This window comes from Ochotona curzoniae, unplaced genomic scaffold (genome assembly GCF_017591425.1).
Source record: "Ochotona curzoniae isolate NIBS_2020 unplaced genomic scaffold, NIBS_Ocur_1.0 contig_43, whole genome shotgun sequence".
In the NCBI taxonomy this organism is placed as follows: Eukaryota; Metazoa; Chordata; class Mammalia; order Lagomorpha; family Ochotonidae; genus Ochotona; species Ochotona curzoniae.
This window is the reverse complement of record NW_024466218.1, coordinates 29,431,375-29,503,211: the sequence shown is the minus strand read 5'-3', so window position 1 is coordinate 29,503,211 and position 71,837 is coordinate 29,431,375. Positions and strand designations below refer to the sequence as shown.

The 71,837-nt window shown below is 46.2% G+C and overlaps 1 long non-coding RNA gene across 2 annotated transcripts; it reads left to right on the top strand.

The window, feature by feature from the left end:
* The first annotated feature begins 20,011 nt into the window (after window positions 1-20,011).
* On the top strand, window positions 20,012-64,471 carry LOC121159576. 2 transcript variants are annotated; one of them, XR_005884393.1, is made up of 5 exons: window positions 20,012-20,170; window positions 24,251-24,411; window positions 25,192-25,241; window positions 39,595-39,680; window positions 64,304-64,471. It is a non-coding gene; the product is annotated as an uncharacterized LOC121159576 (long non-coding RNA). The 2 variants fall into 2 exon arrangements; XR_005884394.1 differs by lacking the exon at window positions 64,304-64,471 and adding an exon at window positions 63,961-64,241.
* The last annotated feature ends 7,366 nt before the right edge of the window (window positions 64,472-71,837 follow it).

Genomic DNA, 71,837 nt, shown 5'->3' with positions numbered 1-71,837 from the left:
TATATGTGCTAATGTTGATTTTATGACTACTGTTAAAACACATTTGCTATGATTAAAATTCATAAAATGATTTCAAATAGACTCATGTATTCCTTTTTTCCTCCTACCGCAGAAAAGAAAAAAAAAAGGCTTGGAAATGCCCTCATTAGTTATTCAGAATTTTAATGGACTTGGGTAATAAAGCCACCAGGTGCTCCCAGGCCAAGGATTCTGCGCTTAGGTGGCTGAAGTGGCTGCTCCAAGAAGCCAGGGCTCATTGTTTTGCTTTTGCAAGTCAAGTTTTCTTAGCTTTTGTGGCTCTTCCTTTATTCCTCTGCTGTCCAGAAATGATGTGATAAGCTTCCAGCCCAAGTGAAATGTGGGCAGAGTTTCATGCAGCCCCTGAGTGCCCCTGGGCACCTGGATCCTTGGCCGAGTCTGGAAAGGAATCCTGCAGTGTGGGTGTCAGTCAGCAGGACCAAAGGTGTTTGGGAAGTGCCTTTTCTGACCCTCAGCATCCTGCCTTCCAATAACTGCACAGCACCAAAGAGTTTCAATTCTGCGTGGCAGGTGGCCTCGGCAGTGCTCTGGATGCGTGGATGCTGATGTAAGTGTGCTCTAGCACTCCGGGTAATTTCAGGCAGCCCCCAGACCTCTCCAAGTGCAGCATTTCTGTTACTCTCCCTTCCGTAGCAAAAGAGCAAGCTTTGGATTGCAAAGTCTAGGTATTTGCAAGTGAAGTCAATTTAGCGTGTTTTCCAGTTGCTACTGTGAGTTGCGCTGATCACAGAGATGAAGAAGCAAGGAGGATAACACTTCGCCAGGAGAGCCACAGGCTCGCGTGGGGCTTTTCCATCAGCTGGAAGGAGGCAGAGAGATGTCTAAATTGCCTAGACTTTTCCAGACCGAGTGAGCTCTTCCATCCAGGAATTAGCCGTGTTTTGGGCCTTACCTCGCTGCTGAGACTCCATGGAGACTGCCAGGCAGGGAAGCGATTATAGGAGAGTCCCACACTGACAACCTCCTTAGGTGATGCTCCGGTGGCACAGGTTTGCCAGGATGTACCAACAGCCCCCTCCCTCTGGAGAAGTGGTTGGGGGGGGCTGTCGCGGTCCCCAGGGAGCCACCAGGTCAGCATCTTGCATGCCACGCTGGCCCTCAGTCCTTCCACACAAACCCCCCTCCAGCGAGCTAAATTTCTTGAACCAAATGCCTGTTCATCTGCCAATGTGTTCGTTTTCTTCCTGATGCTCTATTTCTAGCAGTAAGTCTTGGGAGAGAAGCCCCTCCCGCATGCCCAGGTTCTGCACTGGGCTGGACAAATGGCAAATGGGGAGAAGGAACTAATTCTAGCGTTAAGATCCAGCCTTTGCTTCTCTTTTTATAGGTCTGAAAACTTGCACATTTCAACTTGACCCAGAAAATAATACAGCTGTAATGAGTTGAGCACTTGCTGTCCCCACACCTGCTGGAACCTGTGCCCCCATTACTTCACACTGCGGTGCTTGCTTCCTGTTTGCTGTCATTTGCAAGAGCAACTGAATGTTCAGATGCATGAGTGTTCTTCAGGAAATTTGTGGAAAATGGAATTTAAAAGATAATGTATATTTTTCATGAGCCTTTGGAGGTCTTATGTGTGTATGCATAAATCTGTGAGTTTGTGTATGTACACACACGAACATTTCATTAACTCTTTAAAAAAAAAAAACAAATTTAGTTATTTTTTGTAAAGTCATATATACAGAGAGGAAGAAAGACAGAGAGGAAGATCTTCCGTCCGATGGTTCACTCCCCAAGTGACCGCAGCAGCCAAAGCTGAGCCAATCTGAAGCCAGGAGCCAGGAACTTCTTCCGGGTCTCCCACACACAGTGCAGAATCCCAAGGCTTTGGACCATCCTTGACTGCTTTCCCAGGCCATAGGGAGCAGGGTTTCTGGGATTAGAACCAGCACCCATATGGGATCCCGGCGTGTTCAAGATCAGGACTTTAGCTACTAGGCTACCGCACTGGGCCCTATTTAATGAACTCTTAGAAACAGATCCATTTGCTTATTTGAAAGAATCAGAGAGGGAGCAGAATGTATTGAGGATCTTGCATGTGCAGGTTCATTCCCAGGTAGCTGCAGTGACCTGGGGTAGATCAGGTCCAACCAAAGCTGATTCTCCCACTGGAGACGCAGTGGCCCAAGTCGGCTTCCGCTGCTTTCCTAGGCACATTAATGGGGAGTTAGATTGGAAGTGGAACAGCTGGGTCTCCAACCTGCATCCACATAGGATGTGATATCACAGGTAGCAGCTTAACTCACTGTGCCACAACACCAGCCCCTACTGCATGGACTCTTGGCATAGTTGCTTTTTTCTTTTTTGTTTGTGAGTTTGAAAGGTGAAGATCTTTACAGATGAGAGAGGAGAAGCGCTCGAATTTTGCTACCAAGGATCATCTGTAAGGGTCCCGAGGACGGAGAGGAGGAAGCGGCCCTCTCCATCAGCCCTTTGCCCTCACGTGGTGTGTCATCGGTCACCAGGGACCAGGGCTGCTGGCACGAACAGGATGGAAATGGCCACTTTGAGGGAGAGACCATGCCAGTTCTTCCTGGCCTTTCCCAAGGTTCCAGCTGAGACCCCCATAACAAAAAACAGATCCACAAGAGAAAAGCGTAACTCGCTGGTTTAATGTATATTTTACATGATATGGGAGCTTTCAGAAAATGAAGGCGCCAAAACCTGGAGAAATCTGTTGTAGGGAGCAGTTGTGTAGAATTCTGATCAGAGGCCGGGGCTGTGACGTAACAGACTAGCCGACAATCCCAGCTGGCTCCTTCTCTAAGCCCCTGGGGGACATTTTCTCCATGTGGCATTTGAGGGTGTTCAGGGGAGGGAGGAGGGCGAAGGTCAGGGGGCGCGGGGAGGTTAGAGAACTTTAGGCTTTCACAATTTCCTTCAGCTTAAAATAGAATCTGCCACCACAGGCCAATGATGCTGGGGGAATTTGATTTTGTTTTATTTTATTTATTTATTTATTTTTAAGGCAAAATTAGAGGAGAAAGAGACAGGATCTTCAGTCTGTTGGTTCATTCCCCAAATGGGCACAACAAGCCAGAGCTGGGTTGGTCAGAAGCCAGGAGCTTCCTCTGGGTCTCCCACATGGGTGCAGGGGCTCAAACACTTGGGCTATCCTCTACTGCTTCCCCAGGCCATTACAAGGGAGTTGAATCAGAAGCGGAGCAGCCAAGACTCCAAGTTGTACCCATATAGCATGCTGGCACTGCAGACAGAGGGTTAGCCTGCTGCACACCAGTGCCAGCCCCCAAGGGAGTGCTATTTTCTGAGTCGTGCCACTCACATAGCCCTCACAGCATCTTGGAAAAGTCGGGCATTGAGTAGCAGCAGTGTGTAAGATCAGCCCGGGCACAGGGTGTGGGAGTGCAAAGAGTGAGGAGGAGGGCACACCCCCTCATGGGGTTTGGGATACAGCACAGGGGCTTTTTGGAGGTACCAGCTCCAGAAGGAAGAGTTGCGTGTGTGTGTGTGTGTGGAGGCGGGGGGTGGGGAGAGGGCCGTTTATGGAAACATTCCAGAAGGAATGACACACAGGCATGGCTCTGGGGACATCTGCTCGGCTGCCTCGGCCCCTACCGTGCGTACACCGTCCTGTGCGCGTTGCACTACAGCTGACGGTGTCTCCCTGTGCCATCCCTCCCCATCACCCCCAGCACCCAAGTCTAGCTGCCGCTGTGGTCTGCATGTTTGTGAGCCCTGAGATCCAAGATGGAATGAGATGGAAGAAGGTGAGGTATTTCTTGGCTAGGGAATGGGATTGGTGTGCTTGTAAGACAGGCCCAAGGAGAACATCCTCCATAACCAGTCAATGCGTGCTGGCAAGGTGCAGGCTCTGTTCACTTCCTGATCTTGGTGTTTCACTGACATAGCCCCGACAGGCTAAAACATCCATGCCAGAGCATGTTTATTCCTTAAGCATAGTCTGGGCCTGTTTTACAGTAAAAGGCAGCAGCTCTGTCCTCCCAAACATCATCGCGTGTGTTTTGAGCCCCTGACATGGCGCTCCTGATGCCAGAGGCAGAAGGAAGCTGCGAGTCTTGAGTCCAAGTCCCAGCGCTGTCCATTTCTGTGTCAGGTTGACTCAGAGTGCCACGTTGCTGACATCAGCCACAGAGAAGCCCTGCTAAGTAAGGCACAGGCTCGGGAAAGGCATGCGTGTGTATGCACGAATGAGGTCTGGGAGGGAAGTGAGAAACACAGCCAGACATCAGCTTGAGGGATTTTGTGGAGATGGCAAATCTGAAATCTGCAGCTTTGACCGGCAGGCTGGAGACAAGGGGACAGTCTGAGTCCAGTGGCATTTGGCAACAAGTCCCTCTGCTTGGAGAGCTCACACTTTATTCTCTCAGTGCCTTCAACTGATCAGGTGAGGTCCACCCAGTTCCTGGAAGGTGATCTGTTTTACTCAAGCTCTATTGATTAAAATGTTAATGTCATCTGAATGATACCTCTACATCCAGCAACACTCAGGCCAGTGTCTGGCCAACTTCTTGGCTATTATGGCCTAGCTAAATGGACACATAAAATCTTGATGTGCTAAAGGGCCTTTTTCTTCTGATTCATTGGAGTAAACAAGGTATCGTTTAAAAAGCATCCAGTGTGGTAGAACATAGTTGGAGAAATCTTGAATAGTGAGTTACAGTTCTGACTTGATCCACTCATTTCTGTGTTGAAGTGATAAAGTCTGACCCAAATCAGATAAATATGTTATATGTTTATTGCTTATGTAATAAGATAATATCTTTGTCTCGTGTTTCCTTTTTATTTTAAAGTAACATCATCCAAACACAAAATAAGTCGATCATTGTATTAGCTAATTATTTGATGATATCTTGCAAGTCACTAAACTCATGTGGGGCACACATTATCAATGAAATGTTCTCACATGAACCAAGTCTGAGGGGAAATGTTCATTTATCTGTTGTAGCCAGAAGAGGATGGCTGATTCATGCCTGAAAATGTATCGCATACATATCGGAGTCTAATTTGGGAAAATTATAGTCTAAAATTCATAAATATTCATTACTGCATATTGTGGGGTTAAAAACACCCACAACAGACTAAACTGATAATGATGAGTACGACTAACAGTAATTTGCTATTGCGAACAAGAAGAGCAGCAATTTAAAAGACGTGATCATTTCAAGTCGGTACTAATAAGTATCCTTTTTCCGAATTGTAGGCATTTCAACTATTTGCATATGCACTGGTGTATTAGAAGCTTTGCAATGTCAGCAAAATTCTGAATTAGTAAAATACTCAGAACCATCTCTTTACTGTCTCGAGGCACAAAAAAAACCCCACAAAACAACATTCCATCTTAGTTTTAAAATATCAACTTAAGGAATAAATAAGGAAGTAACTAGTCATAAGTTGATTTATTCAGGCATTTAAGAAAAGGTGGGCAGCCTAAAGACATGTTGGCACTGATCAGAAAGAAATTTATAAATATGGGAAAGACACATAAATTAAAAACAAAGCAATTTTCCGTCTCACAGAACATCATTTTAATACAAATATAAATTTCATAGAATAAAAATTGTAATATTTATTTTCTAGTATGTTCTATCTATAGGCACTGGAAGTTTCTGTTCATCTTTTAAAAAAGACATTGTTTTATTGGAAAGGTAGATTTACAGAGAGAAAAAGATACATGGAGAAAGATCTTTGGTCTGCTGGTTCACTCCACCACCACCTCCTGCTCCACCTCCACCACCTCCACCACTACCACCGCCTGACCTCTACCACCTCCACTACCACCCCATCCTCCACCACCTCCTTCACCTCTACCACTTCCTCCACCACTACCACCGCCTGACCTCTACCACCTCCACTACCACCCCATCCTCCACCACCTCCTCCACCACCTACACTACCTCCAACACCTCCTCTACCACCACCACCTCCACCACCACCACCACCACCACCACCACCTCCACCACCACCTCCACCACCACCATGACCACCACCACCATGGGTAGCAGACCACACCTCCTGCTTAGCTTTAAGTCAGACGATCAAGAAATAGCCCCACCATTTTTCTCATACTGTTCTTCCTCATATCACAGCCTTCAGGAAGGAAAAATGTGCACATCTCTGTAATTGGCAACTGAACTCTTCTAGCCTTTTACAAACAGGAGAGCTGGGCGATCGGATGCCGATGGAGATAGCTATTAATTTCAGAATGACTTCTATTTACAAAAAGGAGAAAATGGTGTTTGACTATTAAAAAATAGCGTAGACTAGTGATGAGATGCTGATCGGGAGTGTGGTGGTAGGTGGGGAAGTTTTTAAAGAGATTTTACAAGGAGGGTCCGTCCTGCTGGGAACCTGTCCCAGAGAAGCCGTGTTTGTGCCTTGCACCCACCATTGCGTCCCCAGTACTTGGGAGAGTAATTGAAGCCAGTAACTATTTGCTGAATGAGTGAGAGTGCGTCATCTTGTCTGCTGAGAGAATTCAGGCACTGACAGTTCCGGAATATACCACATGCTTCGGATGCTCTTCTTTGCAGAGCCCGTCACTGTCTCACTTCAAGTCTCTCTTTTGCTTTGGGGAATAGTTTGCTTTCTCCTTCCTGCCCATCAAACCCCTTTTAATGAGCTGTTCCTGTTCAGCTGTCTTCCTGCAATAAAGTCATTTCCTCTTGCTGGAGAATGTCCGTGCTGAAGGCTGGCAGGCTTAGCAGCTTCACTTGTTAATCAGAATTAGCTGCTGTCCAGATCCACTGACCCTCTCATCCTGACCGCCTGCAGATGCCATGCATGCTCCCTCTGGTGCTTTAGCTTGAATCCATCATCACACTCCATTCTGGTGAACTTCCATCAGGACAGGCAGTGTGGGGGTAGGCAGGAGGGATGGGGCTGCCAGGGAGAGCGACCACAGCACCTGTGACTGAGCATTCAGGCAATCGTCTCATGTGCGTGGCCCCATTTCCTTCCCATTGTCCCAGGTGTTGCAGGGAAAGGAAGAGTAGGAGTGTGTGTGTGTGTGTGTGTGTGTGTGTGTGTGTGTGTGTTTGTCTTGCCTGGGGCAGGATTGAAGGTAAACTCAAGACACACCCAGCAGGTGCCACAGCCACCTTCCATACTAATAGGGGCTCAGTAAATACTACAAAAGCCACAATCTAAAATGATCCCAACCACAGAGTGACACCCACTTTACTTTCACAGCTACAAGGTTTGCAAAAGTAAACTGCCATTTAGGACAACTCGGAATACAAACCACCACAGACAAAGATGCCAAATATCGACTGGATGTTGGCACTGTGGCTCAACAGGCCAATCCTTCATTTCAAGCACCAGCATTCTGTATGGGCACCTGGAAAAGCAGTGGAAGATGCCCCAAGTCCTTGGGACCCTATGCGCCCATGTAGGAATCCTGGAAGAGGCTCCTGGCTTTGGATCAGCTCATTTAGGATGTGTGTGTTCGTGTGTGTGTGTTTAGCTATTTGCATCTTTGCAAATATCCTGTGACCTATGTGACATTCTAAAATCATTAGTGTCCTCATGTTACACTGGAGATAATGGTTTGGGACATGGGGGTCTTGTGAGGATTCAAGCAGTAAAAGCAAAGAATTTGGAGCAAGTTCTCCAAAAAGTCCCTTCTTGTTGGCATGTGCAGTACTGTCACGACACAAACTCACCTCGTCCTCCTGGAAAGACCTGCATGCAAAACTCAATGTAAATTTCTAAGGATGTAAGCTGAATTGAAACTACAGAAAAAGTTGGGAAATAAATGTGCAAGAATAACAGCAATCAGTTCTCTCTGCAAATATCTGTTTTGTTTGTTTCATGTCTTTGGAGTGAACCTTTTTTTCCTTCTTCTTGCTTTTCCTCAAGTAAAAAGCCTGTTTCTCATTTCCTTGCTGTCTACTTTCCTCTTCAAGACTGAGTGGCATGAGCTATGTCCAATTTAACTGAATTTATTTGAGAAGTTCAGGAGCTAGTTTATTTATTCCATTTATTTTTACAGCATGCCCATTACTCAGGGATTCTGGGCACAGATAAATGATCTGCTTGGGATTGGCAAACAAAACTGCTGATAGATGAACAGTGAGCGAACAGTCCACAAACATTAGTCAAGACTTCCCCTCTAGAAATGCTTGGTTAAGCAAATTGGTCTTGCAGTTTTCTTGAATCTTGGCTTTTAGGTTCACACTACTCCCTTTCTGTTGAGACCCATGAGAGCATGTCAGAAGAAGTTCATAGAAAACAATTAAAAGATTTATTGTGGTGCCAAAAAAAAAATAATTGGAAATCCTTGCATAGAAGGAGTCTTCAAAATGTAGATGTGAAAAAGCCATGCATAAGGTTCAGAAAGGTTTGTGCCGGGCAAACTTTTAATTCTCCTTTCCCAAGAAGTTTTTGAAATTTCTCTGTACAAAAGAAGAGTGGCTAAGTAGTCAAAGGAGGGGAGCCTGTGCAGGGTGGTTGGGGGGACGAGAAGGAGGGGGTGACCTGCTTCCTCTCTGCCAAAGTTTGGGCTCCTACCCTGCAGCCCATTGGCCTGGCAAGGTCCTGGGCTGATGATGGCATGTTCTGAGAAGGTTTCCAGGCTGAGTCCAGGAGACCCGAAGGGAAAGAGGCCAGTCTCCACTGAGAGGAGGACAGGGAGGAGTGAATCAGGGAAGACTCAGATTTGAAGGAGGACCTGAAGGTTCCCACTTTGGAGGAAAGCAGCAATGCAGACACCATCTGCTGGAGCCAGGATGCTGCCACCATTCCTTCTTTGAAGTCCCTGCTCGAGTGAGGAGACACACCGGGTCATCACACCCGCTCCATCCTTGCTGCAGGCCTCTGAACAAGTCGCCTGACAACTCTGCTTCTCCATTTCCTTAGCTAAAAATTGAGGAGGTTGGTGGGCGGTGGAAGTTTTCAAAGAATGCTCTCGGGGAGCCTTAGGGGAGCCTGGGGAGGCCAAAGGCAAGGCAGGTCTACTCCAACCCAGCCGACATTTATTAGGTGCGTGTGCAAGACTTCCACTGGGAGAAAAGTGAACGTCACTTCTCTTGTGGTTGTGAATGCAGCTTCTAGGCCTAGGCTCTTGCTCCAGCCATTTTTCCTCACTTTTTTGGTTGACTCTAATTTGGGTCCCAAGGTGAGGTTGTGGAAGCCCCTCTCCTGGGGCCTCAGGGAACAGCTGACCAACCTAGCCTTCCTTAAGGCTTGATCCCTCCATCAGAGCTGTTCTTTGTGTTCAATGGGATAAAATGGCCGATTATTAAAAGGCAGCTTCAAAACAGGGTGGCTTTGAATAGACCTCAGCCCTCAATGCTTTCAAAAATGAAAATGCTATTACAGTTGTACTAATCTCTTTTTAAGGCCAGAAAGTGCAGGTCCAGTCATATCAATACATTAGCAGAATCAACTGGATTTATCCGCTAATAGAATTTTTTTTTTCACCGAGTAGATCTGGAAACAACAACTAAGTGATTTACTTAGCAAGAGCTGCAAGATGTGACCTTGGCTTTGCAGAAGGCGCTTGTGTCTCAGACACTGGGGAATGGAGACACCAAACAAAATTAGTGTACAATCACGGGCAGGCTTCTTAGCTCACGGGCAGCAGAAAAGCCTAAAAGCAAATGAAGCCTACATGGGTCATCAAATGCTTTCAGGTTTTTCCTCGGGATGGAAGCAGCTCATTCGGCGGGGTCTGTTAGCCTCTCTGCTTAATGCAGACTGCACCCAGGCAGCAGGAGCAGGTGAACTCATCCTGTCAAGCCCCTGCAGTTTCTCCTTATTCACCCTTTCACAGTCACGCGCATGTGCAAGCAATTCACTGTCTACAGAAAAACAAACCAGAAACAGCCCTGCATTCCTTCCCATCTGCCAGGCCACTCTGCACCCAGGGCAATAACAGAGTTCTGTAATCTGCTGAGTTTCCACTGCTTTTGAAATGTGTCATTCTTGTGACTGATGGCCCATTGTGGAGTCAATTTTCATTTCCTGGAGATGCGTAAATAGGGAAATGGTAAGAGCTTTGGATGGAGGTGGAGGGTGCACCTGGAATGGATGCATAAAAAGAACGAGGCTAACTCTGGCTTTGCAGCTCTCTTCTTGTAGAAGCTTGGGGTAAGTACATTCCCCTCCAGTCTCATCTATAAGACGGGAGTTAGCAAAATCTGCTCTTGCTGCCTCACATGGCTACTCTGGGAATCAAGTGCCTCCGACCTTAAGAATATGGCGTGTGTTACTAGAAGGTTTTAGTTATCTGCATTAGCTACCTTTTACATTACACACCTCTTAAGTGAATGACCATAAAGACTAATAAAGGAAACAACTTATTTGTGTTTTTCTTTTGTGGTTTTATGGTCACTGCCCTGGTATACATATTCATCAGGATGTTGCAATCACTTCTTGACTAAATTCTCTGTCTCCCTCTCCACCTCTACTGCCTACTTTTTTTCCCCCTTAGATATTTATTCCTGGACCCAGAGCAGTGGCTTAGTGGCTGTAAGTCCTCGCCTTGCATGTGCTGGGATCTCATTCAGGCGCCGGTTCGTATCTCTGTTGCTCCATTTCCCATGCAGCTCCCTGTGGCCTGGGAAAGCAGTTGAGGACAGCCCAAGGCCTTGGGACTCTGCACCCATGTGGGAGATGCAGAAAAAGCTCCTGGCTCCTGGCTTTAGATTGGCTCAGCTCCAGCTGTTGTGTCTGCTTGGAGAGTGAACCAGTAGACAGAAGTTCTTTCTCTCTGTCTCACCTTCTCTATGTAAAATTTGCCGTTCCAATATAAATAAATCTTTAAAAAATTTATTCTTACCTGGAAGTTGGCATTATAGAAGGAGAGAAACAGAGATAGAGATCTTCCATCTGCTGGCTCACTCTCCAAGTGGCCACAACAGCCAAAACTGGGCAGTTCGAAGTGGAAGCCAGGAACTTCTTCTGGGTCTCCCATGTGGTGCAGGGGACCCAGGGCCTGGACCATCTTCCACTGACTTCCCAGGCCATTAGCAGAGAGTTGGATAGGATGTAGAGCAGTTGGAAGTAGAACTGACACTCATATGGGGATGCTGTTGCTGCAGGTGGAGGGTTAGTGTGATGCACAGCCACACCCGCTTCTCTATTGCCTACTCTTCATCACAGCTAGTGTGGTCCTTTCAATAACACAGGACTCTGAATGTGCCTCTTCCTAATCCAACCATGTTCTGGTTCCTGCTCATCAGCAGCAAGGCCCAGGTAGCTTTAATGTGACACCCAGGAAATTCTCCTGGACACTGCTGCAGTCTATTTTAAGCTCCCGCAGTGTTAAACCATTTTAGATGTTCTCTGGATGATGTGTCCATATGTTTCTCTCATTCCCCATTAGGTTGGTCTGAATGGGCAATTCCCACGTACTTTTCCAAATTCAGTGCAAACATAAACTCCGCCAGAAAACTTTCTTACCCTGGGGAGAGAGCTCGGCCATCCCTCCTCCTGAGAACCGCCATACTTTAAAACAGTTATTTGAATAAATGAGGGCTGTAAAGTTTATGTCTTGCCTGTTACATATAACACTGTATACAGGTATACTCAGATTACTGTCTGATAGAACAACAGATATAATGGTGTATACTGGTAACACTGGTTACCAGTGGTATACCACTGGTATACTGGTTATTGTCCGGTTAATAATAGATATTGTATCAGATGGGGTATTAGATATCTATTAGAATCCATCAGATTGTAATTGTCCTTTATTTTCAGATGAGGATGCTGACAAAGGAAAGTTTTCTAGGGCCACCAAGTAGCTGATGGTGGCAGCCTTCCAATTGAAGCTGTCTGAAACTATACTTTTGGAGAAATCAAGATCCTTTCAAGAAAACAAAAGCTTCAAGGGGTGTGAAACTAGGCAATTTTGATGCCAGAATTCTATCCTTTTCATTTACATGTACAATTAAACTAACATGAGGATTGAGAAAACAGGAGGGAAAGGAACCAAACAAAAATGAAAGGATTACCTGTTGCAACCTGGGTGACCTTGGAAACATCATCCGGAACAAAATGGCCAGACACAGAAATGATGCCAAGTGTATAAGGGTTCTGGAGTTGACAAATCCTCAGAGGCCTCCAGGAGGACAGAGGTTACGGGGTTGAGAAGGGGAGGAGGAGGGGTGAAGTGCAGTTACTCTGTGTTGGGTACCGCCTTCCCAGGAGTGATGAAACAGCGCTGGCGATAGCAGCTTAGCCCTGTGTGTGTGCTTAGTGCTACTACACTGTACATTCAAGCATGGCTGCAGGGGAAATGTTATGTCTGCTTTTCCACAGGAGGAATGAAATGGGAAGTAGTGGGCAAGACTGCTTTTTCATGAAAGTGGTTTTGAAATCCCAGACCAGAGCTTTCTCCTGAAGAGGGATGAACACTGATGGAGGGCTGTGCCATTTGCTCTCAGCAAACATAGTTTAATTAATCAGGGCTAAACTCTGCTTAACAGCTCTTGCAGCATGCCAGCAGCCCAGCTCGGTTAGTGCAGACAGCGAAATCAGGTGGAGGCAGGGGAAACTTCCTCTTCAAACGTAGGGAATTATGTGGCCCACACATGGAACCTTCTCTTCAGTGTAGCCAGAATTCCGTGCTGTTTCACAGGCAGTAAGCCTAGGGTCATCTGAAATGCAAAGATTTGAGCAAGTGGAAAAAAGGGAGCTTTTCCCAAGTGCCCACCTGGCCGATCTAGGCCCTTGGGTACGAAGAGGTAATCCAAACTAGCCAGAAACTAGTTGGATTTGAGCAGCAATAACTTTTGTCCTCGTTGCCAACACAACTTGAAAAGTCGGACAGTCTGTCACCAGTGGCGCGAACGTGTTGCTGCAGTACAGCAGGTGGCTTGAAGTTGGTACACGCCTCACCTGCCCTGGTCATGGAGAACTGGTGTTCCTGTCCTAAGTGTTGCCCGGCTCATAGGCCTACCCTGCTTGACTCTGTGGATTTCTTTGCTGACTCTGCCTGCCTGTCAGGGAGAAGACAGACTTCGTCCTCGTGGGCGCCCCAGCACTGGAGCATACCAGGTACAGTTAAGCCTTGGAAGGCAGCATTGCTTGTTTTTAACAACATTCTGAGTCTCTTTGACTGGTAACAGATACATTGGTGAATTTGCTAATTGTTTCCTATAAACCCAGGAATAGGCCATGAATGTTATCGTTTTGTTTAGAAATTGCTATGGTCTAAGTGTTTCCCCAAACCAAGGGTGTTGATACATATCACCAGTGGTGGTTAAGTGCTGAAGCCTCAGGCCTTGTGAATGGGATGAGAGCCCTTTATAAAGAGACTCAATGGGACCAGCATGGTGGCATAACACACTAATCCTCTGCCTGGGAGGAGGAAGATGCTCCCAGCTTCAAACTGTTCCAGCTCTGGCCACTGCAGCCATTTGGGATGTGAACCAGTGGATGGCAGATCTCTCTCTGTCTCTCCCCTATTCCCTCTCTCAAAATAATTCTGACTTTCGAGCAAAATAGATGCATCTTTAGAAAATAAATGAAGAGGGGCATCACAAGACAACAGTCCTCGTTGCACTTCCATGACAATGATGAACTAAACTGTTTGCTGTCTTAGGAGTGATGCTTCATCAGTGTGTGTGCTTCATGCCTTCATCTTGGGTTTTCTGGCCTGCAGGGTAATGAGAAAGAAATTTCTGGAGTTTATTAAATTATCCAGGGCTACCCTCCACCTCCAAGCACTGGGATCCTGTATGGATGTTGGTTCATGTCTCTGCTGCTCTGCCTCCCTTCTAGCTCTCTGCTTGTGGCCTGGAAGAGCAGTAGAGGATGACTCAAAGCCTTGGGACCCTGAACCTGCATGGGAGACTTGGAACAAACTGTTCTTTCCCAGCTTCGGATGGGCCCAGCTCCAGCTGTTGCAGCCACTTGGGGAGTGAACCAGCGGATAGAAGAGCTTTCTCTCTGTCTCTCTGTAAATCTGTCTTTTCAATAAAAATAAATCTTAAAAAAAAAGTTACCCAACCAGTGGCATTTTGTCATAACAGCCTGAACAGAGGAAGGTAGCGATGCAACTCAGGGGAGAAAAAAAAAAGAAAAAGAGCAGGTTCTCATTCATCCAGTATTCGTTGAGTACCCCTCGGCACAAGGACAGAAATGTGGCATTAATCAAAACACACAAAAGAGTCCCTGTGTTCCCAAGTGTGGACTTAGTGGAAAAGATACACAGTAAAGCACATTGTTCAACCAAGGGTATATTGGCACTTCAGGTGATCATGAACTATCAGTGAGCAGCTCAGGGTGGGATGGGGTCTTCTTGGGGAAAGTGCTCAGCGAAGGCCACGATGAGTGCGATTTTCTAATAGAAGCTTTTGTTTTTTCATTCAGAGTATTCTTGAGTACTCATCCATGGAGGAGAGAAGAGGAAGGGGAACAGGTGGGACTAGAGAATTCTACTTGCAAAGCTTTCACAATGGGGAAAGGAGAGTGAGAAAATATAAACGGCCCTACACCACCAGGGGAGTGTGTGATTTTCTTAAAACAAAGTAATATCAATATTTACTGATTATCAGCCATGTGCCAGGCTGTGAGCTAAGCACTTCCCCTGATTTAACTTATTTAACTTTCGCAACCACTGAGAACCTTATTCTTTACTTTCCAAAGCAGACACAAGCTGTGACTCTGAAAGCATATGACATTCATCCAGGAAAACACGGCTAATTCAATAACAGCTGGGGCTAAAACCCAGTTCCCTTCCTCCAAAGCTGTGCTTTTATGGTTTGTTCCAATATAAGACTTTAATTCATTTTGGGCCTGATATGGAAGCCTAGTGGCTAAATTATTGCCGTGTACATGTTGGGACCCCATAAGATCACTGGTTTGATTCCCAGCTGCTCCATTTCCCACCGAGTTCCCTGCTTGTGGCCTGGGAAGGCAGTGGAGGATGACCCAAAACCTTGGGATCCTGCACCCATGTGGGAGACCTGGAAGAAGCTCCTGCTTTGTATCAACTCAGCTCCTACTGTTGCAGCCACTTGAAGAATGAACTACAGATGGAAGACCTTTCTCTCTGTAAATCTGATTTTCCAAAAATAAATAAATGAATAAATAAATCTTCAAAGAAACAAAAGATTTTACTTCATTTTTATTTGAAAGTCAGAATTATACAGAGAGAGAGCTTATATCCACTGGTTCACTCCCATCATGGCTGCAACAGCCAGAGCTGAACCGATCTGAAGGCAGGAACCAGGAGCTTCTTCTGTATTTCCCATGTGGGTTCAAGGGCCCAAGAACCTGGACCATCCTTTGCTGCTTTCTCAGGCCATAGGCAGAGCTGGATCAGAAGTGGAGCAATCAGGACATGAACTGGAGCCCATGTGAGATGCTGGTGCAGAGGTTTAGCTTGCTACGCTACTCTGTTGGCTCCCAAAGCTTTGATGGTGACCACTGTGCCCCGTTGTCTTCTCTAAATGTGATCTATGTCAAAGCAGAGGTTTAACAGAAATATGCACATCTCCTTCTGCTCAGATGGAGAGAATCCGACCAAGGAAGGCTTCTTGAATTACTGGGTCTTAGACCCTGGCCTAGGACTTAAGTTGGGAACATTCAAAGGGGCTCAAGTATAAATAGAACATGGAATGAGCAAAAACTTCAGGCATGTTTGGGGAGGACAAGACATTTGTGCATGACTGGGATTGATGGGTAGATAAATGGAAATAAGCTTGGCCAGAGTTTGTGGTCGACCGGTCATGAAACCTTAAATGCCCAGTAAGGGAGTTTGCACAGCTGCTGTTGAAACTTGTGCTTGGGGAAGAATGACATCAGACAGGGTCTCACCAGGAATAAATAAGTGGACAACTGGGCGAAGGGTGGGTTTATATGGACAATCAAACAGGCCAATTAGGAACCCTGAAAAGGGCAGCAGTGGCAGTGGAGTGGAGAAGCGTGAGATGAAGAGGCCTTTTTGAAGCAGAATTGCTGATGCATCAGAGGGCTGGGTCCACACAGAGAGAGGAAGGAGGGACAGAGAAATCAACCTGGTGGAAGCTTTGGGGATTTTCTATTTCCCTACAATTTACACTTTGTCTCTGCTTTAACATTTATCTTTGATCCCCAGGCGAAAGTCAAATAGGAATTTTATTACAGACTCCTTTGTGAAATTCAGCGAATGCCAGTGGGAGAAGGCTATTTATGAGATGTGAAGCTTCAAAACTCAGCTCCCAATGAAGATCTCATTAGCCTACCATTTGAAAGGTGGCACATTCCAATCAGACTCTGTATGGTTTGATCCCTTTAAAATGGTAGTATTTCAAGAGTGTGGCAGGAAGCCTGAAATTTCAATTAGAAAAACCCGAGATTTTCCTGTTGGAGTAGAGCAGGTGTGAGCTCCCTGTTGCTAGGCAATGGGCCTCTAAAGCACCAGTTTAGTCCTTTTAAATTTTTTCAAAGATTTATTTATTTATTTGAAAAGTGAGACACAGAGAGAATGATCTTTCATTTGCTGATGCACTCCCCAAATGTCTGCAATGGTTATTGCTAAGTCAGTTGTATATAGAGAGGAGGAGGAGAGACAGGAAGATCATCTGTCTGATGATTCACTTGGCAACTGACTGCAGTGGTCAGAGATGTGCCGATCCAAACCCAGGAGCCAGGAGTTCTTCCAGGTCTTCCATGTGTGTGCAGGATCCCAAGGCTTTGGGCTGTCTTTGACTGCCCTCCCTGGCCACAAGGAGGGAGCTGGATGGTTGGTGGAGCTGATGGGATTAGAACCTACATCCATATGGGATCCCAGTGCGTTCAAGGTGAGGACCTTAGCTGATAGGGCGTTTGTGCCGGGCCTGTCTTTTCTATCTTGGTGAAATGCACCATTGCTCAACATCTGCAGTTTGTAAAGTATTTCTCATGTCTTTTTTGTTCTAAAGACTCTTATTTTATTTATTTTAAAAATTTATTTATTTTATTGGAAAGGCAGATGTACAGAGAGGAGAGACAGAGAGGAAGATCTTCTGTCCAATGATTCACTCCCCAAGTAACCGCAACGGCTGGTGCTGTGCCACAAGCAGGGAGCTGGATGGAAAGTGGAGCTGCTGGGATTAGAACCAGCGCCCATATGGAATCCTAGAGCGTTCAAGGGGAGGACCTTAACCTCCAAGGTGAAGACATTACGCTATTGTGCCGGGCCCAACTCTTATTTTTAAAATTTTATTTTATTTAGTTGAAAGGCAGAGTGACAGAGAGTGAGGAAAAATTTCCATCCTTGGTTAATTTCCAAATCCCACAATAGGTGGACCACACTGAAACCACGAGCATGGAGCACCCCTTGCGTCTCCTATACCAAAGGCAGGCACCCAAGTACTTGGACCATGTTTCCACTGTCTTCCTAGGTACATTTGCAGTGAACTGGATTAGAAATAGAACAGCTGGGACTCAAACTCGTGCCCTTTATTGGCATGCCAGCACTGCAAGTGGCCATTTGACCTCCTTCCCACAACACTGGCTCCACTATTTCATGTTTATAAAAATACACAGCTGCTGTTCAACACTGGTGCATCTTAAGGGAGCATGCGTGCACTCTAACGTGCTCAGGATGGAAGCTCTGCAGAAACAACACTACAGCTTGTTGAGTTCCTGGTCCATCCTCGACATCTAGAGTTTGGAACAGAATAGGTGCTTACTGAATATTTGTTTGGTGAGTAAATGAATGATATGGATCCTTAGGGATCACTTATCCTTTTTAAGGTACTGAAAAAATACTTTTTACATATTTTCTACTCTCCACAAATGGATTGCTCCCTCTACTCTATTTATCTTTCCAGTGTGCTTAATACATTTAAAATGACTCCTTTGTTAAATTTAAGTTCTGTGAACTCTCCAGACTGCCACTCCCTGTATTATTATGTCTATTTATATTCCCTTTAATCTAACCAGGAAGAGAGCCCTCCAAAATCTATAATAACCGATAAGACTGTTCACGAAGCAATCTAAAGGCACAAACCATGATGCTGAGCAGTCATCTTTGAATGAATGAATGCCAGTCCTGGGCTGTGACACCTGAGGAAAGTGTTGAGAAAAATCTAGAAGAATCAAGCCTGTAGTTTTATCTGAGATTATCTTTTAAAAGACTGCTGGGTGGGTGGCAACTGCGATAAAACTGAGTTCTCTTGCCTGCAAGAAGTTAAAATTACTCAAGAAATTATAAAAACGATTTTATATAGTTTTAGTTCCATTTTTCTTTAGGCATAACGAATTAAAAGGAATAAAGTGTTGTGATTAAAAGAAAGTGTGTCAACACACACACGGGTACACAAACACTGATGCTGCCTGATCCTCAGACTAATCGTTACTCCTGAGGCCGGGACTTGCACAGATGCTTTTTAATGCTACCTAAAGGCTGTTAAGGTGCGCGCAGGCTCGAGAAGGATTGCTTTGAAGGTACTGAAGCTTCTCTGGGCAACCGAAGTAGCCTCTGGGTGACCGATGGATAAAGGAGCTTGATTTTGCTTTGAACTGTCTGTTAGATGTTGAGGGGAAATGATGTATGGACGTGTCCCGGGTCCAGAGTTGTGCTTACGGATGAAAACAGGGAGGCATTATGAAGCAATGCCTTCATCATGGCTGCATTTCCATGGGAGTCATTTGAGGAACAGCACTGTTGAACTCAGCGCTTGCTTATTTTATTAACGCCTGAGCTGCCTGTCTGTGCAAGATAATGGGTTTGCATTCAGCCACTCTAGGCACAGTGGGTTCCAGGAGACAATCCCCTCCTCCAACATATTTACATTGAGATAGTGAAGGCCTGGCTTGGGGTCCTAATTACAGTAATAAGCGAGCATCCTTCACAGTAAACTGCAGGCTGGATCATAATTAATGAGCTAAATTCCTTTCCAGCAGAGTCTGCCTGCCATGGCAGAGGGACGCCTATCCATCAAGCTTGTTCAAGATGGAGGGGCCTGCAGAATGTGCGCTCTTAACGCCATTTGAGGTCTTTTATCAGTGGCTCTCAGAGCACTTTATAAACATTCGCTCTTGCTGCACTTTCAGGAAAGTTCCTGATAACAGGCTGCAGGTAGGTAAGCCAGGTTGAGCCTCGCATCATCCAGAGGGATCCGGCTCAGCTGCAGCTGGCAGAGGAGCCCCAGACCCCTCAGGCTCTGCTCCTAGGCTGGCTGAAGGAAGCCGCTGTGGGCAGGGTAGTGTTTCCAGTCTCCTTTCTGACTGTGTTGGGACTGGAGGCAAGTCTAAGACTCTAGCATCTTGCCTGAGAAACAAGGAGGAGTTCTTATTCCAGTTGCAGGCCAGTGGGTGCCTTTGGGGGGCTCCTCCTACTCCTTCTAGCCCTGACCTGTGGTTCCCCACCAGGCAATGCGGCGAGGCCTGTGGAGCTGCCACACCTGGGCTTCAAGTCCAGCTGCGCAGCCTGATGGATGGATCAGCTTCCCTATTGTGCTCTCCCCAGGTCCACACCTGATGCCTGTCATCCTACTGATCCCACTGAGTTGAGGCAAAGGTTAAAAGGTAAAGGAAGCTTAGTCCTCCTTGCACCTGACACACTGTGCTATCAGCTTTGGAAAGCGTCCAGACATACTTCTGAGTGTTACTGTTAAGTAATAGGCCCCTTTGGTGCCTATTTCTGTCTAGGAACCCCTCATTGTCCTTAGTCTCTTAGGGCCGTGCTAACAAGGTAACGCAGACTGGGTGGCTTCCAAGAACTTCAGTTGCTTGTCCCACAATTTTGGAAGTCAAAAGTATGAAATCAGATCTTCTGATGTTTCCCACAAGAATCCATCCCATGTTTCTCTTCCAGCTTCTGGGAGCTTTTGGCAAGCCTCCATTTTCCCTGCCTTATAGACTTCTACCTTTTAAAAAAGAAAATTTTAAATTTATTCATCTGAGAGGCAGAGAAAATGAGCATTTTCATCTGCTGATTCACTCCCCACGTTCCTGCAGTGGCTGGGTCTGGGCTGGAGCCTGCAGAGGCTGGGTCTGGGCCGGAGCCTGCAGTGGCTGGGTCTGGGCCAGAGCCTGCAGTGGCTGGGTCTGGGCTGGAGCCAGAAAGTCAGTTGACATCTCGCTGTAGCTATCAGGAGCCATGCTACTTGCGCCACCACTGCTGCCTTCCACACAGAGTCTGTGTTAGCAGGAAGCTGGAGCCAGGAACTAGAGCCGAGTCTTGGATCTGAGTGTCTCGTTGAGGGATGGCTCTATCTCAGCCACTAGGGTAAGTGCCTGCTCCTTTGCTTTCATCTTCGCATGGCCTGCATGGGCTGTTTTCCTGGTGTGTCTCTGGTTCTAAGTGTTTCTTATCTTACAACACCAGTCACTGTATTGGGACACCCCTTACCCCACTCTTCATGTCAACTTGGTTACAGCTGCAAAGACCCTCTATTCAAATAAGATCACATTCACAGGAATCCAGGGCTGGAGCAGTATTCTGGAGGAGCGTAATTCAACCCCTAGCACCCTTAGGAGCCTTCAGTTATAGCAAAGCCAATTTAACAGCCTATATTGTGGGTTTGCTTCTGTGAATTTTATTGCCATCAACCCTAGTTGGCTGGGAAGGATGATGCAGCTTTCATCCGTATGCTCTGGGGAAACCAAGTGTGTGTGCGTGGAAAGGGCTCTGAACGCCCGGCTCAGCCTTGAACAGGCTCTGGAGGGAGCAACAGGAGACTTCCTTTATTAGCCTCTGCTGGCCAGCCCTGGCAGACTGCCTCACTGCTCCTTCGTCGGTGCTTTGGGCATTAAAATCGATGCCTTATCACTTAACAACAGATGCTGTTCTTGGGGCTTCTTGGAGGTAACTTATCATTTGCTGATATTAAATAGACATTTTTATAGCAAACACAATTCAAATGCTTCAAAAGCAAACTTGCAAGAACATACTCAGCATGAAGTTTCCACATACTCCTGAAATAGTTTTATTACCAGTGGATATCAATTCACTTGAATATTCACATACTTTTTTTCTAACACACAGATGAGGTCATCCTGGAACTATTTCCTTTTTTTTTTTAAACAAATTATTAAGCTTATCAATGGCCTTCCAGATAGGAAGAACATTATGAAGTTTTCTAATGGCCTGAGAAAGTTCTAATTGATAGGCCTATAACTGATGGGAAGTGAGCCGAGAGAGGGAGATGTGTGAACATTCTGATTTGAGTATTGGATGGTCACTTTTGTCATTTCAACAATGCCAAATTAGAAAGGGGAATGGTGTGTGTGTGTGTGTGTGTGTGTGTGTGTGTGTGTGTGTGAGATAGGGAGGCACCAAAGTAAACTTTTACCTTCCAGCACATCCACCCTTTTAGATGGAGGCAGCTAAGAGGCCAGTGGTGATGCTTCTAACACTGTAGAGAGCTCTCCCGAAATGTTGACTTAGGCCTCAACAGCATGCCATCAGGTGCCAGAGGACCAAGAATGGCTACAGACCCTCAAAGTGCACAGAGGAGGGCTAAATCTGAGTCCAGCAGGGAATTGTTGGTAGTTTGAGCCACAAAACCTTACTACACACCCGGAACACACGCAGGAGATTTATTGTCAGAGCCATGAATCATCTGGCAAGGCCACCTCTCAGAGAACAAAAAGGGTAGTGGCTCATTAAAAGATGGGAGGTGCTTTTATCTCCTAAGCAGAGAACAGCGAAGTGGGTACAATGAGGGGACTCAACAGGAGTGGTACCAGAGGGAAAGTTGCCCTTTTTCTTTGAAGAGACCCTGTCTCACTGAATGTATACCTAAAATTTTTGTGTGGTGATGAGGGAAAGCGATCTGAACTCCATTGCAAGGGGCAGGGGCAGTGAGACTCAGGTCCTCAGATGGCAGTACAAAATGGTTTGACCAGGACAACTACTCTGGGCATGTCCCATTAGGGATGAGGGAGTGAGTGCAGACATGGGCACTCATTCGCAGAAGATGAGCAGCTGCAAAGAAACTTGGAAGGATGGATGGGGAAAGGCGAGATGGACAGGTGGGAGCGGGTCAGGAGCCAACTGTGCAGGACAGGGACCCTGTTTCGTGGAAGGAGCCGATACTTACCAGGACACTACAGCCGGGTAAGATCTCAAATGCAATCCTTGAATTGCAGAAGAGGAGTGGTTGGTGGGGTGGAGGGGATGAAAGTCTGAAGGAAGTGATTTTTCTTTTGATTTTTAAAAACATGTCTTTATTTGAAAGGCAGAGTTGCAGGCGGGGGGGGGGGGAGGGGAGAGACAAAGCCCTTCCACCTGCTGTTTCATTCCCAATTGATCACGAGGCCAGAGCTGGGCCAGGCGGATGCCAGGAGTGAGGGACTGCATCTGGGTCTCTGTTGCTGCTCTCCCAGGTGCATTAGCAGGGAGCTGGATTGGAAGCAGAGCAGCTGGGACTCAAACTGGTACAGGTATGGGACTTCTGAAGGTAGAGATTGAACAATGAAAAAATAATAATACACAGTATGGTAAATTCTTGGGGAAAGCATGTCTGGAAAGGACACAGAGGGAGAGGTGTAGCTGGAAGCAGATGTGGAATTTTCCCTCACATGGTGAGGTTGAAGCATTTTCTTGCACAGCTGGGAAGGAAGAGGGGCTCAAAGGAGGGGAGAGGCGGGATGGTGAGTGGAGTATAGTCCCTGACAAGGTACAGCTGATGCACTCCAGAGCCTTGCACTAAAAAAGGCAATTTCCTGGTTTTAGCAAAAGACATCTTCCTGTTGAGCGTCAGCCTGCCAACTCTCCTGCTCCCCAGCCTCACTTCTGGAGTCACCTGTGTCTGAGAAGAGGCCTCTCCTCCCCATATTTCCATTCTTCCATTCTCAACCTGTTACAGTCTATTGCCTCCCTTCCCATGCACAGGTAACTCCAGTTAACAAAGGGATACCTGAGCTGCTGTGCCACTAGCCAGGTCTTTACTAAACACTGCCCCCTACCCAGAAATCCCCCATGTGTCTCTGCTTCCCATGCTAAATATGATCTCTGCAGGTCCTTTTTTTTTTCTTTTTTAAAGATTTATTTATTTTTATTTAAAGGTCAGATTTAGAGCCTGGTGGGATGGAGCAGTGGCTAAATCCTTACATGCACTGGGATCCCATATGGGCACTGGTTTGTGTCCTGATTTCTCCATTCCCCATCCAGCTCTCTGCCTGTGGCCTGGGAAAGCAGCTGAGGACAGCCCAAAGCCTTGGGATGCTGTACCCACATGGGAGACCCAAAAGAAGCTGCTGGCTTCAGATCAGCTCAGCTCTGGCTGTTGTGTACACTTGGGGAGTGAACTAATGGATGTAAGATCTTTCTGTCTCTCCTTCTTGCTGTAAATCTGATTTTTCCAAAATAAATAGAATAAAATAAAAACATACATTTTTTAAAAGGTAGATTTACAGAGGGAAGGAGAGCTAGAAAGAGATGGTCTTCTATCTGCTGGTTCACTCCCAAATCTGATCAGATCAGCTGATCTGATCTGAAGCCAAGAGTTGGGAGACTCTTCCTGGTCTCGTTTGGGGCTCTAGGACAAAGAGGTCACTGGGTCACATGAGGTGAACAAGATGGCAACCAGACCAAGGGAAGAGCCCTGAGCATGAGCCGGGGAGGGGATCAAGTTGTTTTAAAGAGGACTGTTTGGCCAGGGGCCATTTCTGTGCTCGTGAACGCTGCATGCTCACCTGCCCCTGGCCTATGGGAGGTGGCTTCCGCAGTAATGCTGATGATGTATAGAATGCATGCACTCCTGACCCTAGTTACAATGTGTCCTTAGTACTGCTCCTTTCCTGGAATACCCAGCCTGAGGCTGCTCGCTTTTCCTACATAAGAGTGTGTGTTTCCCAAATAAATCAGAACTGCTCGGACAAAACCCCTGCCACATCTGTTTGTCTCTTGCATGCCAGAAAGCTGGATGGCGGGCAGTCGGCTCACCCCCTCCAACAATGGGGCAATAGAGGATCGAATCTGTGGAGGGGATCCCCACAGTCTCCCACTTGGGTTCAGGGGCCCAAAGACTTGGGCTATCCTTTGCTGCTTTTCCAGGCCATAAGCGAAGAAGGGGATTAGAAGTGGAACAGCCAAGACATGAGTTGGTGTCCATATGGAATGCTGGTGCCACAGGGTGGAGGATTAGCCTGTTGAGCCATGATGCCAACCCTGCAGGTTACTTTTCAATGTCCTTGTGATTAGATTCGTGGTTAGCCTTCCAGCCAGTCTTTGGGTCTGGTGTTTACCTTTCTTTCCCTGTGAGTATACTCAGTTCTTTCCAGAAGCCGTGCTTATCCTTCCCTTCCTTGGTTCCATTCGTGCTGCACTCCTACATTGAGATAACCTGCCTTGTGTCTCCAGCCTGAACAAGCCCTGTACATACTAAATGGAGCAACAGGTGAAATCCACACCCTGCTTCATTCCGACTTTGATGGAGTTGTCTCCGCTGCTTGCACCACCTTCTCCTCTCTGGTTTTCTGTTCTACTCGGCACCGTGCAAGTGAATTCTTGGTTTCCTATTGGTGAGCGCCTCTGCTCTGTCTGTGGGTTAGAGCATGGGCATCCTGGAGTGCATGTCCCCACGACTGATGCCTTCTCTGCATTCTTTGCCTAGAAGAGGGATGTCTTCACTCTTAGAAAAACTGAGGGAGCGGTGAGCCCCGATGCAGGCAGATGTCTCCTGGAAACATGGAAACAGGTTGCTTTATCCTAAGCAGACCTGCAATTGGCAGGAGACTGGGGCTGGAGAGGGTTGTTCAGGCCTATGTCAGCCCAGAGAGGAGACTAGGTTTGCTTAAGATCATGCGGAGTGAAGTTTTGGACTCTGTGCTCGCAACTTTGGGCCCGATCCTTCTCTCCTTTATCACACGGGTGACTACTTTGTGATGTCAGCAGGTTCAGTGTGCCTTTGCTTTGATTTGAAGTGGCAATGCACACCTTTGATTTTTGTTTTTTCTCTAGCCATGTGACCCTCCCCAGTCCTAGCTATTGTCCCCTTTCTTCAGGGATTGGACAGCATAGGTCAGAAGGGGCTCCTGGCATTCCCAGGTCCTTCTTGAATGCTGCTATGATTGGGCAGCTCAGACATCAAAGAGGAAGCTGACCCTACATTATCACTTTATTAATACTGCCAAGTAAGTTATCGACTTGTTTTCAGTTAGAGGAATATGGTGAGCAGTGATAATATAAGTCAAGGATCATTAGCTAATCAGAATGTATTTGAATAAAATGTTGAGATGAATACCTGTTGCTCATGTTACAAGATTAAGCTTATCACTCTTTGGAACCTGGTTGCTTTACAGAGAGAGAACATAGCTCATCCACAGCCACCTGCCTTGGGAGATGCTGCCTGGTAAGTTTGTGGTTGACTACACAAACCTCAGTTACTCCCATAGCTCACAATGTTTGCTCAATGATTTGGCAACATAGAAGGGTGACAGAAGTTTCCATTGTGGTTACAATGAAAGACACAAAAGCAGACACAAACCTCTGGAAGTATGCAAAGCTAAGTCAAATTTGACTAATTCCTTTGAACAAATGAGGATATCCTTATTTTCATACTGTTTCATTTTCCATGAAACTCATGTTTTAGATTTTGCAACATTCTCAATCACTGGAGTGTCATCGCTACTTTAAAACAGATCCACATCTGAATCATTATAATTTGTTTTCTAAAGTAACCTTGCAAATCGTTTAAGTAAGCAAAATTCTCCAGTCATCCTGTGAAAAAGAAGTTACCCCTAGGAGACAGACATCTTGCTGTGAAATAACTAATTCAGGTTTCTCTTCTGGTTGGATGACATCACTGTATATGGCATTAGTTAATAAATGTGCAAATTCTTAAGTGCTTTACTTCCAATCCTCTCTTTTTCGTTATCATAAAATCCTGGTTTCCCCATAGAAAATTGTCAAAAATTCTATTGCTATTGACAACATTCCCTCAAATTATAACTCATAAACCACACCTTCTCATCCCATCACCAATAAATTTGATGCTGCAAATTATATGTAAGCTATAATTCATTCTAGAAATTATCATCACAAAGTGGCTGGCATAAAGCTAGCTGTATTTTCCCGTGGGCACCGTGCCCTCATTGGGAGCGGTATTTGTGATCCAGAATGCATGCAACAACAGATAAATAATGCAGATGTGAAATATGTGCCATAAAATCAAATACACAAAGGCGATCCATCCCTTCAATTAATTGAAACAGTTATGCCTGTAAATTGGGCATAAGGGCACCATGCACGTTGTCCTAAGGAGTCTCGGTAGGCTCTTCAAGTGCGTGAATAGCTTATAAAAATTACGAGTGGCCACATCACACGTGACCTAAAATAAGACCTGAAATTCACTTTATAGCATAAGTTAGCAATAGCCTTGTGCATCTTTTGTGGTCTCATTTCGCGCTTTTTAAAAAAAATTTATTTATTTTTATTGCAAAGTCAGATATACAGAGTGGAGGAGAGACAGAGAGGAAGATCTTCCGTCTGATGATTCACTCCCCAAGTGACTGCAACGGCCAGAGCTGAGATGATCCAAAGCCAGGAGCCCGGAGCATCTTCTGGGTCTCCCATGTGGGTGCATGTTCCCAACGCTTTGGGTTATCCTTGACTTCTTTCCCACAAGCTGGGAACTGGATGAGAGCAGGGATGCCGGGATTAGAACTGGCACCTATATGGGATCCTGGTGCATTCAAGACGAGGACTTTAGCAGCTAGGCCACTGCACCGGGCCTTTGCTTTCTTTCTTTCTTTCTTTTTTTTTTTTTTAATCATTGGCATATATGCACCAAAAGTCCTGTTCATGGTAGCACTAATCATTAAAACTGGAATTTCCCAAATGTCGATGAACAGTAGAATAGGGTGAATAAGCTGTAACACAGTCACACAAGAATAGTAATTAGACAGTGATTAGAATGACTCAGCTACAACTTCATAGAAAAACATGGGAATCTCACAAATGGAACATTAAGCAAAGAAGGTGAGGCTCTAATATTCAATGCCCTGTCATTCCATTTATGTAAATTTCAAAAAAAAACCCAACCTCTAATCTGGTATTTGAAGTCAGGACATTGATTACCTTTGGTGAAGGTTGGGGAAATGTTTGAGAATTGGGAAAAGGGAACTTTCGGGGTGCTGGCATTGTTCTCTTTCTTGGTTTAGGTCCTGGTTATGTGACTGTGTTCACTTTGTGAAATGCTTCATGTATTTCTATTGTTTGTTTGAGAGGAAGCGATACAGGCAGAGCTTGCATCTGTTGATTGGCTCACTCTGAAATGCCCACAGTGCTGGGACTGGGCTGAAACGCAATCCAGTTTCCCTGTGTGGGTGGTGTGTATTCTGTGTGTTTTATCATACTATGAAAACCATGTCCTTGTTGGTCAATATCTCCACTACAAATCCACTAAGACCATTTCAGGAAATCAGACTTGGATGGTACGAATGACATCAGCAATGAGACTTGGTGAGGGAAGACCTGGACTGGGAGGTCACTCGAGTCAAAGCCATTTACTTCCTAAGGGCAAGGCAATGTACAAGGTGGAGCTTTCATCCCAGCTGAAATCTGGGGACCTCAAATTCCTTAGCCTTAAAAAATTGTCTATGGGCCTGGTGCAGTAGTCCAGTGGCTAAAATCCTTGCCTTACATGCCAGGATCCAAAATGTCCCAGTTGCCCTATTTCCCATACAGCTCCCTGCTTGTGGCCTGGGAAAGCAGTCGAGGATGGCCTTGCACGCATATGTGAGACCTGAAAGAAGCTCCTGGCTCCTGGCTTCAGATCAGCTCAGCTCTGGCCATTGTGGCCACTTGGGGATGAATCAGTGGACGGATCTTCCTCTCTCTCTCTCTCTCTCTTTCTCTCTGTAAATCTGTCTTTCCAATTAAAAAAAAATAAGTAAATTAAAAACCTATCTATGTATTGATCTACCTATCTAGGCACACAGCCAAATGAAGATCTTCCATCTTCATTTCCATCTATTGATTTGTTCCCCAAAGGTCTGTAACAACCAGGCAGGCACCAGGTAGGAACCCGAAGCTGGGGTTCCTATTTGAGTGGCAAGGGTCCAGGTACTTAAGCTGACACTGCTACCACGCAGTGTGCACATCAGCAGACGAGATGGAATACAGAGCAGAGCCACGTGTTGTGCCCAGGCATTTTGTACCTGGGATACAGGTGTCTCAGTGATATCCTCTCTGCCGTGCTAAACGCCCTCATCACCAGCCCTTAGTTTATTTTTTCAAGATTTATTTTTATTTGAAAGGCAGATTTAACAGAGATGGAAAAAAACAGGGAAAGATCTTCCATTTCTTGGGTTCACTCTCTCCAAATATGTGCAACAGCTGGAGCTGAGCCAACCGAAGCCAGAAGCTTCTTCCAAGTCTCTCATGTAGGATAAGGTCCGAAGGCTTTGGTTCATCCTCAACTGCTTTCCCAGGCTACGGAGCTGGATGGGAAGTGGAGCTGCTGTGTCAATATGGGATGCTGGCACTTGAAGGGGGCAGAATTAGCCAGTCAGCCATTGTGCTAGGCCCTAGTGCTTAACTTCTGCGTGAAATGCTGAAGCACTGCTCTCCGGCTCTAAACCTCTGTGGTGGAAAAATTAAACAACAAACCCGAAGCAGACCCAGCTATGTTATAGAACCTTCGTGCCCTGCTGGTTGTTGGGGACAGAATGATGTCAGACTGGAGTAGATGTCTGTCTGGGATGCTCACGCCCCATATTGGAAAGCCAGATTGAGTTCTAGCTGTTGTGATTTCTATCCAGCCCCTGCTAATGTGCGTGCAGAGGTTAGACCCCTGTCATTCACGTGGGAGATCTGGAGCAAGCTTCAGGCTCCTGCTTTTGATCTCTTGTGGGCATTTTGGAAGTGAATCCGTAAAGGGAAAATATCTCTCTTTCTCAGCCTTCAAATAAAAACAAATAAATAAACCTTTTAAAAAAATGGTACCAGACTGAATCAGATCAAACTCCCATGTCCCACTGCATAGCAATTCATTACAGGTGAGTTAAACATTGGATATGAAAGGCAAAGCCATAAAACTTCTAGAGGACAAGCAGGGGACTATTTAATGAACTTGTTACAAGGAAAGATTTCTTAGAAAAGATAAGGATCAGATTCTGGTGAGGATAAGGAACAACGTGGACACACTGCTTGTGGGTACATGAAATCTTGTAAGTGCATCAGAAAATAATGAGCAATATTTGATATAACTGAAAATGTGCATATGCAATCATCTGGGTACATCTTCCAGGGAAACATTTCCTATGTGTAACAGAAGACTTATGTAACATTGTTCATAGTAGCCCTGCAATAGCCAAAACCTGCAAGCAATGGACATTTCCGTTAATAGTATTGTGATTAAATGAATATGTTGTAGCACATTTCATCTATTAGAATATTGAAAAAAAGTGAGAATGGATGAATTGTAGTTACATACAGCCATGTGGATGATATCTAATACTGAATGTACAAAGCAAATTGCAAAAACAATATTTGCAGTATTTTATACATATAAAACATTTTAAAGAGGTAATTTAGGTATATTGCAGAGGGCGGCAAAGATTAAGCTCAAACTATAAACAGAAAAGGAAGGGAATGATCCCAAAATTAACAGTTAGCTTTTGGGACAGACCTTTGGTCCAGCAGTCGACACTGTTGGAGATACCCACATCTTGTACTGAAGTGCCTGGTTCAAGGCCTGGCAACTCCACTCCGTACCCAATTTCCTGCTAATGTCAGTCAGCAGGTGGTGGCTCGGTACCTGGATCCCTGCCACCACGTGAGAGACGTGGATTGAATTCCAGTTTTGTGGCTTTGGCCTGGCCTGGTTCTAGCCATTGCAGGTATTTGAGGAACAAACCAGCAGGTGAAAAATCTCTTACACCTTTGTGTGTGTGTGTGTCTTTCTGCCTTTCAACTGAGGGGAAAAATAAATAAATAAAAATTAAAATATTGCTTTATCTGAGGGAGGGGGTGGAGTGGGAGTTCATTAGAGCTGCCTTTTCCTTTGAGGGCATCATGGCTTATTGAGTTGTTCTTCACACACACACACACACACGAAAGGTCTAACTAAAAGTTAGACAACCAAAGATAAAACCAAAACTGTGAACAACCGATCTCAAAAATAAAACCTCTTCATCACTAAGGCAGGCAATGTCCCCACGGGCCTTGACTAATCCACAGGCGACTTCTAATTTCCCTGTTAAGCTCTTGGTGTTTTGACACACATCATTTTATGAGGTTCCAGGAACATTCCTTTGAGATAGGTCTAATGACAAAATGCTGTTTTTTTGGTACAGGAACACCGAAGTAAAGTAAGGTTAGAGGACTTAAGAATGGAATTCAAATCCATCTCTCTTTCGCTCCAAATGTGTGCTCTTCCTAAAGACCACAAAGCTAGGGAAAAATTCAAATGTGGTTCTTGTGCTGGCAGCTAGGAGCCAGGGTCTCTGCGATCAGCAGAGAAGCCAGACATGTAGCTGGTGAAGGCAGCCATGCGAGAGGGAGATGGTGGGGGGGAGGGGATGTGAGGCCATGTCAGTCCAAAAAGATCTCTGCTGTCCCGAGAAGAGAGACTGTGTGGGAAACAAGTGGAATACAACTTGGGCTACGAACCAAGACATGGACCTCCAGCGAGTGTGGGCCGAGGTGAGTGGCCCTGTGGAAGGGACATCGCTGTCCCCGGAGAACCCACGCTGATGCGCCTATAACCAGGATACGCATGTGCTCGCTGCTGGAATGGCTGCTCTGCACAGATAAGGCAACGCAGGCATCCCGCTTACCTTCCAAGGGTCCAGTTAAAAGCACTGGACAAGGACTTCACTTCTTTTTTCTTCCCTCTCCTCCCAGTGAGCCAGCATGAAAACTTAGCAGAGGTGACTGAGGGCTTCGGAATTCATGGTGGAGATTTCTGGAACGGGGTGTGGAAGCAAATTGCAGTGCCTGCCTCTGTACGTGGGTCAGAAGCCTGCAGTTTGCACTGGTTTCTGCTCTGGACCACCTTACTTCCAAAAAGCACCTCTTCTGAGCCTTATGCCAAAGGAAGCGATTGCAACATCTCACAGAATGAGGGCTTAGTGAGCTCCAGGTTTGAAGGGAAGACTTGTGAAATATTCAATGTGGAGACATCCTGGCAGCCAGATGCCTGCATTAGCCAGGCAATCAAACCCCAGGTTCTACTGTTGGTTGGATTACATTTTTACTGAAATTCCTGCTGAAATTTCTTTTGAAATAAAACCTCGCCCATTTGTGAGGTGGTAGGCTGTGCCAGTCTCGGCTTCTCCGATGGCTTGTCTCCCTCGCATGCTCTGTCGGCTTCCAAAATCTATTTAAAATCTGGATCCCTTCCCCATCACTCCCCCAATAGAAAACATTGCTTCATTTTGGTTCACACTACATAATTGAACTTTCTGGATGAGAAGTTGCACCTCAACTGTTCAGCTGTGGTTTTCACAGTCAATAAATGAATAAATTAAAGAGCCCTGTGACAGCTGTGGCTTCTGAGACTCAGAATCATTTTGCCTCGGTCACCTCACTGTGTTTTGCCTTTTTTCCCTTTTTAAGATAAACTTCGTGGGTGAATCCAATTTTCTTTATTTCTGTTTTTCTATTAGTATCTTAAAATTAATCATCACGGTCAATTACCAATAATTCCATCACAGAAGCAGTTTCCGTACTTGGAGAATTTAGGTTGATAGAAGTCACTGAAATATGAATTTTTCATGCCAAGTTCATGAGTTTTTCTTCTAGGAACTTGCCAACTTAAAAAAATTATTTGAACTGTACAAAGAAGGGGAGACAGAGACCTCTTTTTTTTTTTAAGATTTATTTATTTTTGTTGCAAAGTCAGATATACAGAGAGGAGGAGAGACAGAGAGGAAGATCTTCTGTCCTGCGATTCACTCCCCAAATGACTGCAACGGCTGGTGCTGTGCCGATCCGGAGCCAGGAGCCAGGAACTTCCTCCAGGTCTCCCATGTAGGTGCAGGGCCCCAAGGTTTTGGGCTGTCCTCGACTGCTTTCCCGGGCTACAAGCAGGGAGCTGGATGGGAAGTGGAACTGCTGGGATTAGAACAGGCACCCATATGTGATCCTGGAGAGTTCAAGGTGAGGACTTTTAGCCTCTAGGTCATTGTGCCGGGCCCGAGATCTTTCCTTGGCTGAATCACTGCCCGGTGGCGTCTGTGGTCAGGACTAGGCAAAACCACAGCCAGCAGCTAGGAGCTTCATCAGGGTTCCTAACATGGGTGATAGGAACCCAGGTATTTGAGTAACTTCTATTCTCCTTCTTTGTCTTAGAGAAGAAAAACCAGAGTTGAGCTGGCCAGGATGAACTGGGAAGAAGCAATCTGTATTAGCTAAAAATAAACTAAGGAGAAAGAAAAAACCCAAAGCACAGATTGGCTTTGCGTGGCACTGGCCTCACCATCCTCAGCGTGGTGTACTGTTACAGTGCTGAGTCTGGGTGATACTGAAAATTCTTTAAGAGCAAATAGAAATGCTGCTTCTGCAAGTGTGAATATCTAACTACTAATGAAATTTTTACTACAATCCTGAGGAAATGTGTATAATGAAATTGCTTAGCTGTCAATCATTGTAATTCTGAGAACTGTAATGAGATTCTGGTTTAATGTGTACTTCTCAGTGACATGGGGCTTAGAGCAGGTGTTGGCCTCTTTCAAACACAACTTACATACTGTTAACCAGTTTTTGCCCATCTGGAAGTGGGGAGGACGCCGACAAAATGGTCCAGCATGAGTGGAATCCGGGCAGGTAGGGGACTGAGTTCCTCCTGTCTTCTCTGCCATTACCTATTGCTGCAAGGAACGATGAGTTCCAACTGCCACTGGTCTTAAAGAGTGACACAAGATTGTGTAATAAGGCGAGACACGGTGTTTCAACTTGAAAGCTTCACTCTAATTCCAATGGAATGACCTCCAATAATAGAAGTTAGTTAAGGGCCTCTTCTTGGCAGCATCACGTATGTGCTGCCATCTCGTCTGCGAGAATGAAATGTCATTTAAACTACCCTCTATGCCTCGTAATTCTGAGCAGAAAGCAAACTTTCCCATTGTTTCTGCAGAGCCTGAAACCACATCCAGCAATCACCAGTCCCACCAGGGGAGAACAGCAGGTAGGAAGCTATTTGGGATTTATAGTACCATTTACTTCTCTAGGTAAAACCAGAGTCATAAAAAAGCAAAACGAAGGAGTCCTTGAGTCCTCCAGGGTAAATAAGGGGATATATTTTTTTAAATCCTGATTTTTATTACTTTAGACCAAATAAGACAGCTTAGCTCCTTGCTGGAAGACTGAACTTCAGCCTTTCTCTGAGGCTTTTGTTCAACTAAGTCCCTGGCAGTTTGTCTGCTAAGAGCTCAGCAGGGGTGAGGCCCTTTCTCCTGGACTGAGTGGAGTTAGCAACATTCGCCAAGTTCTTGCATTGCATGTAAGAGATTTACCAATCAAAAATGTCAGTGTATAAATATATATATTTTTACCAATTTTAATTGATCTACCAATCAAAAGTGGCTGATGGCCCGGCGCAGTGGCCTAGCAGTCGTCAGCTTGCAAGCACCAGGATCCCATATGGGTGCCGGTTCTAATCCCAACAGTCCCACTTCCTATCCAGCTCCCAGAAGAGCTCCTGACTCATGGCTTCTGATCAGCTCAGCTACAGCCGTTGCGCTCACTTGGGGAGTGAATCATAGGACGGAAGATCTTCCTCTCTGTCTCTCCTCTCTATATATCTGACTTTGCAATAAAAATAATTTTTTAGGTGCCTGAAGTCCAGTATCAATCACCAAGACCCTCTTAAGGTGAAGAAATTAAAATTTTTTTCCAAATTTTTATGCCCAATTGTCTCAGGTGATATATACCCACTCTGTGCTTTTTCTGTGTTCATCTTCCTGTCTTGCTAAAGACCACATCTGGGCTGTCAAAGGCCAATGGGAAGAAGGCGAATGGAACAAACTTTGAATCAGTACTATCTGAGCCTTTCTTTGCAAACATGGCCATGACTCAGAAAAGGCTCACTGGTTTGCACCTCTTAGAGAGGAGCCCCAAGAAGGGTGCAACGCGAGGCACGTGCAAACCAATCCAGATGGACAAAGCTGTCTTCTTTACCTCCTCCTGTCAGCCCTGGGAAAGAAGAGCCCTTCTTCAGCCTTGACTTTGTCCTCTTGGTTTTGACCCTTCTGCTCTTGTAGTCCTTTCTCTTTCCCTTGCTCAGAGCTCTCCTTCTCCCACTCCTCAAACATGCACAGCTCTCTCCTAGTGTAAAAGCCATCATTTGCTGGTGTTGTTAGCCTTTCCAGACAATTGTCCTTTCCCTCAATTACACAGAGAGAAAAAGGTAGCAGGGGACGTTCAGGCTTGCAAAAGCCTTGGCTTTCTTTTCCGCTGTGCGTATCTGGGGAAGTGCTATACCCTCTCTCATCGGCTAAAACAACAATGATGATAGTGATGCCTGCAGAAGGTGAGAAGCTGAACTGCGATCATGTGAGTTCCAGGCAAAGCAGAGGGGAGACAGAGCACAGGGCCTGCTGCTTCCTTGGCCAGGTTTGTTGGACAGCGGTCAGAACATGCTGTTTTCCCTCCTTGACGCTCCACTCACTGCTCACGGTCTAGAGGGCCTGCCGTTGTTGTCCACCTGCTGCTCCGGTAAACAGGGTAAACACTGTGGAGCTCCAGAAATCTTCCCTGCGCAGCATTGCTGTGGCACAGTGTGCAAAGCAGCCCAGCAATGTCTTCCTGAATGACTGACTCATGCTCTGCCTTCAGAGCCAGGGTCTGTGCTTTCTCAGAGCCTCTGCACTCTAGGTTTTGAATTCTTAGAACTCATGAAATCGTATGTTTATATGTTTGTTTCTAACGTCAATTTATTCATTTTGAAAGATTTATAGGGACAGAGGGAGAGATAAGAGAGAAAGAGATCTTCCATCTGCTGGTTCGCTCTCCAGAGGGCCACAACTGCCAGTGCTAGGCCAAGCCAAAGTCAAGACCTTCTTCTGCATCTCCCACCTGGGTAGCCGGGCTCAAGTAGTAGAAGCCATCCTCTACTGCTTTTTCTGGGTCACTATCAAGGAGCATCTAGAACACGCACCGGTGCCGTTAGGGAATGCTGGCATCACAGGTAGTGGCTTTACCCACTCGACCACAGCACGAGCCCCAGAGAGCCTTGCTTTAGAGGTCTCTACTGAATAGTTTTCTCTCATTGCTTGGGGAACTGTGCTGTACAAGTCAGAAACAAGCACTGACTCTTTGTTCACAGTTGGAGGAGCCACAGATCTGGAGAAATTGTGGGTGACTCAAATAGGAGGCTGGCAGAGGGCCTGTTTGGTGTCTTATAGCTATACTTGCTCAGACTTAGAGCCTGTTACTCGCTTCAAATCCCATTCCTTCATTATCCAGGGGGGAGACTAAGGCACTGGAAGAGGCATGGCGGTCCCGGAGGGCAGCGGCAGCAGCACAGCTCGGGAAGCACACGGGCCTGCTTGCTCTGCCTGGAGCTGGCTGCTGTCCACCTGCAGCCTGTGGACGGCTTGTTGGCAGACAAGATGCCAGATGCTGTGTGTTCTGTAACAACAAAGGTGTTGGTGGAGGAAAGCAGAAAATAGAGTGCTCAGACTGACTGGCAGGGAAACAATACGTGGGAAGAGAGACTGGGGATTGGACCATGTGGGGAAGAGAGGGGGAAGGAGGAGTCCTAGTAAGTCCAAGGCCAGAGGGCCCAGGTGCCTAGGGAGGGAACCCTGCGAAGCCAGGAGGAGCTGAGGGCATGGAGTCCACACAGACGCTGCTCTCATTTGTTCCATGGGAAATCAAGTGTGCAACTGGATTTCCGGGCAGAACCCTTGCCAGCACTGACAACATTTTTTTTTAAAGATTTATTTTAGGGCCCGGCGCGATGGCGCAGTAGTTAAGGTCCTCGCCTTGCACGCCCGGGATCCCATATGGGCACCAGTTCTAATCCCGGCAGCCCCGCTTCCCATCCAGCTCCCTGCCTGTGGCCCGGTTTGGGACCCTGCACCCGTGTGGGAGACCCGGAAGAGGCTCCTGGCTTCGGTTCGGCATAGCACCGGCCGTTGTGCTCACTTAGGGAGTGAATCATCGGACGGAAGATCTTCCTCTCTGTCTCTCCTCTCTGTGTATCCGCCTTTCCAATAAAAAAATAATAAAAATAAATCTTAAAAAAAGATTTATTTTTATTTTTTAAAGATTTATTTTTATTATAAAAATAAAGGAAGCAAGGAAGCAAGGAGGAAGCAAGGAGGAGGAGGGGGAGACATGGGAGAGAAGAACAGGTGGCTTGGGTTCCACAGGGTGACAACCCTGCTGGCCAGCTGGCCCTGCTGGCCACCACCCACAGCTCCTGGGTCCCTGCTCGGGGAGGTGCCTTCCTCCTCGTGGGCGTCACTCAGAAGCCCAGTGATGCAACTTGGTTACCTGCGGCAAGGAGCTGCTGCTTTCTAGGTGGGAAGCCAGTGTAGAGCCAGAGGGAGACAAGGGCAGATGGAAAGCTCTGCTCCTGCACTCCCCTCCCCTGCCTCTCCATGGGTGTCCCCCTAGCACCTGTTGCTGCATGCCCCAAGCCTCTTCCAGGGAGATGCCTTAGCGTGGCTCTGGGGCTGAGGTTGCCAAGGCTGTTGGTCGTTCCCTGTACAGCCAGGCCTGGCGGGCAAGCCTCCCTCTCTGGATCCCATCCTGAGCAGTGTCCCTTAGGTACTGTTGGACGCACCACATCCTGCTGAAGATGCTCTTTACAGAGCACTGGCCCTTGGGTGGCAGAGGCTGAGCAAACAGCATCAATGCTTATCTACATAGGTGGCCTCCAGAGCATGCCCTGTGTTCCTTCACTAGGAAGTTCCAACTGATACAGTGAGACACTAGCTGGCCTCCTTCAAGTTCCTTTAGACAGTTGCTTTACCTCTGGGAGTTTTCAACTGAACACTGAGCCCTGGCCCACCTGTATTTAGATCAGTACAATGAGAATCGCAGGTTGGCTTTGGCAGATATGCTTTCTTTTTCATTAGACACCTGTCTCATCCATCATCCAGTGCCAACAGCACTCACTCTAGGCTAGCTTGGCCAAGGCATGAGAAGGTGGTGAAGTACAGTTGCTTTTCTCCCAGCATCTGTTTGGCCTGTGTGTGAGCTTTGTATTTCTTTTTTAAAGATTTATTCATAATTTTTATTGAAAAGGCAGATCAGATTTACAAAGAGAAGGAGAGACATAGAGAAAGATCTTTATCTTCTGGTTCAGTCCCCAAATGGCTGCAATGGCCTAAGATGAGCCGATCTGAAGTCAGGAGCCAGGAACCTCTTCTGGGTCTCCCACATGGGTGCAGGGTCCCAAGGCTTTGGGCTGTCCTCGACTGCTTTCCCAGGCCACAAGCAGGGAGTTGGATGGGAAGTGAAGCTGCCAGGTTCAGAACTGGCGCCCATATGCAATCCTGGTGTGTGTGAGGCGAGGACTTTTGCAGGTAGGCTATCACACCAGGCCTGACAGTGTGTTCTTAAGAAATGAAACCCTAGAGCCAGAGGGGTTTGGAGCCCTGGCCCTGCTCCTCATGGCGAGTCCTGTCTGTGCCTCGTTTTCTTCTCCATGAAGGACAACACTTAGAACTTGCCTGGCAGGCTTGTTGTGAAGATGGCAGCAGCTGCACGGAGCTGTGCTGGGTACATCAGAAGTGTTCAAGAGACAGCTTCGTTTCACTTTGTGCTTTGCAAGTATTTTGCCATCTCTTCCTGTGTATGAAGCTGCTATCAGCGAGTGGCAGAAGGAACCATTGTCGGAGTAACAAACTGCTCCTCCCACACCTGCTAGTGCTTAAGGAAATTCTGTGGCTGTCAGCAAGATTTTTGTTCTTGTTTTTAAATACCTTCTGCTCCCTGACAATGTAGGGCCTGATAGTTGCTTTGACACTAAGGTAGGCTGAAAAGGGGTATGGGATTCCATATTCTCCATCTTTATTCATGGGAGTCCTTGAACTTGTTGAGGGAGAGGGTTTGTGCTGAGGAGTCCAGGACACCAAGATCACAAGCAGCGGCCCAGCACCTTCTGGAAGTGCTAAGGAGAGAGATGCTCATTCTTTGTTTTTCCAGTCTGCTCCCCAGCCCTGATCAGGATCATGGCCAAGCCTAGGCCTCCCCTAGGTTGGCAAGCACATAGAGCCTTTTGTTTTACAAGCCAGTCAATGCACAAAGAGGAAGGAAATGTGCACGAGATGATTGCACAAATAAAATCCGACCAGCACGGTTGAGAATTGTTTGTGTTCTTGCAGGGCAGTGAGTTCTGTGTCCGTTCTTCCATTCATGTCGCTGCGGCAGCAGGCAGCAGGGGTGGTGCCTGATACCCTGGCTGGTGTTTGAACCGGGAGCTTCCTTTGGATCCTGTGACCGCTGGTTCCAGGGTCAGACACATGTTGTGCCTGTCAGTACTTTTGCCAGTAGATGCTGAATTCATAGCAGACCCAAGCTTGGCAGGGCTGGAAGGCACACAGCAAACCTCATCAAAGAAAGTGGGGTGGGAGTTCACAGTGGCTTCTGGGAATTTCAGGAGCTCCTGGAAGGAGTTGCTTCATGTCCATTCCTTCTTAGTGGGAAGAGAGGACTCTAGAAAGACAGAACTGTCACCTAAATACCACAACGCTTCGATTTGCCTTGTACTGCCGTCCACCATAGCAGTGCTTTCTATTATGGCTAATTGCTGAGGTGCTAATGAGTTCTCTGAAGACCTGCACCTGAGGAACTAGCTTATAACAAAGCATTTATTCCACTCTACTTTCTGCTGGGAAAAGAGTTGCCCCTTTAAATGTAGCTCATAGAGCTTTGGCACGGGCCAAGAACCATCCACTAAGAGAGCCCAGAATCAGAAAACTCTTTCCATAAACACTGCGGGTCCTGCAGATTTCCTGCCTCCTGCCCTTCCGTGACTCCTGGCGCTGGGGCTGTGCAGTGCAGGGGCTCATTCGTGGGGAGGGTTGGAACACATTCCCCCCTGGTACAACCTCCAACTTCCTACCTGTGTCCTATTGTTCTCATTGGCCTCTAAGTTAGGCCTCCCCAAGCACCATGACAATGGCCCCAAGAATTGAAGCCAAGAAGCCCAAGAGGGACCAGATGGCTTTTTCTGTTGCTGGTGCCAAAATTGTGGCATTTCCCTGAATGTAAGGGCTTTACCCAGATGCTGGAAAATTATTACACGAGAAAGAAGTGAGTCTTCTATTCAGAAAGACTAGCTGGTTGCTTTGGGAGACTGTGTCTTCACATTGTTCTTGAGTGAGTGGCCTCCAATAAGGGCTGAGAGCCCATCTCCACAAGAGGCCAAAGGAGCATTTTGAGGTCCAGGTGGACCCTGGCATGTTCCTTGGTGAGGAAACCTGCTGGGGGACGTGCTCTCTCCTGTAGGAAGTGGAACATGCGCTCTGAATTTCCTGTATCCATTTGAAGCTTCCCACAGGGTCTCTTGTTGAAAATCTGTGAAACACTGCTGTGAGTGACAAGGCATGGCCTGTCTTAGAGCATGTCAAATGTTTGAATCACTTGAGTACATAAGTTTAAATGAGTGCATTGAAACTTGTAAGCCAGGAAGAGACAAGTGCGTGGAGGAATGGCTCCCTGTGAAAGCGGGGACTTGTTTCATTCTAGGCTCTGCACTAAAGCGTTCCCGCTGCTGAAGGAATCTTTGTATTCAATTGCAGTTTACACAGGAACTTCTTGAGGGAACTGAGCAACTCGGCACCCCAGTGGGCACAGAGGCCAGCAACTTCTGACTCAGGCAGAGTGGGTGAGTGGACACCACTGACAATGGGAAACACTCCAGGGTCATGTGCCACCTCTTAGGCACCAGTCCCATAACTGCTCTCTTGTGGATATTAGGTGGAGAAATAAAGAAGCAAGTTGTCAGAAATCTAATGATTGAGACTTACTTTTCCAGAAGAAATTCTAGCCCAGAGACAGGTTAAATACAACCCAGGAGTATGTGACTTCCAAAAGGAACCACAGGATGATGTTAAATAAAGGCTCAGTAGAAAAGCAGCCACAGACAAGCGGTCAGAGAATCGGCATGATTATGTTCCAATAAAACTTTATTTATGGACACTAAGAAATTTTACATAAATTTCATATATCATGAAATATGACTCCTGTCCATCTTTTCAACTCTTAAAAATATAAATGTCATTCTCATAAACCGTATACAAACAGTTGAGGACAGTGGGGTCAGCTCCTGGTGGACAATAAAATGGTATAAAGCAATCACCAGAATACAAAGCCTGAGAAAAGTGGGTTATGATCAAGACTACACATACAGCTCACATTGTGCGAAACAATAGATGCAGCATTTAAGGACTGTGCAGGCAAGGGCCGAGTGTACCACTTCCATCACAGTGTGTTCCCACTCCCTTCCCTCTGCCATACACGTACCCTACCTTAAGATCATATGTAGTCTACCATCCTGCTTCTCAAAGTGCGGTCCTTTGACCAACATCCCTAAGAGCTTGTTGGAACTGTGTGTTCTCAGCCTCTACCTTGATACACTGAATCGGAAGCTTAGAGGAGTAGGGACACAATGACTCCTGTGATTCTCAGCAGCATTCAAGTTTGATGCAGAAGCTGGCTGACTTCTGCGTCTTTTCAGCTGGGTCATTCTGGGTAGGGCTGAGAATTTACCTGGGAAAGAAAGGAATATTTAAAACCAGCTATTGTGGCTTCTGCTTTATACAGGAGGTTTCTTAATCCTAGACCTCTTCATTCTGTTGACTGTAGCAGGAAGATGGGAAAAGGAGAGGAGTGAAGTGATGTTCCACTGCTCTGGACACTCGCTCAACAACAAGAAGAGCCTGAGGTTCTGGGGGGCTAAGTCGAGTTTGTAAGATGGGCAGTGGACAGGAGTTTCTCTCCCTCCCACAAGAGCATGGGACCGTCCCGACAGAAAGTGGGTGAGGGATGCCCGATGTTGGAGAAACTGGTCAGGGTGACGTGCCACCTCAAGGCCAAGTCTCTCCATTGTTTTTAAGCTTCATTGAAGTTGGCATCACCACAAAGCTACTGGGTGAATGCATTTGGATTGAAATCACAGGGGAGAGCCATTTCCAGGTGCCAGAGTTATGTGAAGGAATGTAGACAGACAGATAGATAGATAAACGAAAGAAAGAAAAAGGAAATGCAGAACCAGCAGGAATCAAAGTGAAAAATGTGTGAATTATGACACATGGAATCTGGCAGTTAGTAGCTCTTTCATGATTGGTAACATGATCAATGTAATGGTTATTGAATGTTGTTTTATAAATGGCCAAATTTGTGTTGATAAAAAATTCTACTTTTTATCAATGCAAACATGATGGAAAATTTTGCTCCCTCTTGGCAAAGTGTTTCTCTTAGTCAATTGTGATCCTAAATAGTGGCTCTGTGGATGATGATGTCATAACCCAAGCAGGGCTACTCACCATGGAGTAGCCTGTCTGGAAACTCCTGGCTTGCAGGAGATCGCATGTGATTAAGATATTTACTCTCTAACTTGGCTTTGGTCATGGTATCAGGGAGAGAGAGGAGGATGGGTGGGTCACAAGTCTCTTGAGCAGCCTCCAACCCACGGGTACACCTCCTGTGTGGGCCTGGCGATGTATTCAGTCCAAGGGGAGGGCCTGGGACCACATTGTCTTGGTTTCTCATTGTGGTCCCAAAGGGAAGAAGGAAGCCCAAGTATCAATGCCTAAGCCAGAAGACCTTGGTATTGGAGGTCTTCATCCTCCTCCGCCCTTTGGAGGCCTCGAAAGGGATCCTCCGACAATTGACTCAACCTGTAGGGGAAGGAGGCCATAGTCTGTAAGGGAGGGGGAAATAGGTTCAGGCCTGAGGCTTGGGGAAGGCTCTGAGTTGAAACTGATGATCGGGGCTGAGGCCTCAGCAGCTCAGCAGGCTGACCCCACAGGGCAGGCTAAAGGCTCAGGAACCCAGGACCTCGGATCATTAAGACCCCATAGTAGGCCACAGAAGCTCCTTGCTAGTGACTGCCCTGTCCTCCTTCAGCTACTTCACAATTGTCTTGTGACTTAGTGCTGTGCTGGAGCTGGGCAGGTGAGAACTCCTGCCTTCAGGGTCTGCTTGTTCCCTGTTACCTCTGTGCAGATCTGACCCAGGGATGTTTTCAGTGGCCACGTGCAGTGTGTCTGGGTTCAGAACAGGACAGAGCATGAGATCTGAAAACAAGACTCCACACCTAAGGCTTTATTTTGAGTTTCTTTCCCCTGTTCCATTTTTGGCACTGTGGACATCCCTGCAGAGTGAGTTTCAATAGAGGTGCATTCTTAGAGGAAACACCCCACTGCCTTGCCCGAGGCTGAGCTCTTAGGCCAAAGCACACAGAGTTCTGGGTACTGTGATGGCACAGCAGTCGTCTCCCATCCCTTTGTCACAGGGTGTCTCCTGGACAAGCACCTGTTAGCCAGATGAATGACCACCCTGGGCCCTGTGGGTATGGGCATCTAGCAGAGATGCTGGGGGCTTCAGACTTGAACACAGTACCCTTGGAATCAAGCAAGGGCGACACCCAGCCACTTCCAGTGTTGGTATACAGCTGGCTGTTATTTCCCTGGCATTTTTTATTAGCGAAAGAGGTCAAGTTAGGAAAAGATTGTTTTAAGTTTTCTAACAGAAGGGACCTTGTCTATTTAATTCCCTGCTGAGTTACCCTCGCCCATACTAGTGTGTGTCTCATGGAAGATGCTCAAATATCTGTTGATGTTGGGCATGCTGGAAATCCTACTTTTAAAAGGAAACCAGCTCATTTTATAAAGACAGGGTAAACTGCTTACCACCCAGGCAGCAGGGCGCAACAATCTATTCTGAAAATTCATTTCCTCTAAATTAAGTCACTCAGTTCTGTCAAGCACCTACTGAGTGTTTAACCCTGTGGTAGAAGTAGAACTGCAACAAAAGCAGGCAGCTAACTTGGGCTAGAAAATCAGTCATGAATCCTGTTCTGGCTGTAATTCCTCTCCAACTTGATCACACGCTAATCTCTCTTGAACATTGATTTCAGCTCCATTCAAATGCTGTCATTGCTTTCTAGACTGTAGTACAATGTTTTAGGAATCAGAAAAGCCTGGGTTCAAATCCTACCTCTGTCATTTCTTAACAATATATCTTAGGTGAGTTGCTTTAATGTTCTCAGCATTAGTTTCTTATCTATAAAATGGAGAGAATAATAGTATCTCGCAGGTCTGGATACGAGGAAAAAAATGAAAAGATGTACATAATTTCAGATTTTTTCTGTCATGTCCATGGCATTCCTCAAGAGTCCTGTAGCAGGGTGTGTCTTTGATAGCTTTTAGCTATTCATATTGCTTTTTTTTTTTTTTTGGTCTTCTCCACCTGGAATGTTCCTTGCACCATAGCCTAATTCCTCATTCATTCACGAAGGCTCAAATGTAGCTCTCGCCCTACTCCTGTAGAATGAAACATCACTAGACATTTTCTGTCCTAGCAGTACCTCTCCAGGGTTTCCATGGTAACTGGTTTGCTCTGCATCCTCATTCCCAGTCTCCATGGCAGCCCCTCCTGTAGGCTGAAAGGCCCTTGAAGTCATGACACCTTTCCTCCCAACACACACAGCTTTTGATCACACAGTTGCTGAGTAACTGAAGGGAAAAGTAGTATGTCATTTAGGGACAGGATATTGATGTGGTTGATTGACCTTGAGGTCAGAGGAAGAGGGTAAGTGTGTGGTATCTGAGCCCAGGAGGCAGACGGGCACTCTGACGAGAGGGGCAGTGGAGCTCTGTGGGTGGCACTCATTGGAGTCGGGATGTTTATGTCCAGGAGGTTCACATATTGCAGTCCTAATCCCCAGGTGATGCATTGCAAGGTGTGGCCTGTGTGAGGTGATTAGACTGCGAGGATGGAATCCTTGTGTGTGATATTAATGCCCTAACAAGAGAGTTCCAAGAGAGCTAGCTGACCTCTTCCCCCGGGGGCATACCTGGTGTACAGGCATGTCTGTGAGCTTGGTGTCTCCACCTTGAGCTTCTCAGCTTTCATAACCATGATATAGAAGTCTACACTGTTGAATTTATCTGGACAATAAGATGCTGGACTCTATGCTTGGTATACGCTGGCAATGAAAGAATCATGACTGAATTTGAAATGTAATGCAGCAATAAGGTGGAGGAATCCACCATGGGGGAAGGGTATGGGGAGGGGTTGGGGGACTGCCAGAGCCTATGAAACTGTGTCACATAATGCAATGTAATTAATAATATATATATATTATATATAAAAAAGAAGTCTCTTCTTCTTCTTCTTTTTAAGTATTTGTTTTACTTGAACATCAGAACTACAGAGAGAGGTAGAGTCAAAGATCTTCCATCTATTGGTTCAATCCCCAAATGGCTCGTAGGGCCAGAGCTGGGAACCAGGATCTGCTTCTGGTCTCCTATGTGGGTGCAGGGGCCCAGGCACTTGAGCCATCCTCGGCAGCCTTCCCAGGCCATCAGCAGGGGGAATAGGATTGGAATTAAAACATCTGGAACTTGAACTGGTGCCCAGGTGGGATGCTGGAGCCACAGGCAGAGGCTTAGTCTGATTTGCCATGGCACTGGTCCCAAATTCTATTTTTTATAGGCCAGGCACTATTTGATATTTTATTGTAGTACCTGAATGGACTAAGGCAACCTTGTTGTATTATTTCTAATATATTATTAAGTCACTCTGCTTAAGGCATGCTGAATTTGAGTGTTTATGAATGGTTATTTAACGTGAAATTTCCCAAGGCTCTAGGAGCTTAGGAGTAGTTCTCTTGTATTTCAGAGTCTGATACCATTTATTTTCAATGCATAGTGGGGGTTTTGCTAGTTAGCATATCAGGTGTGGGGTCTCATTGCTTTTATTGATGAGACAAATGTATGTTGGACAGGTTGGAAAGACACACAGGCATCCTTGCCTTGTGTGAGTAAGATACAATAACCAGCTCACAGTCTTGGGAATAATCCCCAGGTCTTAGAATTCCCCCGTGTCCTGTGTCCATTTGCTTCAGGAGAATCCTGTCATCTCATCAATTGCATTAATCCTGCTGTTTTTTTGTCACATCTGCATCTAGTGAAGGGGCAGAGGTGGACAAACCAGGTGGCCTGATGTTTGCTGAGCTTACAAACCAGGCAGTGTGATGTTGTAGTTCTTGTAGCTGATAAGCATGAGTGTGTGCCAGAATTTGGTCTGAGACTTGTTATCGTAACAGGTCACGAGGCTGAGGGGTAATGGGAGAGGAGATGACGCTCCCAGCCTCCCCTTAGACCCCTGAAGGCCGAGAACCCAATGCTGTCCAGTGTGCCTCAGTGAGACAGCTCAGCCGGAAGGAGGAGGCATGGAGGGCAGCAGTGGCAACAAGCGCAAGTGAGCAAAGATGTGTGGAAGGGACCCAAAGGAAATCAGAATCCAGAAGATTCCATTATCAAATATGTTTAAAGAGAGGGAATGTGAGAAACAAGATGACGCTATGTGGAGTTGAGGGAAGTTGCACAACACTTAAGATAGAGCCCATATGACCGTTGTAACAGCAGGGGGAGTGGGTTCAGAGCCATAAAGACATCAGTGCTGTGTACAGAGTGCCAAGGCCACGAGTTTGGACTTAGATTTGCAGGCTCCAAGTTGATTCCTCTTTACATGTACCTACAATGACTAGCAGGCTGGGAAGCTGGGAAGAGTAGAGAGGCTGGGAGAGTAACCCAGGGGCCAGCAGAGCTCCCAGGAGGAGCAGTGGAGGGACAGGCAAAGATGGCCACAGGAACAGTCCCTGCCTCTCAAGTGTAGCCCCTGGCCCCCGTGAGAGCTAACATGGACTCTCCCCTGAGGGAGAGGAAATTTGCTGTCCACTGAGAGCCATCCTAGCTAGGCTGGTCCTTAAGGCTGGCCAGCTGTGCTGCTGCATCCAAGGCGTCCCTATGGTTGACTGCTTTCAGATCTCTTGGGCCTTTCTTTCTGTTTGGAGGCTCCTGTTTCACTCCTCAATACTCTTCAGTACCAGCGAGGGCCTGGTACTGGTAGAGACTGTGTCCTAAGAGAGAGAGGAACACCTCGAGCTGTAGATCATAGAGCTGACATTGCTGACCCTCAACAACTCTCAGGAGCACCCCGCAACAGGCCCTTTATGGCCATTTGGAGCCGCTTTGTTGGACACCAGTCTCCCAACTCAGCATTTTCTTGCTGGTTTGAAAAGGAAGTCAATACATTAGATACATAGCACTTTCTGTGTTGGTAATGACACCACAGGGCAAAAGCTAACACACAGCTGTGTGCTTTGGCTTTAAATTTGTGGTCACTTGATTATCATCCAGTGGTTTCCAAGTCTCCAAAAGGACATTTGAGAAACACAGGTTCCTAGGCCTGGGCCCTGCTGTCTTAGATTCTGCAGGAAAGAGAGGCTGTGTCCCTCCCTGGAGTCACCGCCTCCTGTGTTTGTGTTGCCGGAAACTTGGAACAGATGGAATTTCCCTGATGCTCATGCCAGTGGCCATGTGGTCGCATTGGGCTGGAGCTGCTCGTGGGATTAGCACTAGGTAGTCTTTAGGCCTCTGCTCTCTGTAGGCAAATCTGCAACTTTTCCTGTGGCCTCAGCCTTCTGTTTCAAAGTTGGCCTGTACAGATCTAGGCAGTTCCTGGGAGAGCACCTTACCCTGTCATGGCGCTCTGATGGCTATGAATAGGATCAGGCTTCTGACAGTGGTGTCGGACCCAGAAACTGACCAGGGACATTTTTCCTTTTCCTCCCTGCTTCTCTCTCTCTCTCCCTCCCTTCTGTTCCTTCCTTCCTTCCCTACTACCATCCCTCCCCAAATGACTGCAATGGCCAGGGCTGAGCCAATCAAAACTAAGAGTCAGGAGCTTCTTTCATGGCTCTCACATGATTGCAGCGGGCTGAGGACTTGAGTCATTTGCCACTGCTTTCCCAGGCCACAAGCAGGAAGCTGGTTCAGAAATGAAGCAGTCGGGACTTAAACTGGTGCTCAGGTGGAAAGCTGGTACTGCAGACAGAGGCTTAATCTATTATACCACCTGCCAGTCCTGGGAAAGAATTTTCTAAAGTTAGGCAGGGTGAAAGGTATAGGCCGAATCTGATTAGAAGCCCTCAGCTACTCTTGAGTATCAAAATCAGCCTGGGCAAAAGAATGGGAGAGGTTGCAAACGCAACCTGCTTCCATTGTTTATTCCTTCTGCTAAGAGCTTATCTATCAGGTGACACATACACGTGAAGGTCCTCTTAGACATTTACATTTCCCTTGAATGAGTGTATTAGGTCCTCTCCTGGGATCAGGAAAGAGGGAATGATTTTGGGGGTGCTAGGGGAGAAGATAGAAGCAAGCAGAGAAGGTATTGGAGGCCAAGAAGCTACTCTGTGGCTTCTTAGCACTTTTACTTGGATTTGGGGGACCCCCCAGGCCCAGAGGCAGATGCACACAGGGACCTGGGCTGATAAGTTCTTTGGGAAATGTTGCACACCTTGAGTAGAGCAGATGCAGGCACATCTTCAATTTGCTGAAGTCTTTATCTTCTTAGCATCCTTGCTAGAAATCACAGTGGTGGACTGTGTGTTACATGAGTTCCATGGGAAATAAAATCATTGCCACTGGCTCCAGAATCTTTCATTTTGACAAAATATACATAACAGAAAGTTGGCCATTCGAACTCTTAAATTTCTAGCCTAGTGGCATGAAGTGTATTCAGTACTCCAGTGGGACTGGCCCCCTGCTCTCCCCAGTCCCTGGGAAGCACTGTTTTAGTTTCTGTCTCTGAGTGGCTCCAGATTTGGCAATCTATTCTTCTAAATCATAGACCTCCTGGCCATCCCCCATCAGTCCCCTTAACCCATCTCTCCTTGGGTCCACTGGCTCCTCTGGCTTCTAGGAGATCTTGGCTGTAGGCTCAGCATCTTCCTCACTCTTGCTAGTTAGAGATCTCAGCATTCATGAATTTACAAGCAAGCAGTGGAAGAAACAAGTTTGGCCCAGAAGGGCCTAGGGATTCAGGAAATCTGGAATGAGCTCCTGAAAGGTGGCCCTCAGTCACTGGGGCAGTGGTGAGCTGTTCCCCTGGGCTTCCCTTCTCCACCTCCTCCACACACACACACACACACACACACACACACACACACACCCCTCTGTCTCTGTCTGTCTCTTCTTCTTCCTCCCTCCATCTTCCTGACCACTGAATTTGAAAACCACAACAAACAGCTAGGCGGATCGCTCCAGCTCTGTTTGCAAACAGGCTCTCTTGCCAGCTTTCTAGGTCTTAGGGAGACAAGTTCAAGGTAGCTAATAAGTAACTTGATTGTAATTTTTATTCAACAATGTGGACTTGATAGGCAGCATAACTGTGGTTACGTAAGTGAACTATGTAATCACAAGTTGGGCCCTTTACATTTGTCACCTGTCACCAACAGAGGTGAGTGGGGATCCTTTTTTGCTTGGGCTAATACTGAGTCAAAGAAGTTTGGAAAGCAGGAGAGGTGAGAGGGGCCAAGTGTTTCTTCTTCATTTTTAATGTAAAAACCTTAAGATCCAATCTTGCCTGAGTCCACCAGCAGTCTGTCCCCTGCTGGACTCCTCAGCTGGTTCACTGATGGGTGTCTGACTCCCAGCTACCCAACATTGATTGGCTCCCTTGTTTAATTACTCAGCAGAGTGTATTCTCAACCAATCAATTTTACTCCTGAAATGCCAGTGTCCTGGTTTGGAAGAAGGAGGGATCAATTAATCCTTGTTTGCTTTTTAATCCCTGTACCGAACATAGTACATTCACACACAGGTTAATTTTTAAATCCACTCTCTTCTTACTTCACTGCTTTCTTTAATTCACCCTGGAAACCCCAGTGGCCCTAAAAGTCTATCAAACTCTTCTTATTGCTTAGGCAGCCTCATTAAACAGTTCAGCAAATACCTGACTTGGCCATTTCCCAGACTTCTGTTGGTAACAATCGTCCAAAGTCCCTGGCTTTTTCTGTGCCTGTCCGAAGTTCCCTAGCGCAGAGGTGTTGAGGAACTACTGACATTTGACCATCCAGACCTGGAGCAGGAGAAAAGAAAGGGGATCCTGGGTTGAGGTGCCATGTCAGGCCCTGTTCTTCATCACGTCCTGCTGGTTGGGTGCCACTAAATCTGAAGGGTTTTAGGAGGCAAGGGCGTGTGCTCCACCTGCTGAGCTGGGGAACTCACAGAGGAGGGGGAGTCTCTGGGCACTGCATTTTTGTCTGATTTTAAGAGCACCCGAGATGACTTCTTTAGGTCTGTGAATGAAATCTTGCCCTTTTTGTTAAATGCCAATTGTTTACCTGACTTTGGGCTCCAAATCTGATGCAGTATCAGGAATGGCATGGGCTGTCAGCATGGAGGATACCATTCTGGCAAGTGAGTCCCCTGTGTTCCTAACATTCCTGACCCTCTGGCATAGCTTGGAGGCCAACCAATTGAGCCTGCACTCCTTGACACGCACCAGGCTGCCCTGGGCTTGTTCCTGTGAGCTGTCAGCCATGTTTGAACATACCAGCTTGCCGGCAAGTACAGCATACCGGGATAGGGCCCTGGGATCGAAGATCACTCAGAAAAAAACTTGAAGGGGACCGATTGGGAAATGGTGGCTGCTTTAGAACAGCCTGCCTGTGTTTGCAATAGTGTGTGTTCCCTTCTGCCTGATGGAGCGCAAACTGCCTTGGCAGCCCAGAGAGGCTCTCGGGGACCCTTGTACCCCAGCCTTTACCTGGGCGCTCCTGCTGCAGGGCTGCTGGCTTCAGCCTCTGAACAGGGCAACTCCTCCTCAGCAGTGCCCATTTGACCTCTGGGGCCCCTGCTTTTGTATTTTCTGCAGCGTTATTTCCTACATTAGCTAAGAAGAAGCAAAAGAGCTATAGGTATTATGCTGGTGATTAAAAAGTGAGTTAAGATGCCTCTGTCCCACACTGGAGTGCCTGGATTCAAGCCCCAGCCCTGGCTCCTGACTGCTGCCTTCCAGTGTGTACCCTGGGAGCTGGCAGGTGATGGCTCAGGTAGTTGAGTCCCTGCCAGCCACCGGGGTGGGAGAATTGGATTTGAGTGCCAGGTTCCCAGCGTTGGCCCCCGGGCCATTATGGACACTGAATGAAGCAGCAGGTGGTAAGGCACACTCTATCTGCAATAAATAACTAATTTAAAAAATACCAAACAGCATGGTGGGGACTTCATAAGGCTACCCGTGAGGACTAGAGAACTAAGAAGAAACGACTGCCAGTCCTTCTGGTGTCTTGAAAGAGAGACTTAGTGGAGACTGTGATTGACATGTCCTCCTGCTGCTCCCTAGGCAGGTGCCAGGAGCTGTGACTAATGCAACCGTGACCTTTATATGTTGTTCCGGGAGGTGCTGATAGCACATGGAGACGTGCAGAATACTGCGTGCTGTGTAAAAGATGAAGGCCCGGGGCCAGGGCTGGGGAGGCGGCAGCTCCTCGCGGACAGGCCTATTTGCTTTCAGGCTCCTGGCCCCCCCTGTTGCATCTTCCACTGCACCGCTTCATATGATTGCAAGGGTACTGGAGTCTTTACTCTTTAATATTTATGTGTTTATTTGTTTGAGAGACAAAGTTACAGACAGAAAAAGGGAGCTCTTTCATCTGCTGTTGTATTCCCCAAATGACCACAATGGTCAGGACTGGGTCAGAGCTGGGCCAGGATGAAGAAGCCAGGATCCAGGAATTTCTTCAGTCTCCCAAGTGGGCACTGGGGCTCAAGTGCTTGGGCAACCAATTTACTGCTTTTCCAGGTATATTAACAGGAAGCTGGATTGGAAGTGGAGCAACTGGATTGAACCTGTACTCATGTGGGATGCTAGTAGCAACTTAACTTGCTATGCTACAACACCAGTCCCTGTATCTGTACTATTGTATCTTCTCAACCTTGTACAAGAAGCCAATGGTGGGTGGGAGGAGGGCAGCATTGTAGCATAGCTGGTTAAACTGCTACTTGCAATGCCAACATACACTGTGGGCACCGGTTCAATTCCAGTCTGCTCCAGTTCTGATCCAGCAATTGTTGTACAAATAAGATTTTATTTAAGTAAAAATTACTGCTATATTATGCTCGTGGATTTCAAAGACATAGAAACTTTAGCACAAACATTTATGTATATAATCTCATTTTTAAAGGTTCTCATTGTTGGGCCCAGAGTGGTAGCCTAGTAGCTGAAGTCCTCACCTTGAATGTGCCTTGATCCCAGCGGTCCCACTTCCCATCCAGCTCCCTGCCTGTGGCCTTGGAAAGCAGTTGAAGACAGCCCAACACCTTGGGAAGCTGCACCCACATGGGAGAACCCAGAACAAGCTCTGGTCTCCTGGCTTCGGATCAGATCAGCTCCAGCTTTATTATTATTTTTTTACCTTTATTTATTTATTTTATTGTCTGCCCCAGTTTGGGTTTTCTGAAAGAAAAGCCTTCAGATGCCTTGTGCAGTCATTGCCCTGGGCCACGCAGGAGCCTCAGGAGACAGAGGAGGGGGGACACAGACAAGCCAAAACAAGGGTGCACTGCCCAGTTGGTCGCTACTATCAGCCCCTTCTGGGACCTTTTGCCAAGTCCTTGAAATGTTCTCAGACCTGACTGGGCAAAGGAGGGAAGATCTAGAAAGGGGAGATGTGCAGATTGCCCCTAAGTAAGTGTCAAGATGCCCAGCATCATGCATCATTATGGAAATACAATTTAAATGTACAGTAAGATCTTGAAAGGTAGTTACAGAAGAGAGATCCTCTATCCATTGGTTTACTTCCCAAATGGCCACAGTAGTCAGGGTTGGGCAAGGCTGAAGCCCAGAACTTGAACCTCCATCTGGTTCTCCTTGGGTGGCAGGAGGCCAGGTGCTTGGGCCATCCTCTCCTGCTTTCGCAGGTGCAGCAGCAGACAGCTGGATTGGTTTTGAGCAGCTAGGACTTGAGCTGGCACCCATAGGGGATGTCAGTACTGCAGGCTCAGCCAGCTGTACCTCAGTACTGACCCTTGAGGCCAGGCCTCGTGTGTACTCTTGTTGGGAATGTAAAATGGTGTAGCTACTTTGGGAAGATATGGAAATGTCTTATGAAATTAACATATGCTTCATTTGTCACCCAGTAATCCCACAAATTATTACTGAAAATCATCCTAATGTCCATCAACAGATAAATGTATTAATATGTTGGGATAAATATCTAGAATATCACTCAGCAACAAAAAGGAGGTAACTACTTCTACATGTAATAGCATTAATAAACCTCTCAAAGATTATATAGATAAAATAAGCCAAGCACAAAAAATTAAATGCTTCATGATCTTATTTATATTACAGAGGAGGAGTAATTAACTTTTTCAACCATAATAAATTCTCAATTGGAACAGACCCCTGTAGCAAAAGATAGAATAACAAGACAAGAAAGAAACAGAAGTCTATTAACTTGAGCTAGAAGAGAGACACACAGGAAACGAGTGCTCCTTAAGATATTGAATTTCAGCTGACAGAGTCTCTACAATGAAGAATATTTCTTAGAGAGATGATAAAGGAAAAGGAATTTGAGTTTGTTAAGAGTAGCCACTTGTGAGACTGCAAATCAGCAAAGGAGTTCTGAGTAGTGAATTTGTGCGGATTCCTCAGTCCCCTCTGAGGCCTAAGGACCCGGCAGGTGTCTTCACGGTTAACCCTTGCTCTCCCTGGAAGAAGGGGGGAAGATGATTAGAGTTGGATCCCTTTTGTCTTTGTGGGTTTCTGTATCTAGCAGGAGGGCCAAGAGCCCTAGCTCATCAGCCCTTTCTGCTTTGGGGTGGCATACTCTGGTCTTCCACATATCATAAGAAGTTCTAGGAGAGGCAAAGCCAGCCGAAAGTCGATTAGTGGCTGCCTGGCACTGTGAGTCAGGAGAGGACCGACTGAAGAAGGACAAGAAGGACCCGGAGAAACTTTTGGGGATCAATAGATTCGTTTGACACCTCGATTGTGGTGATGGTAAGCAACTGTATACATATGTTGAAACTTATCACACATCACACTTAAAACCGATGAGACTTAATGTATATACATTATACGTCAATAAAGTCAGTAAAAAGCTTTATGGCCCTTTTCACATGGTTGGAAACCTGCGCTTTTGGGAAGAGCGTTAAAGGAGTGATCTGTCACCTCTGGGCCTGGCATGGGGACAGCCAAGCCTTCAGAGTGTGGACAGAAGCTGAAGCTTGACACGTGGACACTTCCAAATGCGAAGCTCACTTCAGGACAGAATCGAGGAGGAGCAGGCACCCTGGGCATTTCTGTTATTGAGTGTTAAAAGGTACTTTTAAAGATAAATTCCTAACTCTCATGAAGATGTAAAATTGAACTCATTTTACTTTCCTCATGATTAGAGAACTAGGCAGATGTTAGAACCAGCAAGGAATAGAATATTTGAAAAGTAAAAGGATGTTGAAATAAATGTGTAAGTGGAGGTTGGTTTTCCCCTAGGGAAGCATGACCTCTGCCTGCAGTGCTCATTTGCATGTCTGTAGGTGAGATTATTGTTTATTGCTGTCCATTATCTGCACTTGACATGGTTGTGAAATCGTTCCTATAGAGATGGCAGGGAAGGATATACAGTAGATAAGATCTGGTTTTCCACTGAAACAACATTTTTCTGCCTAATGATTCAATCACAATGAAAAAACTTGTTTTTCGTCTGAAGATTTTGCCACTTCCTTTTACATCTTTCTCAGGCTCCAAAGCGAATATTGCAATACAGTCCCCTTTGCCCCTGCGTAATTCATTTGTTAAAGAACACTTCAGTGGGATTCAGATTTATTCTGCTGAACACCTTGAATAACTTGGTTGCTCCGAGTAGCCTCTTGTATACCAGTCATGTTCACGCCCCTTGGGGATATCATTGCCTTTTGAGAATGAATCCGCAGAGCCAGCTGAAGCACAGCTCTTGCTCAAGGTGAAGTTCCTGTCTCTCCAATCCATTTTGTCCCTCCATTCTCCAGGCTCCAAAGGCCAGAAGAGGGTAATAAATCATCTTAATTTCCGCACTTTCTCGGTACATAAATGCTCCCTTGAAAAACTGCTGAAATTTTGGGGATCGGTTTTTATTCTGAGTCTTCTTCCCTGTGTTAGTAGTACTGCCTATAAAGGAATAGCAGAAAACCAACATCCTATATAACTTTGGGGATAATATGGAGGCCCCAGTAACCAAATATTTAGATAGAACATGAGCAGTTTTCAAGTTGAATTTGTATTGTTCTTAGAGTATGATGGCTGAGTTATCAAATGGTTTTGCATTAGACCCTTTGCTCAGTTATACGTTATATGTATGATTTTCAGCAAAAGCACCTTAACTGCTTGAATTCTCGTTCTCACTGTGCAGTGGGATTGGTATGTGGATTCAATGGAAATGTAAGTAAAGCACTTAGAGTACTGATGGGAGACATTAAAATAATCAACTGTGAATTGTATGAACAGAGTGGGAGGGAAGGCAGCATTATCCCTTTTCTTCACTGTGCTACCATGGATTAAGGCTTTTATATTAAGGTTTAACGATGTATTGAATGACTGATCAGTGAATATATGTATTACTTAATCTTATACGTAGCCTATTTGTGTGAAGAACTCCTTTATAATGTCTAATAGCTTGGACTTTAAAGTCCTCTCTAAATCAACTTTGCAGAATAGGCTCCTTTTTTTCTTGGGGTATCCAAGTCCATTTGTATTCTCCATCTTGATTTATTCATAAAGGTTTGTGCCAAGCATTGGGGGGTTGGTCAGAGGAAGTGCTCCTGGAAGTGAGGGTGGGTGAATTGTGTCTTGAAAGGAGGTGGGCATTGACCAAGAGGAAGTGGTCAAGGGTATTGCAGGTAGTAGTAATGAGAGAAGACACAAGGATGTGGACAGCAGGTACATCTTGTTTGAGCAGAATACAGGTGCACTGAGGGATGTTGAAATTATGATCAGAGAAGTAGGTCAGTCGAATTGACAGTTCTGTGATAATTGTCAACTATACTTTGAATATAGAGATGTATAATTTAAAGCCAGAAGTGACACAAACCAATCAACATCCTTAGAAATAAAATTCTAGTGGCAACATAGATTAGAAAAAGTCAGATGATAAGTAGGAAATGCTGGTGGACGTGATTTAAGTCATTAGTGGGAAATTATGAAGGCTGGAGCTGGAAGTGCTTGGAGGGATGAGTTTACTGGTTGAGAAGGTTGGATCTGCTGTCCAGTTTGATGTAGGCAAGAGACAGATAAGGTTGGAGGAGAAGGCAAAACAGACCTCTAATGTTGTGCTTCACTAATGTTACCATAACCAAGGACATGCAATATTACAAGAAGAAAATCGATAGTGGAATAAAGGATATATCTGGCCCTGGACAAAGTAGAAACCTCCTGTGGGCAGATAACCAAATGAGAGCAGAGCCTGCCAACCAAAGCGGTAGACGGAGATTTGTCTGTGGTTGGCAGAGCTGACTCATGGTGAGAAAAGTTGGACTATAGGGGGCATATGCGGGTGCAAATGGAGGACATAGCCGGGAAAAACAAGGAGGGGACCTAAGGGCACCCTAAGATGTGGGAGGCAAATGGAAGGAAAATAATTTGCAATGAAACAGAATGGTGATGTGAAACCTAAATGGAAAGAGATACCAAACAATGATAATCATCTGAATTAGCATGTAAATGTGAGAAAGTAGACAACAAGGAAGGATCTGCTGTCCTGACTGTTCCTGCATCATGGCCGTGTTATTCAAGTGCAGTACTGAAGGATGATGGATGGACCATCTAGGGATTGACAAGGAGGCAACGAAGTCCATGGCAAATACTGACTGCCATGTCTGAGGCTTGGCTGTGAGGACAAGAGGGGGAGAATAAATGACAACAGGAGGCCGCAGGAGTGTTGTTGCATCTAAGTGGCAAAGATCTGAGGATAGATATCAGCACAAGAAAAGGAATTGTGATAGAGCCTTTTCAGAAAAGTAACTGGGGCAAGGGACAGAGAGCGTTGTGGCACAGTAGATTAAGCTTCCATTTACAATGCTGGCATCCTGTACGATCCCTGAGTCAAGAACTGGCTGCCCTGCTTCTGATCCAGCTCCTTGCAAGTGCTCTTGGAAAGCAGCAGAGGATGGCCTAAGTGCTTGGGCTCTTGCACACTCACGGGAGACCAAGAAGAAGCTCAAGGCTCCGGGCTTCTGGCTTCAGCCTGGCACAGCCTCAGCCACTGTAGCCACTTGGGGAGTGAATTAATGTATGGAAGATCTCTCTGTCTTGAGCTCTCTCTCACTATCTGCAATTCTCCCTTTAAAAAGAAAGGAAAGAAAAGCTCAGGGCAAGGCCAGGAGCATTGTGACCAAGGGCAATGCTTCAGGCAGAGACTTGCATTCATAGTCTGCTGGAGGCAGTCAGTAGTTCTTCTTATTGCAGGAATTAAGGGAGATACTGAGCTCTGGAGGCCAAAGGGATCTCCCTGGAGGGAAGCAAAAGTCTTGAGGTGTGTATTCCTTCTGTTGATTGGGCCAATGTTTCTTCTTCTTCTTTTTTTTATTATTGCATTTCATTTTATGACATCGTACATAGGCTCTGAAGTTCCCCCAACCCCTCCCCGTACCTTCCCCTCATGGTGGATTACTCCACCTTATTGCAGTATCACAGTTCAAATCCAGTCATGCTTTTTTCATTGCAAGCATGTACCGTGCATAGAGTCCAGCATCGTATTGTCCAGATCAATTCAACAGTTTCTTGGGGAGATGGGCCAATGTTTCTTAACACAGCACAGGGTTGGGTGTTGTGGGACCCAAAACATCCCTACTTTTTCCTTGTGTCCTTTGTAAGCCTGCCATTTCACAATGCTGGATGTGTCTGGGAGGATGAGGCTCCAGGCCACATCCACATGACGCCATCGTCACATGATGTTCCCGGGCACCATGACTGTATTTTCCTCTGAGGGCGGGGGCGGTGCTGTGGACACGGCGAGGCGGTGCTGGCAGGCAGGTATGGGGGACTGCTCAGCTTTGCCTTTGCTATGGAAAGATGATTGAGGCCTCCTGAGGAAGTTTCAGAATCATTTCTAGACCGTGATGGAACTCAAAATCAGATTGGAATTTCAGGATGAACTAGTCAGGTGGTAGCATCTGTGTCTACTACATCCCTAACAGAAGGATATGCTGTCCCCCAGGTATTGGGAAAATGACTCATATGTTTCCCTCCAAATGGGGTGACAGCCTGCAGTGACCCAGATGCGTTCCCTGGGGAATGCTTGAGGAAGGAGCACATAAGGTCAGGCGGGATGGATGCTCTGAGTTCTTCCCTGGAGCAGACGCACTCTGCAGTTCACCTGCTACATGCACCGATGAAGGCAATGACCCAGAGCAAAAGCAGGTGGTGTCTCTCCACCTGCCCTAATGTGCTGGGTCTCACGATGTGGGGTTTAGGGGCAGTCCTGGTTCAGCTAGAGTTGTCTCCAAGCAGAGGGCTATTTTTTTATATATTCATGCAACAAGGTTTGAAAGTTATCTGAAGGGTGAGTAACCAAGTTTGCTCTAAGGAGAGGACTGTTCGGCAGAGTCTTGATTGGCAGTTGGATAGGGGAAGTTGGAAGCTGTCATGATGCTCACGTGCTCTGAGCAACTGCATGAGTTGCTAAAATATCGAAATACTTCTAAAGGTTTGTTAAGCAGCCACTGGAGGCTATTTGTATATTCTTAATAACGATTTATTTTGTAATAGAATAAATTTTATACAGCAAACTGACGTAGTAAAGGTTTGTGGAGACAGTGGGGTGGGGTGGGAGATAATGTCAGAGGCCCGGGGACTCACAGGGGATATCCCAGGCAACATGGCCTTGGGCAGAATTAAGCAATAAGCGAAGTGTGTCAGGGCTCACACTTTGACTCTTAGATATAGGTTAATCAATCAAGATCTGCAAGAACAGTTTATGATACTGGTTATACATTCATGTTTTATGCCTCTGCCAAGGGATTGTGGATTTACAGAAACCTTAGCATATCTCCAAGCACCCAGTGATTTCCAGTCCTGCTCTTGGTCACAGCCTCCTGCTAAGGTGGACGCCGGGAGTCTGTGCCGATGGCCCAGGTCACGGGGCTCCTGCCAGCCACCTGGGGGACTCAGACTGAATTCTCAGGTTCTGAGTTTGGTTCTGCCTGATCCTGGCCCTCAAGGGCACTTGGAAAGTGAGCCATGCATGGCAGTACTCTCTCTCTCTTTCTCTGGATCTTTATCTCAAATAAACAGATAATTAAAAAAAAACTTAAAAGTTTAAGGTAGTTCTATCTTGCACGGATTTTACTTTAATTAAAAAAAACTTTTTTGTAAAAAAAAAAGACTTATTTATTTCTTTATTGAAAGTGAGTTATGCAGAGAGGAGGAGAGACAGAGAGGAAGATCTTCCATTCACTGGTTCAATCCCCCAAGTGGCTGCAATGGCTGGAGCTGTGCCGATCTGAAGCCAGGAGCCAGGAGCATCCTCCAGGTCTCCCACATGGGTGCAGGATCCCAAGGCTTTGGGCCATCCTTGACTGCTTTCTCAGGCAACAAGCAGGGAGCTGGATGGGAAGCAAGGCCTCTGGGATTAGAACAGGCATCCATGTAGGATCTCAGCCTGTGCAAGGTGAGGACTTTAGTGGCTAGGCTACCACAGTGGGCCCAAAAGGAAAAACTTAAAAAATGGCATGTGCTGATGAAAACAAAAAATTTTAGTTTTGTGAAACAAAGTACATCTTCCTCCTGGCTGTGTCTTTCCCATCCTCCTGTGTCAGAAGAAATTACAGAGATTTTAATTGCATGTCAATCACTGGCATTGGGGTGGTGGGAGAAAACAGGCATTTAACAGCAAACGTGCAGAGCGAGGAGCAGGCAGCTGTTGCTTAATTCCTGGGCTCTCAGAGGAATTAGGGGTGAGGTGTGTGTGTGTGCACATTTCAAGACTGACCAGAGATGCCATGATCTTTGGGGCATTGATGATGGTCAGGTGGGCTCCAGCCGGTCAGCTGGGAGGGGCATGAGTGTAGTTGCCTTTTCTCCAGGACTTCCCTCAGGCAGTGCTGGCCATTAACGTCCTTATTTACATAGGGAAAGGTGACTGTGATTCAAACCTGGTAGGATCAGTCTGCTGCTCCCTCAACCTGGTGAATTCCTTTTGTTGTAAAACAGATGTGGTAGGGAAAGGGGCTGGAGTCTGGGCCATGCTCTCACACTGTGGGAGTTTGGTTTCAGGTTCATTTACAATGCCTCGGTTCATTAGTTTTCATTTTATTTGAGAGGCAGAGGGACAGAGAGAGGGAGAGAGAGAGCTATTTCGATTTTCGACTTTATGAGAAGGCTTCAAACATTTAATAAAAAATGTGCCTCATTGAATGAAGACTCTAAGGTCGGCCGTGTCAGCCAATGGACATTGGAAGTGTTTCCTCATCCTTGCACCAGCAAGCTCAACGGCATTGCAGAACTGCCACAACCACCTGGGCAGACCCCTCTGCGCGTGCGCCACAGGGGGACCGTGGGTGGATGTCACGTGGCTGTTCCCCATCCTTGGGTACTGGGGCAGTTGGGAGGCTGGATGTGGCTTCTTCCCTTTTCTCCCCCTCCCCTAGAAACAGGAGGAAGAAATAGAAAATTCAGAAACAGTGATCGCACCCTGGGTCCTTCCCATCCTGATCAACTACGTAACCATCATCTAAACAAACGCCAAAAGTGCCTTATCTTTTAATTCCAACACCCCACCTTTCTGCTTCCTCCCACTCCCCAACACACACGGTGAAAGCCCTGCAGTGTTTCACATTTGTGGTTGCCAGTGTGTCACTACACCATGACCTAACTTAGGGCCCCATTCAGGCTCATCCCATTCTCACTGTTGTAATTGTTGTCATTACCAACAGTCCCCCAACGCCACCCCATAACTTGAATATCTTTTCAATATGCCAATAAGACACCATTGATGTTTGCATTACTAACTCTGACCTTGAGTAAGTGAAGCTACCAGGAGCATCCACAGACTGAGCCTTAAGTTGGTTCATGAATGTGTCAAACTTTGTGCTCTTTTCCACAATCCCTTCTTTCCAGAATTCGATGCCCTCTAGAATGACTCTCAAGAAGCTAAAGGCCATTCATTAAGATTTCCTACTCCGATGACTGAAAGGAGAAAGCTGCTTTTGTATCTAGACAGGTTATAAATGAACCAGGTGTTGGGCCAGGAGCGGTAGCCTGGTGGCTTAAGTCCTTACCTTGCAAGCGCTGTCATTTCATATGAGTACTGATTTGTGCCCTGGCTACCCCACTTCCCATCCAGCTTTCTGCCTGTAACCTGGGAAAGCAGCCGAGGATGGCTCAAGGCCTTGGGGCCCTGCATCCATATTGGAAACCAGGAAGAGATTCTTGGCTCCTGGCTCCAGATCTGCACAGCTCTGGCTGTTGCAGCCACTTTGGGAGTGGCAGCAGAAGATCTTTCTCTCTGTCTTTCCTTTCTGTATATCTGCCTTTCCAATAAAAATAAATAAATCTTAAAAAAAAAAAAGAACCAGGTGCTTCGAGAGGCTGAGGTACAGGGAGCCGTGTAGTGGCAGAGTCTTCATGAGGCGTGTCGCCACCGTGTTGCCACCACCACTCCCAGGCCATGAAGGCTTCCTGCTGCTCCGCCTGAAAGTCACCTCCCTTCTGCCCGGGCACACACTGACAGAAGCCAGCAGAAACTCTGGAGGGCTGAGGGGAAAAGCTCCACACTCCGTGGTCTGATTTCCAGTCCTGTCCCTGTGGTCCCCAGGCAGGCACACGTACTCGGCTAGGCGACCGGGGGAGCCATCGTCTGGAAATGAACCGGCCCGAGAAGAAACAGCCTCTGCTGATGTTGCAGACGGCAGCAAGAAAATGACTCCGTGGGATCCATGGTGCAGTCAGGACTCAGCAACTTTTCAGAGTTTTACTCTTCAACGTTAACAGAGTTGAGGACCACCATATATTTGAGGAAAGCTTCTAAAATAAGAGTCAAAAGAACTCAATCTTGAGATTTATACACTCCATATACCAGACAGGGAACAAAGAAAATACTAAAGCAACAGCGAAGCCTTAAAGCCTTGGAGACACCGAAGATGTTGGATTTATGAAGTAAGATCAGGGTGCCACAAACAAGAACAATCTAAAAGTCAAAAATACAATAGCAGGAGCTTCATCAGCAAAAGAGGAAAAGATCGGCCAAAAAGGTCCTTGGAAAGTAGAAGAAAGACAAAAAGTGCAAAATGGGGAAAAGCTTTTTTTTTAAGTATGAAGGAAAAGTTTGCACAAGAAATGTGATTCCATCTCCATAAACTTTATAGCTCAGTTGTAAATAATACTTAAGTGTTCTAATAAGGACTAAAGAAGCTGGGATTGACTAAGTTCTTAGGTGCCTGGATGTTCTGAACATTATAGAAGAGCTAACTAAAGTAATAAAATTGATAAAAATGTAAGTAATGAATATTGATTTAACCAGAAATCTGATTTGACTATGTTGCGAGAATGGGCAGAAAAAACAAGTTGACTTGGTGAGTGTATTTGTGTTTATATGAATCAGAGTGGTGATGGTAAGTTCATCAAATACTAAAGTGAAGAGATGCTAAGTGAAGCTAAGCAACAATTGTCAGTAGAAGCATGAACAGTGTATGAACCTGTATGGATCCAGAGTTAGTTGTCTCTTCGGGGAATTACTGATAAAAGAATGTTAGGTAAAACCCCTGCAGGTGACCCTGACCCAACCCTGTGGGTGACCCTGACCCATCCCTGCAGGTGACCCTGACCCATCCCTGCAGGTGACCCTGACCCATCCCTACAGGTGACCCTGACCCATCCCTGCAGGTGACCCTGACCCATCCCTGCAGGTGTCCCTGACCCATCCCTGTGGGTGACCCTGACCCATCCCTGCAGGTGACCCTGACCCATTCCTTAGAAGTCTGCAGGACACCTGGGCCTGGGCTGCCTGCAGGACAAGAAGATGTGCCCTTTCCAGGTCTATGATGGAAATCCCAGGAGAACTTCACAGAGATGGGGATGGAGAATGCTTTTACCGCCTGTCCCAAGGGAAGAGTGTCTCACGGTATTGGAAGTAAGGCTTCAACGTGTATGGGAGACATTGTTCTCCTAGGTGGGTTCAGTTTCTCTGTCCTTGTCACCAGCCAGTTCACTTCACATCCTCCGCTGTCAGACCATTACACAATTCTACTTTAAGGAAAGAATAAAAGCCAAGAGAATTACATTAGATTCGATTTATTTCCTTGGTTACTGTCTTTTTCTCCAACCTCATTGTTATTGACAGTTTATACTTTTACCACTTTTCTCTGAGTTATCTTCTTGACCTGCGACCATTGATTGCTCTGTCTTCCAAATCAACTGCCCATGAGACCTACAGCTGCCCTCTTCATTGTCTCTGCATGGCTTTACCCACACATTACATTCCGAGAAAGAAAAGCTGCAAAAACAGTATAACAATTCTACCTTTCCCCTTAGCTCACCCAACTGTTAGGAGGTTGCTGTGTTTGCTTCTCTTCTACCTGTGAGTGTACGTGCTTTTTAGCAGAGCAATTTGAAAGAAAACTGCAGGGCCTGGTACGTTGGCCTTGCAGTTAAAGTTCTCACCTTGAATGTGCCGGAATCCCATGTGGGAGCATGTTCTAATCCCACCAGTCCCGCTTCCCATCCAGCTCCCTGCTGTGGCCTGGGAAAACAGTTGAGGATGGCCCAAAACCTTGAGACCCTGCACCTGCGTGGGAGACCCGGAAGAGCTCCTGGCTCTGGCTTCGGATTGGCTCAGCTCCAGCTGTTGCGGTTACTTGGGTAGTGAATCATCAGATGGAGGATCTTCTTCTCTGTCTCTCCTCCTCTCTATATATATCTGACTTTGCCATAAAAATAACTAAACCTTTTTTTAAAAAAAGAGAAAACTATAATTGTCACATTTTTCCTAAATGCTTCATTGCAAAGACTCTACAATAATACTTAAGCATGCATCTCCTAAAAAGGCAAAACATCATTCATGATAATATGCTGGTGATCCCAAGGGATTTAACATTGGTTCAATAAGGTCACTAAGTAAACCCTCAATTGTCTCTTCTGAAATTCTTTAAAGTATTGTTCCTATTGTTTCTTAAATTAGGACCCATATGAGTTTCTGCATTATCTTTGGTGCTTTTGTTTCTTTGGTCTCCCAATGTACATGTTAGGAGGTCCCAGCCTTTTCAATGTCATGGTAGTTGACTTTTTTGAGGAATTCTGGGAGAACATTCGTCATACTGGATTTTTTGATGTTTCATTCAAGTTTCAGGTTAAACACTGCTATTTCGTTCTGTGTTTGAGCAAGAAAACTGCATCAATAGCATGTGCTTCCGGTTGCAACACATCATGATGTCAATTTTGTCGCATGATTTGTGAGGTTAATTTTCATTCCTACCTCGTTTGCCAACTTTGTTTCTTTTTGGTACAAGCATCTCTCCCCATTTATGATTAATGAGTAAGGTTTTAAGAACACGGAAGCACCCCGCTTCCAACTTTTCCACTCAGCAGTTTTAACATGCAATGATTATCTTTGCCTCAACCAATTATTGCAGCGATAATTGAGAAGAGGAAACTTGAAGTTCCTTCTGTATTGATTAGCTGGCCTTCTTGTATAAAACAGAGTGTAGTTTTGCTGCTGTTTGTTTAGTACCAGGATGGACTCCAGATTCCTCTCCTTTTCTTTTACAATCTGAAACCATCAATATTCTTTTTGATGGCAAAATCAAAATACATGTAGCAATGTGGGGTAGGGCTGGATACCTGCTTCTGGGTATGTTGGAATGCGTCATATGCCTTTGAGGCTTCCTGGCCTCTTGGCCCCCGTTGTTCTAGGCTTGCCTTGGCCTGCCCTGCCCTAGGTGTGTGCTTCCAGGAACCTGTGTTCATTTCATTCTTACAGCGTGCCTGCTTTCCCGTGAACAGCAGACTGGTTACTCAACCTCCTCGGAGCTGTTTGACAACTGTCTAGGGCACTGCCTTCAAAACTGCTCTTTCTGATTCCTTTCTCTGAGTCACTAATTTCTCTTTCTTTCTTAAAGATTTACTGATTTATTTGAAAAGCAGAATGACGGAGAAAGAGAACAAAGAGAGAGTGTGTGTGTTCTTGGCTGGTTCCAATGAGTCCCTTCCTAATGCCTGCACTAACTAGAGCTAGACCAGCCAGACACAAGAGCCAGGAATCCCATCTGGGGCTCTCATGTGGGTGGCAGAGCCCCAGCTTCTTGAACCATCATCTGTTGCCTTTCCAGGAAGCTGTGCTGGAAGCAAAGCAACCGGGGCTGAATTCATCACTTCGACCTGGGATGCTGGCTTGACAAGTGACAGCCTGACCCGCAACACCACGGTACTGACCCAAATCACTCTTTTTTTTTTTTTTGAAAGATAATGAAATACATGTTACATGTGCTGGCAAGAAACCAAGAAAACTTCCACCTATGAACATCTGGCTAGGGAATCTTATAATTTGTCATTCAAATAAGATATTTTGAAAGTAAAAGGGGAACTACTGAAAACAGTTTACCCTGGAGACATAAACTGATATTGTCTGAAGCTCTCCACCTACTCCTACGTGACCCTATGATCTAGTTTCCATGGTTAGGTTGGTTTCCCTTGACAAAGCTTTCAACACGTAGTCCACATGTCCCTCAAACCTGCAGCTTTTTATTTGCTGAGAAGGGAAGTCAATAACTCTTGGTGGATTTTTAAGGCACTTTAAAATCTGACCTTTCGTGATCAAGCTTCGTTTGTTGGCATGCCCATCACGCTGCCACCAGGCTGGCCAGGAGGCTGCTGAGAACAGGGGTCATTTGTCATGTGCTTCCCTGTCTCAGGCACCTGTGAAGCCAGCAGCATGTAGCACGTGCTCACATAGGAGAATGTTCAGGAAGAGTTGGCTCTTGGCTTTTGTCAGCATGGAACAGGCTCCTCCCATCTAGGCCCTGGCTTTTCCCGCCCGTGATGTTGCCCCATTTCTCACCTAATTCTCACCAATTTCCCATCATGATTGCACAGTAGTGTGTTCCCTCTGGGGTCTTCCATGTCAGCTGCACAAGATGGAATACGGCTGTAAGCATAAGAAGTGCATGGTGACACCCCAAAACAAGAGGGAAAAGGCGGGAATGCAGAAAAACTTGCAGTTGTGGAGGTGAGGATAAAGTCACGTGACCCAAGGAACTTGTGAACAGATAAGGAGAGGGAGACATTGGGCAGCCTGCAGGGCCTGGAGTCTGGTCGCTGGAGAGCAGAGTGGTGGCTGGAAGGCTGCTCCAGGAGGGATGAGAGGTGGCCGTGACAGCAGCAAGGCTGAAGCACAAACAGCACTTTCCCTGTGGTGGCAGTTGGAGAGTCAGTCCTGAACGTCAACACGGCTAGTACATGGCCAGGCAAATATTGGTCAGCTGTTACTCTGAGTGTTTCCATGAGCGCGCTTTCTAATGCGATTGATATTTAACTTGGTAGTCTTGAGTGAAACCGAGTAGTTTCTCTAATTTGGGAGGGCTTCATGCAGTCAGTTCAGGTTTTTAAAATAAAAAGTTGGAGTGAGTGGGTATTTGGTGCAGCAGTTGACACCACACTTTGGTGCCCACCTCTTGTACACGGAGTGCCTGGGTTTCAGGTTCAGCTCTGTCTCCAAACCCAACTTCCTGTGAATGGGAGATAGCAGGTGATGGCCAAGGACTTTGGTCCCTGCCACCCACAGGGGAGACCTGGAATGAGTTCTAGGCTCCTCGGCTAGGTCTAGCCCAACCCTGGCTATTCTGGGCATTTTGGAATGAACCAGTAGATGGAACATCTCTCAGTATTTGTATCTTTTTGCCTTTTCAAATTAAAAAAAAATTCAGTACTTAGTTTTAAAGAATGACTGGTCCCCCAGAAAACAAGAGATTTTTGCCAGCAGATGACCTTGCACTCAAAGTGAATCTTGGCTCTGTCTCAGCCATTTGTCCCCACAGATTTAAGTTTTCCCATGCCCGCCCCCCAATCACATGGGTCAACTCCTTCGAATTAATCTCTCTCTCTCCCCATTTCTGCCCCTCCGGAGAACCGTGAGTACTGTGCTAAACACTCAGTGTATGACGTGGCCGTAGCTTCCAGGCTGGCGTGTTAAGGCTGGAAGCACTCAGCACCAAGTGCTGGGCAGGATGAATTCAACAACCTCCACAAAACCCCACATCTAGGTGAAATTCCCATTTATCAGGAGCCATCTGTTACCAGGCGTTGTTCTGTGTATGGAGAAGACATAGAACAAATGTGTATATTCTATGTATGTACTGTTAACTTATGCATATATAACTCTATGAAGAAAAAATAAATGCGGGGCATGGCACAGTAGCCTAGTGGTTTGTGGTTAGTCTTTTTTGCATGAGCCGAGATCTCATACAGGTGCTGGTTTGTATGCCGCTGTTCCATTTCCCATCCAGCTCCCTGCCTGTGGCCTAGGAAAGCAGTAGAGGAGGGCCCAAAAACTTGGGACCCTGCACCAGTGTGGGAGACCTGGAAGAGGCTCCTGGTTTCAGATTGGCTCAGCTCCAGCTCTTGCGGCCTCTTGGAAAGTGAACCATCGGACGAAAGACCTTCCTCTCTTGTCTCTCCTCCTCTGTATATCTGCCATTCCAGTAAAAAAAATAATAATTCTTGAAAAAAGAAGATAGGGGCTGGCACCATGGCACGGTAGTTTAAGCCTCTGTCTGTGGTACCAGTATCCCATATGGGCACTGATTTAAGTCCTGACTGCTCCACTTCTGATCCAGCTCCTTGCTAATGTGCCTGGGAAATAAACAGAAGATGGTGCAAGTCCTTGGGCCACTGTATCCACTTGGGAGACTTGGCAGAAGCTGCTAATTGTTGGCTTTAGACCACATCAGATCTTGCCACTGTAGCCATAAGGGGAGTGGACATTGTCTAGAAAATCTTTCTCTGTGTCTCTCCTCTCTCTCTAAATCCACCTTCCAAATAAAAATAAGTGTATCTTAGAAAGAGAAGGAGAAAAGACATTTCAAATTGCCAAGCCAAGGCTGGTAGTGTTGGCTGTAGGAGACCAACTGGAAGACCTGCTAAACCGCACACTCCCTGCAGAAAGAAAGGCACTCTGAAGGTTTGGAATGGAGCAGCAATAGCCAGCAAAGAAACTGTTAAACACACGCTGGGTTGATGGTAGAAAATACAAGGTGTATTCAAAGCTCATATATATGACACCTCATACACACATTTAGAAGATGGGCGGTAAGAGAAGTCCACAGAGACGTTGAAGTGTTTCAGGTTCTTGTGCTAATGAGTAGCGGGTAGAGACTTGGATTAAATTTAGGCTTTGTTAGAAAAAGACACAGCTTCTGGTTCTTTGAGGCCTGGATTGGATTGAACCTTCTTTGTGAGTCCTCTATAATTACCCCCTGATTCTTTCATTTATCTTTGCAAGTCCTCCAGCACATACAGCCTGGCCATGTCATTAGCACTTAACTACACGTGTCCCTTGTCTGCACAGTGTTGATCACCCAGGCTCTCAATCCTGGTTGATTAATCGGCAGGAGTGCCCAGCTGACACCCTGCTTCTAACACTGCCTCCTACCAGCTCTGTCAACTTGCGCATGCTGCTGGCCACTCTCAGGTTCTGTTGTTCTGTTAGCAATGTGAGAGGACAAGGCAGATGTCTGTGAGGAGCCAATCCAGCACCAAGGATAGCGGATTCATTCTTCTTTTCCTGCAAGCCCTGGAGAAATGTCCAGAAAGATGAAACTGAGAATCTACAATAGGCTACAGCCAATGGGCAAATGTCACTAAGCACAGCTTGCATCTCTCATCCCACTTCCGCAATTGGGAGCTCTCACTTTCTGCCCCATGAGGCGCTTGGTCAGTCTTGCCTTAGGATGGCTCTCTGACACACTCTGCAACACAGACCGTTGACTAGGCTAAGGCCAAAGGGAACATGAAATCACCAAGGTCCTTCCTTCCACTGCTGCACTGAGCTGATTTGCTCACTACCCGCAGGGATTGGTTCAGGCTCCCTGAAGAAAACCCAAGTCTGTGGATGTGCATGTCCCTTACACAAAATGGTGCAGTATTAGCATTTGTGCTACTCACACCCTCTGTGTACTTAAGTCCTATCTAGATCACTCACACTGTTTAATATAATGTAAATTTGTGGTAGTAACTAAATATGGCATAAATAGTTGGGGCCCTATATTGTTCAGGGAATAAAATCAAGAATAAAAGGTATGTACCTCACTGCCTCACTGCAGAGGCAGCCATGGTGGCCTAACTAAAGCAACAATGTACCATTTTTTCTCCAGTGTTTTCCATCTCTGGTTGGTTGAATCCCTGCATGCTGATCCCACAGATGCAAAGGGCTGATTGTATTCCTGCTGCTGCGGCATACCTTTTATTGTTTTCTTCTCTCTATACCAACTTTTCCCTTAGATTCTGAACCCATGACTTAATCTAGCTTTTGATACCTACCTGATCTTTTGAACCCCACTTGGATCCTGCCCTCTTGCACTGATGTTCCATTTTCAGATGCTTGCTGTTGCCCCAGTGGACACTGCCCTGGGTCTCAGTTACGCTTATAAACTTTTCTCTCTTGCATTGCCAGCCTTCTTTAGTTCCCAATTGCTTACTCACTGTTTATAATGCAACATGACAGCAAAACCATGTCGTTTTCAAAGTTTCTCTTTGGAAACTTTGGGATGTTGACAACTGTTTCAAAACTGTGTAAGATGCATCTCTTTGGAGGCCTGCTGCTTGCTAGTTTTTCTCCATACCCTCAAGGGCAGGTGCTAACAACTGTAGGAAGGGTTGTTGCGATGGACATAGTAAGCTCTCTTCTCATAGACATCACAGCATTGACTTGGTTCTACACCTGCACCTACACGCCTTCTGGTGCATTTTTCTTAGGCTTTTTAACCAAAAGCAATGGATTCCATGGGCCAAACCTAGATTCCAAAGTAGGAGTTACAACACAAAGCAGCATGTGAGTTGTTTAGTGCCGTGTGAGAAGTCAACACAGCAATATCAACACCCAGCAACATAATCAGATTATTTCACAGTTTCTGTGGAGCAGAGGGTCCTCTTCTTAAAGTACTCTCACAAGGCCGTGTTAATGTATGGGATAAAGCTCCAGCCTTATCCGGAGACTCAACTGGGAAAGGAATCCAGTTCCTGGAGGGTGAATGAGCCAAGGGCCTCTATTCCTGGCTGGTCCTTGGTCAGTGATCACCTTTTGATCTCTGTGTGGTGTAATCACAATAGTATGTCCCATCATTTCATCATGTTAAGGCAAGTCACAGACTTTATTCACACTCTCACATCTGGTACTAATATGGGGAGCATGGAACAAGGGGGCTTATGTTAGGGTGTGAGCACCACATGCAGTAATATACAATGGGAAAGACCTTGACTTTGGAGCTGTTTGCCTGCTCTGCATTTGGTATCTGTGCCTCTCTGTGCCTTGATGCCTTCATCTGTAAAAAGGATAATAATTGCGCCTGCCTTACAAGATTATTGTGAGAATTGGATGAATTGTTGTGTATAAGCACCCAGAACAGCCTGGCATACAGAAAGTTCTATGTAGCTTTAATTCTTACATTTCTCTTTGATTTTTTTTTTTCTGGAGAGGTAGCTCTTGAGCAATATTAAGCTTCTCTTTAAGAAAGATTTATTTTTGTTGGAAAAGAGAGGAGAGAGGAGAGACAGAGAAAGATCTTTCATCCATTGGTTCACTCCCCAAGTGGCTGAAGAGGCTGGAGCTGAGCCTATCCAAAGTGAGACGCTAAGAGCTTCTTCCAGGTCTCCCACATGGGTTCAGGGGCCCAAGATTTGGGGCCATCCTCGACTGCTTTCCCAGGCCACAAGCAGGAAACTGGATGAGAAATAGAGCAGCTGAGACGTGAACCAGTGTCCAGATGGGATCCCGTAGTGTGCCAGGTGAGGACTTTAGCCACTAGGCCACCATATTGGGCCCTCAGCTTCTTCGAGAATAAAATGTCAAGCACTGGTAATTTTCACATACACATCATGTGTACACAGTAGTTTTAAGATAATTACAAATAAATCCCATGTTAAACAATTGACAAATTGCTTCTTGTTGATTTATACCAGGTGTCTCCAGAGAAAGGTACCACAAATGATAAGTAAAGTGACTGGAGCCTAGCACTCAGATAGAAGAGTCTTTGGGGGACAATTTGATATTGTACAGAGTGGTTTCATCTCGAGGAACGAAGATTGAATCATCAAATATTTATGGGCCTTTAGCAGGCAGGCGCTGTTGTCTTTAAACTAGCCTGTGCAGTCTGTTACATGAGTTTTGAGTGGAAACCGTTGCCTACGGGTGAGCTTTGGACAGAGTCGTGTGTAGAGGATGGTCTTTAAAGACATTTTCACTTTGTGGTTGAAAGAACAGATGGAGTTGACCCCTGTGGCGATCTCTGGGTAGAAATTGTAAGATCTTTGTTTACAAAATTGAGGTGAAATGCTAGGGGAAAAAGGAAGGTTTAAAATAAGCCTAGAAAAATAACGCACTGTTGTGATATTGTGAAACATGGACTTGATATTTATCCTATTTTCTCACCTACAGTTCTTAACAACCTTAGACTCTCTAGAGTAACAGGTGTTTTTTTGTATGCAGAGATGAATGGAGGTCCCGAAACAGCTTTAGAATGGGATCTGGTTTCCAGAAAACCAAAGTCCTGATTACAGGGTAGGGATTTTCTTCTTGACTGCAAGCCTACAGGAAGGGAAAGGAACCGAAGGTTCAGTTGAACATCAACAGCCAATGATTCAGTCAGCTCTGGATTTAACAGAGCCTCCCCAGAAATCCAACAGGATGGGGTTCAGACAGCTTCTGTCTCTGCCCTCTATGCCCCCGCCTGCTGTCTCTTGTATCCTTCGTAACTTCCTTCACAGGAAGTGGGTAAATGTAAGCCAAGTGTCTCCCTGAGTTGTGGGCACTGCTCTTGCAAATCAATCTAAACCAAGAAGGTGATCATGGGAACCTCACTTTAGCTGATTGGCTAGAAGTACAAGTCACAGCCTAAGGTTTGAACCTGAACTCAGTCTGCAAGACTGATCCTTTAGCCCTTAACCTGTGGTGTCTGATGCTTCCTCCAGGTAAGCCAAGTCAGAACTAAAGGCACCCAGGAAGCAGGAACTCCATCCTGGTCTTCCAGGTGGGTGGCAGGACCTAAATACTTGAGCTGCCTCCCAGGTTGCACACCAGCAGGTAACCAGATCAGAAGCAGAGGAGCCAGTACTTGAACCAAACATTCTGATATGGAATGCAGGTGCCCCAAGCAGTTATTTGTTGAAACAAATACCACCCTGAGAATTCAGTAGATTGATGGCTGATAATTGGTTGAATCATGTATGTAAAGAAAAACTTTATATCCGATTACAGCCATTCCAACAGTCACAAAAGAATTCTGGCTATAATCCTGAGTGGAGTCATTTCAGCACAATGCACCTTACTATCTGTGGTCAAGAGCAATGAACATAAATATCATTATGTCCACAAAAGCCTGTCCTTGTCAAATGGAGGTGGTGAGTTACTTTCATTCTTTTAGAAACATCAGTGGCTGCTAGCCGGCGCATGGTGGTGCAGGATCGATACCTGATTCAGCAAGTGCACAGCCCTTTTCTCTGACTGTGCTCTCTCACAGTTACAAGGCCAAGGCTAATGAAGCAACCCACTTGCATACAACATTACCCTCTAGCATCTAGCGCTAAGATTCTGAGAGCTCCAATGCTGCTACTTGGTTTCCCTTGCAATGCAAGCTACGGTTATCAATGGGCTCAGCGTAAAAGCCTTGCTTCCAGTGATGGTGATGCACCTGCTTGGTTGCCACCTCCCTGCATTTGTGTGTTTCACACAGGAAGCAGTTGCTAACTCACATTGAGCATGGCTGTTTGTGTTTTGCACAGATAATCA